The following is a 72089-nucleotide window of genomic DNA, read 5'->3' as shown; positions in this document are numbered from 1 at the left end:
ATATAACATAGTTTACGGTTAGTTTCAACTACATAAAACATTAAGATTGTTATTACTCTTCGTTTAAAGTTGACAATATTTACAACATTATTCACAATAATTAATTTTTAAATATTAACTACATTATCAATTTACATGAATAACGTTATAAATGATGTCACATATATTTTCTAATTTTCGTACATTAATTACTGCATCCATTTTCATTCATATTTAATGGAAAAATCTTTACTGAAACAATTTAAAGTCTATTGAAATATATCTCAAAGGGCAGAAAATTAGTTTCTCTTGTACTTGTTAATTATTTCTTTTTCTAAAATCTTCAAAATCATCTTTGGTTATTTAACCAAACACCATAACTTTATTAAGAGAGAGGGGGAGAGAATAAGAATAACTTTTCTATAAGTTATACCTCCACTAATTTTAGGTGTTGTTAAACATTACAATAAATATATTTGAGAGTAATTTTAGAATGATCAAAATCACTTTTGACATTACTAAAATTACTTTTCTTCTAAAATTGTGATGTTTAACAATTATGAAAAAGTAATTTTTGAAATATCCAAAATCACTTGAAATGATTCCCTATCAATTATTTGGAATGTGATCCTAAGTGGTTTTTGTTAGAGTGTCTTCTTTTCAAAAACACTACAATATCATGTTAAAAAATTCCCCTCATATTTCACTCTTTTTTTTTTTCCTAATTAGAAATTTTGTATTTTTCAATTAAAATTTTTTTTCCATTTTTATTTTATTCCTCTCTAATTTTTATAATATTTACATCTAATTTTCTTCAATTTCTAAAATATATATATAAGTTTTTCTCATACCTTTTATTGAAATATTGCAAATTTGAAAACTAATTAGGGAAATATGGTGGTTTGAAAACTATTTAGGGATTTGTGGTTGTTTTGCAATTTTGAGATACTTATTGAAGGTTGAAGGCTCGACAATGGAGCTTGTTGAGTGTTCAGCACTTGATATATACTGCTTGTCGAGTGTTTAACATTCGACCTCTTTAGGTCGAAAGTTCAACACTCGACAAAGGTCTTCCCCATGGCTGCCAAGATTCCCTTTCCCATGCCTCTGCCAAGAATCCTTTGCTGGGCTTCTGCATGCTGACAAACTTCTGCACAACATGGTGGCCATGACTTTACTATGGCCAGCTTTCTCGTGGGTCGAGTGTTTAACACTCGACCTATGGCTTTTTAAACCCCCTCCTAGATCACACTTTTCCTCACTTCTTCGTCGATTTGAAACCCCTCTCCTCCAATTTTATCTCACTGTTCCCCCTTCTTCGTTCCATCAAAAACCTCTTTCCTCCCATTTTTTACTTTCCATTTCCATTTCACATTCTTCTATTTCGTTTGATACAAATTGTCCCCATAATTCTCCCTTGATCACAAATTATACTAGTTTGTTAATTTACTCTATTAGATTTCTATTTTCTTTTAAGAATAATTATAAATTTTGTTTTTGTTCTTATATTATTATTATTTTTTTATAGTTTTTATTGTTGTTCGGGAAATAAAGATTCAAAAAGAGGTATATGTTTGATCAACTAAATTACTATTTTTTTTTATAAGTTTTAGATTATAATATTATTTTATTTTTTGTAGTTGTTGTTGTCGGATAACAAATAACAAAAAAAAAAAAAAAGGTGAACGTTGTCACTTTGAAGGAAAAAAAGAACTATGGTCGAATTTGTGAGTTGAACTTTAATTTTTATTTATTAGTAGCTTTTTGTTTTTAATATTTGTTTATGCTTAATATATCATTTTTATTTCTTATATTGATGTTAATAATTTTTTAATATTAGTTATATATCTATATTACGCCGAATTTAATAATATTTCAGATATATCATGTTTATGTTAGTCTACCATGTTAATGTTAATTTTTCTAATATTGTTTTTAAATTGAAGATCAAGAAGTAATTTGTCGTTTGTTATATGATATTCTATATTTTAGTATTGTTTTTTTAGTTAACAAGTTTAGTATTTTGTTTGTTTTTAATAAAAAAAAGTTAAAATTTCTTGTTTGTTTTTATTTAACTGTGATGTTTATAGTTTAAAAAATTTAGTTTATTGTTATGTTTAAGAAGTTGTTGTTTATAGTTTAAAAACTTTAGTATTATTAGTTTAATACAAAATTATTGTGATTTTTTAAAATATATTTCTTATGATATTTGATTCTTTTAGTATTAAATTTGAAAAAAATAGTTTTAAAAAGTTTAGTTTATTGTCATGTTTAAAAAGTTGATGTTTATAGTTTAAAAACTTTAGTATTCTTAGTTTAATACAAAATTATTGTGATTTTTTAATATATTTCTTATGAGATTTGATTTTTTTTTGTATTAACTTTGAAAAAAAATAGTTTAAAAAAGTTTAGTTTATTGTTATGTTTAAAAAGTTGATGTTTATAATTTAAAAACTTTAGTATTTTTAGTTTAATACAAAATTATTGTGATTTTTTTAACATATTTCTTATGATATTTGATTTTTTTAGTATTAACTTTGAAAAAATAGTTTTAAAAGTTTAGTTTATTGTTATGTTTTAAAAGTTGATGTTTATACTTTAAAAACTTTAGTTGACAATATGGCAGAATCAATTGCATCGCCATGTGATGATGAAGATATGACGGCTAACAATCAGTACAGAGATTTCAGAACAGAAACGGATGATGAATTTGAAGAGTTGGATTTTGATGGTTATGAACACGAGTTACCTTCAGATACATTCAACGATTTAGATATGAATGTACTAGATTGCACTCGAGAACATGACCTAATTGTAGCCCTTGTAGATGTTGACAATACCCAATTGTATAAAGGGGTGATTTGTCAAGACAAAGAAATGCAACAACATACGGTCAAATATTTTGCTATTAAATGTCATGCACCATATGAGATTGTGGAATCGACACTGGCAATTTGGACAATTCAGTGAGAAGTGGGAAGAAGGTTGCAAATGGAGACTTCGTACAATAAAGAAAAGATCGCATGGCTTGTTCGAGATTACTAAATATGTTGAGCAATATACATATTTTATTCAGAATTGAGTCAAAATCATGTGCAGTTGGATTCATCAATGATTGCACTAGAACTTTGTGATGTTGTAAGAGAAAAACCATCTATCAGCGTGGCACAACTGCAGTTCGACATAAAATCAAAATTTGGATATCATGTTTCTTACCATAGGGTGTGGGAGGGAAAAAGAAAAGCGTTGGCTAAAGTGTTCGGTGACTGAGATGAGTCATACAAATTGTTACCCAGGTGGCTGTATATGGTTAAGCAGACCAATCCCGGAACACGTGTTGAGTAGAGAGTGAAAGAAACACTTACTGAAGGCCATGTTATCCTAACTTATGTATTTTGGGTATTTGGTTCTTGTATAAAAGCTTTTAATAAATGTCGGCCGATAATTAAAATAGATGGTACCCACTTATATGGAAAATATCGAAGAAAGTTACTGATTGCTACATCAGTTGATTCAAACGGGCATCTTCTTCCACTTGCATTCATCATTGCAGATGAGGAGTTTGCAGACTCATGGAGATGGTTCCTGAAACACTTGAGAGAAATTGTAACACACGAAGATGTGTGTTTAATTTCAAATCAATATGTTCACATCATCGCAGCAATGAACAATCCAGCAAATGGTTGGACGAGACCAAAATGTCACCAATGTTTCTGCTTACGACATATCGTCAGCAACTTCAATAAAAATACAAAATTAACACATTAAAAAATTATGTTTATCGTGTCGGGTGTCAATTTCAAATTCAAAAGTTTAACAGAGCCATCAAGGACATCAAAAGAATAAATTAGAGTTGTCTGAGTTTTTTTTACAACATTAGTATAGAGCAATGGACTCAAGCACATGATGGAGGATTCAGATACGGGTGGATGATGATAAATCTATCATAGTGCATAAATGACGTTCTCAAAGGAGCTCGAATTCTCTTGCTCAAATAATATTCTTCAAGTGCGTAAATTATTTCGAAAAAAGAAGGAAAGAAATAAGAGTTGCTTTGGAATGTCAAGATAAATACACCCGATAATATTATTTTATACATATATGTTATTAACAATTTGTTTCAAGCATATTTATAATACTAAATGGAGTAAAAATTCAGGTACGCACACGAAAAAAATTAATAAATGGGTTGCAAGATCTAGTAAACATGAAGTACAGTCATACGATCGATGTGAAGGTGTGTTTCATGTGAAGACCGGACGTCATAATCTCAATGTCAAAGGAGAAAATATTCAAATATTGAGACTAAACGGGTCCGAGCGGTACTGTTTATGTAACAAATGGCAAACATTTGACATTCTATGCTCGCATTTTATGACAGTTTGCTCACATTTTAACATGAACTACAAAGATTTTATTGAGAACTACTATAAATTTTCAATATATGCTGAATGTTACTCTCCTCAATTTCAACCTATATCGCATGAAGATTACTGGATCACACACCCTAATATGCTCGTCTTACATGCTGAGCCATCTTGTTGAGAAAACTGGTAAACCAAAGAGTTCACATTACCATAGTGAGATGAATTGGACCAAACCAATCACTCGACAACGATGTGAGTTTTGTAATCAGTTAGGTCATAATCGAAGAAAGTGTCATTCTTTACTAAGATAGACTTCAGATAGTTAGGGATTTTTATTATTAATACTTTTTATCTTGTAAGACTATTTCAATTGTGTAAATGATACTTTTATTGTATCTTTAATTTTTTTTATTATAACTTATAAAGTTGTACATTATTTTTTTAAATTAAGTTGTACAATATTTAATTGAGAAATAAATAATTTTTTTTCTTCTAGATCATGGTTTTAAATCCAGGACCTATTGATCCCGATGTTTTGTACAACCAATTGATTCATCGATCATCTGTTGTATGGCAAGATCATACCACTAGCAAAATATCTTATAGGCATCGAGAGACAGTTGTTTAGCGTACTATTCCACTCCATCCTCGAATACTACCGCTACTTCGTACATCTGATTTTATGGAGTTGCCAGATTGGAATTCATTCAGTTAGATCGGCATCTCATCACAGCATTGATCGAGAGATGGAGGCCTGAGATGCATACATTTTACATGTCCATTGGAGAGTGCACTATCACTCTACAAGACATAGAAGTGTTGTTCGGGTTACCTGTTGACGGTGAGCCAGTCTCCGGAGCGATGTATGATGTTTAGTTACAAATTTGTCAACTGTACCTCGGTATGACTCTACCTGTCGATAAAATTAAAGAATCAAGGTTAAGTTTGATATGGTTAGGGACAGAATTCCGTGAGCTCGCCGATGATGCAGACGAGGAAATCGTCATGAGATATGTGCAAGCATATATACTGCAAATGATCGGTAGAAGTCTATTTTCTGACAAATCAAGTCATTTTATTCACTTGATGTTTCTGTCACTATTAGTTTGATGGAACTCGAGACATACGCAGTGGAATAAGGACCTAATTACACTCTAATTGCTTTTAATTTAAAGGAAAAGATGCATGTAATTGAAGGAAAAACAATAATTAAAATTACCTTTGTAGCTCCCGAACAACGTTTTTCCTCGCTGAATCTGAACCTGAACTCTTTCGGACCACCACTAGAGTTGATTACTATCCTCTGGACTCAGAACCGAGTTGTGGGACCCGGTGGATGAAGAAACTGAGAGAGAGAAAGAGATGGAAAAAATAAGATGAAATTTTGGTTTTGGGTTTTACCTTTTTTTTTAGCTCAATTTTGAAAAACTAAATTTGACAAAATTGGTTAAATCTTTTCATTCAAAATGAAAGCCCATTTTATAGAAAAAACCATGCAACATGAACCAAATCCATAAACATTCAACACCTATAATCCACTATCTTAGTGGGCTTGATGTCTCCACTATAAGCCAACACCTAGCCCACTATTTTGTTAGTGGAATTATCCAACAAAAGTTTGGATTTTTCCACTAACTATAGTCAAAAGGCAAACTAGTCATTTGTCAAAGTCAAACTTTGACCAAAAGTCAACATTTTGACTTTTTATGATTTTTTCCGTGTTAACTAATTTTGACCTCCCGAGCATGAATCCGCATTCATTTCTCAAAATTCAAATCATATTTGAATATAAGGCCGATCAAAGTTTGATTTTTCAAAGTCAAAAGTCAACTCTTTGACTTTTTACATCTTTGACCATTTCCATCATTTCAGAGCTTTCGAATATGAACGTATTCATATTCTTGATATTTAAATCACATTTAAATATTAAAGTTGTATCTCTAAACTGAAAACCCGACCACTATATCACATTTACTTATCAGTTTCTCTCTCTTCACCTAATTCAAACAATTCGAATCATTCTATCATACTATTATAAGTTTATTCCATATGAGCTAGTAGGGAACCTAATGAACCTATAGATCATGGGCTCCAACGATCCGAGATTAGCTAGCTAAACTCTTTAGACGGAGCTAATCAACATTCGTTAACTAACGGGTCATTCCACTATAGTCCCGTAGTTGCACTCCCCTCACTATAGATATATTTGTGTCCATTTGATATAACCATGATTAGTAAGCTAATCCTTCACAGGTTGTTCGTAATCTCGGTTGGGTCATAAAAACCGTTTTACCCCCGAGACTACATCTTATTCCTTAAGTTCCACCGATCCTCTAATGAATAATTGGTTTAAGGTCCAACTTATAAACCGAATTCCTCTCGGGCCAAGGAGAAGGTGGGCTTCTTGTTCAAGACTTGGATTCATTAATAAAGCGAACAACCTATCTACTATCCCTATAATGGGTAGGAGTGAATTTCGTCTTTACACCCTATGTTTCCAGCTATCCACCCGATCTTACCCCTGAAATGGGAGGCTTATTGGGCCAGTGATGATGAGATGCCCTCACCTATGAAGATCTAAGGATAATTCTGAGTGAACAGGAGTTCATAATTAGCCCAGGATTAAGATTAAGTTACCTAGGTCATCAATTAACGAAATAGGCAATTTTATACATAAAACGACATTTAGAATGTAAAAAGAGACTATTTCATGGTTCAATCTTATATAAACTCTTTACATAGGAAGCCCCCACTCACATATCTCTATATGAACGATTCAAGATCACATCGTTTGTACTAATTACAAAGTGGGCCGCATCCATAGTGTCCCCAGAATAAGGCGCCCAACCTTATTCATATACTATAGACCATTTTGGCTATATATTTGAACTTGATCCACATTTATATCACTACATAAAGTTCAAACTACATTAAATAGCCTCAAGACCTTGGTTTATTGGATTCAAGATTACAATTTCAATAACAACTTTATCGAAAAAAAAAACATAATATGTTTATTAATTTACAAACTATGAGTTTTAGGACATAAAATCCAACGTAGCTAACCTCTATGATACGGGACGGTATTCGTGGGATGGAGCATATTTGGTATGTTTGTATAGACAACTGTGCAAAGTAACAAAACCTGAAGTTCGTGAGATAGCTGGGCCTTTGATACTTTTGTAGCTATGGGCTTGGGAGCGATTTCCAATAATGGCTCCATGGCTACAACATGTAAATGACGCTCAGTTAGCTGGACGAGCCTACGGTTCTCAATATATTATTTTAGTTCAATTTAATTTTGATATGATTGATCTAGTAAATTTGGAATCTAAATTATCAATTTAAAAATTTAGGTGGAGAGACAAATTTTGTGTGACTAGGACAACCACACATGTAGTCAACTAGTATAGATACATGTTTGATCTGTTTCAACTTGATCAGGTACATCAATACTAAACCAAATTGATTATTTTATACAGATTTTTATTGTATTTGTCTTTAATGTTTTTCAATATAATATTTTGTGTTTCAGATAATTTGGGAGCCTTACAAACTTGTTATGCACACTTTGCCCAATTTCTTTACAAATGGTCAAAACATATTGCGGACGATGAGTTCTCTCATATGTTTTTATATTGGTGAATGGCATCTTCCTGACGGGATGATGAGACAATTCAGTTTTCAATAGGATGTCCCATCACCTTGTATTAATACTGAACCCCTACTGTATGACATTAACTTAAGAACTGGAGATTGGTCCAAAAAAGTTGCACATTTGGTAGTGCGGTGGTACTATCATGCATGGTTTATTGCAATAGGGGCTTCTATTGAGCAGTTTGACAGGGATGTCACTCAAAACTACATCAACTTGTATAATAATATCACAAGGCGCTACGTTACTCGTCCAGGAGCAGCTGCGGGTTATCTGGTAAATAAATTAATATTATCTAATTATTTTTAATTTAAATTTATTTTAAATAATATCTAATTGTTTTATAATTCACAGAGATCGAACAACAGTATATTCCGTGATGTTGCAAATGATCCGAACCAGGTTCTTGCTATATGTAGTGACAACTAGCGCTATATGGAGGAGATACATTATATATACAATATACTTATTGTTCCTCCACCAGCTCCTAGACGTAGAGGACCTATTCGAGAAGAAGAAGATGAGTTCGATGAGATTGCCCACAATATGGAAGAAATGCCCCCTATGATGCAGATGCAGAGCAAACTGATTATGTTAGTCCGATGATGATGATGCCAGCATTTGGTTTAGAATATTATTATTCAGAGGTTGGTCCATCGTCTTCATACGTGCATGGACATGATCGCAGTCGTGGAGAGCATAATGAATATTTATATTATGAAGCACCTCTAGAGGTACCGGAGCTGTTGGGTTTTATGTCCTAAAACTCGTGGTTTGTAAACAATAAAAACTTATTCTGAAAATTCAAAACGTTATTATTGAAAATATGAATTGCTTATTTCATTTTAGAAATCCAATAAACTAAAAGACCCATGACTATTACATGAGTACTTAAACTTTATGTGAAGACATAAAAATGGATCAAGTTCGAGTAAATAGTCAAAATGATCTATAGTATATGAATGAGGTTGGGTATCTTATTCTGGTAACACTATTGGATGCGGCCTACTCTATAGTTGTTACAAGGAGTTGTAAAGTGCTACAGAAGATGTGATCTTAGTTCGTACATGTTATGACATGAGGAGTGGTGGCATCTTGTGCAATGAGATTGTACAAGATTGGACCACGAAATTAGTCACTCATACTTTATAACGTTGTTTATTGTTTAAGACTGACTATTTCAAAGCGATGACCTAGGTAACTTGACCTTAATCCTGAGCTAAATATGAACTCCTGTTTATTCGGGATTATCCTTAGATTTGTATACGTGAGGGTTGGCTCAACAGCGCCGGCTCAATAAACCTCCATTTCAAGGGTAAGACCGGGTAGATAGCTGGGGGACATAGGGTGCAAGATAGAGTTTACTCCTACCCACGAATAGGGATAGTAAATAGGTTGTTCCCTTAAGTGCTAACTCCGAATCTGAACAAGGGGCCTCACCCTCTCATTGGCCCGAGAGGGACTCAATTTATTGATTGGATCATAAATCAATTGTTCATTAGAGGATCAGTGGGACTTAAGAAACAAGAGGTAATCTCGGGGGTAAAATAAACATTTGACCCAGCCGTTATTACGAACAACCTGTGAAGGGTTAACTTACTAATCATGGCTATATCGAGTGGACATAATATATCTACAATGAAGGGAGTGGAACTTTGGGCTTTAGTGGAGTGACCCATTAGTTAACGAATGGGGGGTTAATTCAGTGTAAAGAGTTTTAGTCAATTAATCTCGGATCGTTGGAGGTCATGATTTGTAGGTCCGCAAGGTCCCTCTACTAGCTGTAAATAGATTAGTTTTAGAGCAGCGTGGTAAGTTAATTTGAAACGTTCAAATTAGAATTAGGGGAATTAGTAATTATATGAGATATAATTACGTGTTTAATTTTGGAATTAAACAGAATTAGAGAATTAATTAATATTTAAATATAATTTAAATATTAAATTCATAAAGGTGTAATTTGTGTAAAATTAATTTAATATTTGATGTTAAATTAATTAAATTATTTAATTAATTATATATTATTAATTTTATTAGAAAATTAATTTGATGTGAAATTAATTTTTGGAAAAACTAATAAATGTTTTCAATTTTTTAAATCAAATTGATTTTGGAAATTTAATTTGTAAATTAGAGAAATTGGAAAAAACACAAAAATGGAAATGTTGGATTTTCCACTATCAACCAAGTTGCTCACACCAATCCCACTTGCTCTTGCTTCAATTCACCAAGCATGAGCTAGATCTCATGGAACCTTCTTCTTTGCATGAATATCCTGCAATAAATAGAAAAGTTTGAGGTGGAAATGAGGCATGCATCAATTGAGTTTTTGCTGAAAAATTCGAGTTGAAGAAGGTATTCTTCAAGTGGGTGCAATAGTGAATTCTTTTCCAAATTCCCTTCATTCAAGCTTATTTTGAGTCCCACGACTCAATCTAAAGCTCCAAGAGAATAGTAGAGAATATCTTGAGGTGGTTTACAAGAAGAATTGGAGAAGATTTGCAGCTGAATTCGTGATTCAAGAAGTTCTACAAAGGTATTACTTGAAACCCTCTTATTATTGTATGAGCATACTTTAGTTACAACCAAAATTAATGAATTAGAATTCTTATTGATCTTTGTTGTTTCCGCTGCATGCTGATATATTCCTACAGGAGAAAAATCAAGAGGAACCAGAGCAATCTCAAGTTCGAAGTCGACGACGACAGTCAGCTCGAAATCGACGACGTCCGCCTTGTGGGACACATTGATTGTTTTAACTATTTTTATATAAATGAGATAATAGTTGTATTAATATGAATATTTTAATTTACACTTTATTATTTTTAAATTATGGAAGAAAACGTGAATGAGATACTATTTTCTATGATATTTCTTAGAGTTAAGTTAAGAAGATGGTGATAAAAAATAATAACAAAGTGAGTGAGATGGAATATAATAGATAATAAAATAAAAAAAGAATGTGAAATATTAAAATAATAAAATGAAAAAAAGGGGATGGAAGTTGAGTCTTCAAAATTCGACTTAGACTTGTCGAATTTTGAATACTCGGCCTGATACGCTAAATTGAAAAAAAAAAAAGAGTAGAACATTCTTCTAAATTATTTTTAAACAACAATATTTTTTTAAAAAAATCACAATATTATTTTAATTTTTCTAGTTTTCCTCACTTTTTGTTTGTCCAATGGTTTTTAACCCTCCACTTTTTCTCTCTCCAACTTTTACTCTCTAGATTTTTCTACTTCTCGTCACTCCAAATTTTTTATATCATCCTTAAATTTTCTTGGTTTCTATTAAATTTCTCCTGTCTCTAATATTTTCATCTCTCTTTGAAAATTTTCTCAAGCACTACATTTTTTCTCTTAAACTTTTATTTATCCTTATATAATTTTTTAGACAAATATCAATATATACCCTTAAATTTTAAGAGTTGTATCAATTTAAACCTTAAACTAAGAATTGTATCAATTAAAGACTAAACTTTGAAAATTGTATAAATTTGAACCCCGAATTTTGAAGTTGTATCAATTTAAACCCCAAACTAATAACTTTGAGAATTGTATCAATTCAAACCCCAAACTAATAATTATATCAATTTAATTGCTGAACTATTATAAGTGTATCAATTTAAACTTTAAACTTTCATAAATGTATCCAAATAAAACATAATGGAAGTTTAAAGTTGATACAATTATGAAAATTTAAGACTGAAATTGATACACTTATAATAGTTCAAGGTTTAAATTAATTTAATTATTAGTTTAGGTCTATATTAATACAACTCCCAAAGTTCAAAGTTTATTTTAATACAATTATTAGTTTGGAGTTTAATTTGATACAAGGTATAAATCAATATTTACTCTAATTGTTTTCAATCTCAGATGTAATAATTTTTAATAATTTGATCCATTTAAAACTACCTTTAAAATCAAACATTAATCATTTAATAAAACTTTAAATTATTTTTAAATCATGTATACTAATATGGAACCAAATATCTTACATGATTTATCACACTTTTACAAAGCTAACTATAATTAAATAACTTTATCAAAATAGTTATTCTAAAAGTCAAAATCCTTACCACGATCTCAAGTAATTGAGAACTACTTTTAGTATCGATTATAGAAAAACATTTTTAAAAGTGTATAACCCAACTTCAAAATGATGGTATAAAAATCACTTGTTAATAAAACCAATTTCGTTAAAATCACTATTTCTATGAAAAGACTCCCAAACATGCCCTACATTAGGTTGCAACCAAAACCTTAGATTCTAAATCTTAAATATTTTCATTATTATTTCTGTTTCAAAAGTCAAAAAGTCATTCTATACTACATTCTTAGTATTAACAAACATGAGTCATGAGGTACAAGCAGGGAGTTCACAGTGCGGTTTGGTAAGATTTTGACCAAAATTAGTGACCAAATCGAATACCTTGGTTCTAAGGTGTCTTAAACTGAAAAAATCGAAGTTTTCTCCGTTTTGGTTAAAAACTGAACCAATCTCGTTCCAACCGGTTCGGTTAGGTAGCGTACAAGAAAAGAGGGTAGAATTTTGGGTAAGTGATGGTTCTCTTTGTTATTGAGCTCAGCTGAGTTGTCTGTTCTTCAAATCTTGAAGAACCAATTTTGCAGCATTACGACCAGGTGCCCCCATCACACCACCTCCAGGATGGGCACCACTTCCACACAAATACAGCCCTTTCACTGGACTTCTATAATTTGACCTGAATTTCACAAGCAAATTACAAATTTAGTAAAGGATTGATTAGAAAAATATCAACTTTCCTCTTCCTAAAATGTTGTTCAATAATTAGTTCCCATTATCATTAATATAAGACTGACTGACATACCATCCTTTAACTGGCCGCAAAAGGAAGAGCGAATCCAACCCCATGGCGCCATGGAAGATGTTCCCTCCTGCAAAAGGAAATTTTGATGTAATCTCGTGTTATGAACTATGTACGTGCATGCAAACTTTTATAAGTGAATTTTAGTAAATTCCAACGACTAGTTGTAACTGCTTGGAACGACTTTATGAGTGTTTGAAACTACTTTTTAATTTAAAGATACTTGTTTAAACATTTAGAACCCCTTTAATAGGGAGGACCTCCATCCGCTCAAGATACTACTAGCAACAGGGATACTGTAATCCCATAATTAAACCATGTCTATCAGAGAAACTTCAAGCATTTGTAGATTTAACCTGCAAGAAAAATCCTTTTAAGCTATGTTTGAAAGTAATTTTGGCCTTTCCTATGACCACTTAAATTTGAAATGGGTACACTTAGACAATGAATCATTTGAAAGAGAGACAGATTCCTTTTGTAACGGGTCTTTTAGAATATGTTAGAACAAGTCATTTTAAGCAATGGGAAAATTCTTTTAAGAGATTTGTTATCAACTACTATTTACTAAAATACTTATAAAGCAATTCTGCTAAAACCTTTTACAAGAATATTTATAAAGCAATTTTAGTAAACACTTTTTACAAAGAATTGAAGACTGCAGATGACAGTCAGGAAATTATGATGTTATAGCTTATTTCAAAATGAATGCTTTCCCATCCCTTCTGGAAAAAAATGTTATTAAATGAAGAACTTATTGTATAAATACTTTAAGAAGAAAAATTAAACATAGGCTTTATTTTATCTAAAAACATATTATAAGTGCTTTTTATCCCCTTATTTAATTTCTCGACCCACTATTGATTATGGAAAGTTTATTTAAAAAAATAATGCTTAGAATTGCTCAAAAGCATTTTACCTGCTCTGTAAAATTTTAACCAAACACCATTTTTTTTATAAAAAAATAACACTTCTACTCATCCATAAGAAATTTAAAAGACATAACAAACATACTCTCCACTGAATTGTGTACAAGACGACTAGACTTGAGTACATTCATGCAGAAGATTTTTTACCTGTCAGACCAATTTCTCTTTCAAGATCAGGGGGAGTTAACATGTCATAACCGATAATTGATGAGCTAAACCCAGGAGCATATTCATCTATCAACGCAAAACATCTTTGAGCAAACGATTCCTGTAAATAGAGAACTCAACGCGCTCAAAGCTGGATTAATAAAATGTACCAAAATTAATGAAATCAAACAGTTGAATTTCCAGCACCATTTGGCATTCTTAGAGTAAAGATGATTAAACCAGAATCCACAATATCTATTATTTGCAACTGAGCTTACTCTATAAGCAGAATTTCAAGGGATTATGGTGTGTTGAACGAGCAATTGGAAGAGAGATGAAAGGGGGAAAAAAGGTATTAAAACAGGGGAACTCTACAAAATATCGATGCACATATCTCCTATTATAGTGCCCAAAGTAAACAACTTCATATTCATTCTGGAACAGAACTCACCCTATAAACAGGATCTTCCCAAGAACCATCAGAGGGTTTGTATGGAGTATACTGAATAAATAAATTGATCACATGTTTGCCTACAAGACAAAAGACTTCATCAATTCAGTCAGAATAGGTTGCTTAAACTAAAATTGCTGATCTCATAGATGAAAGGCCAGCTTCCTATTAAGCATTGGTACATCGCCCACATAGTAAGGCTCTATCTTGCTTCATGAAAATAGTTATACTGCCCCTTTGTTCAGGTAAATTACAATCAAATATCCTAAACCAAATTTTTAGCATTATGCTTATTTGCTTGTTTATTATGTGTTTTTATAAATTCTACATCCTCCTTCCCCAATCCCAAACTTATTGTGTTGTATGTATTTACTGTTGCATTCCCAAAGTCCACGTTCCAATGCTTATTGTGTTGTGTGTATTTATTGTGTATTCCCTACATTCATGTTCCATTGCTGACCATAGTTCGGACTCAACCGGGGCTCCAAAAAATTTTAAATCATTATTGTGTTTTTATTATATTATTCCACGTCCGTCTTGATCTGAACGTTGTCCTACAATTTGTTATTATACAACTGCTTTAGGTAAATTAACAATTTACATCTTTCAAACATCAATGATCACCTCATAACTATTATTTTAATTGTTGAATCTTTTAAATAATATTCTCACAGTTAAATTTTTACAATTATTAATCTATAATTCTAAGTTTAATTGCAACAATATCTATAATTTAAGGGTTTAGTTGTATCTAGACCTATGATTTAGGGATATTTTGTGAATTTTCTTATTGGCTATTAAGAAAACTATAAGAATACGGTTTAATTGTAAATTTGTAGTAATGTTGTAAGTTTGAGTAGAAAGGAAAATTTTAGAGTAATTAACCTTATAGCTATTAGCTCAAGAGCAGTATGAATTTTTTTTATAAAAATATCAAAACGCTCTATAAATAATATAACATCTTTCAATACCCAAAACGCTCTAAAATTCTAAATTTAATTGTAACAATCCTATATTTGATGTGCCTTGGATGGTTGGTTTGTTTCTACCTTTCGTTTTGAGGGCTTCCTACAACTTCAATCCACCTTATATCTTTCTGTTTTTCTCTCCTTTTGCCGCCCCTTCCCCTGTTGTTACTTTTTCTGTTGTTTCCCCCTTTGGTTCATCTTGTATCTCTTTATCTTTGGTTTATGTTGTACATTTTGGATATGATAGGCCCCAATTCTTAAGAGGTATGAGAGCAAACGAAAAAAGGGAAGAGGGAATCAAATGTAAATGGTGAGGGATATGGGAATAATTTAGGAGTTGTGAGTAATATGGGAAAAGATTCGGTTAATTACAAAAGGGATTATTTGGGGGGGGGGGGGGGGGGGGGGGGATTTTGCCAAAAGAGTGAATATATAGCCCAAGTTCCATCATTTTGGTATCAGAGCCATCGTTCCTTGGGGAATGGTGAAGAAAATGGAAGCTAGAATGTCGGCTCTCGAGGAACAACTAACCCTGTTACAGGTTGGAATGGAAACTAGGATGGATCAAAGATTTGTTGAATTGCAGCAAGTAACAGAGCAATCCATGGCAGCAAGACTAGAAGCTTTAGAGGAAATAATGGAGCAAAAGTTGTTGCACGCATTAGAAGCATGGTCGAAAAAAGGGGGAGGCGCAGACGAGGATGGGAACTCTGGCTCATCTGAACAGACGGTGACGGATAAATGGAAGCAACCTATGGTTGAGGAGAGTGTAAAAAAGGGGAACCAACTGGAAAAGGAAAAGAGGGTGACGATCCTTTGGGGTGGTTTCATCGAGTCAAATGGTACTTTGTTAGGCATAGGAAATTCCGCAATCACCTACGACGAGCTATGGCATCATGTTAGGCACAAGAAATTCCGTTCGAACAACCGGGATTTGTAAAGGTGTGGTTCTGAACCTCCCAAATCTCACTATCATTAACGATTTTTTTCCTTTACCTCTTAACAGCATTGATGTAGTTTTGGGTGTCCAATGGCTTATGATATTGGGACGAGTCGAGTGCGATTGGAATACATCTGAAATCTTCCAAATTGGCGATTGGAAGGTGCACCTTAAGGGAGATAAGAGTTTGATGAAGTCACAAGTCTCCTTAAGTCCATGTTGAAGTTTGTAAAAGAGGAAGGCCAAGGCATACTGCTGGAATTAAATACGATCAAGGTCCAAACAGAGGAGGAAGTCCATAAGACAGAACAAGATGATGTCCACCCCGAAATACAAGCGGTTCTACAAAAATATCAATCGGTGTTCCAGCCCATCAAAGGACTCCCACTGGCACGGCACCACGACCATTCAATTGAACTGAAACCAGGGGCAGGACCAATAAATGTTCGGCCGTATCGATACCCCTAGTTTCAGAAAGATGAAGTTGAACGACTTATTGAGGAGATGTTGACAGCAAGGGTCATACAACCGAGTACCAGCCCGTTTTCCAGCCCAGTTTTATTGGTAAAGAAAAAAGACGGGAGCTCGAGGTTTTGTGTCGATTACAGAGCACTTAATCAGATGACGGTGCTAGATAATTTTCCAATTCTAGTTGTTGATGAGTTACTTGACGAATTAACGGGAGCCATGGTCTTTTCCAAAATAGATCTGGAATCGGGGTATCATCAAATACGAGTAACACCTAAGAACGTCCACGAAACGACATTTCGAACTCATGAGGGTCACTACGAGTTCTTGGTCATGACGTTCGGACTACGAAATGCTCCCTCGACATTCCAATCGGTAATGAATAATATTTTACGGACCTATTTATGCAAGTTTATATTGGTTTTCTTTGATGATATATTGATTTATAGTTCATCGATTCATGACCATATACATCACTTGTCTCTTGTGCTGCAAGCATTGATGGAGAATCAGTTGGTGGCCAACTTTAAAAAATGGTTCGCAGCCTCAAAGATTGAATATTTGGGCCATGTAATTTCAGCGGATGGGGTAGCGGCTGATCCTTCCAAGATAGAGGCCATGGTGCAATGGCCAACACCATCTTCAGTTAAACAGTTGAGAGGTTTCCTCGAGCTCACCAGGTACTATCAAAAGTTCGTAGCTAACTATGGTTCAATTGCATTCCCACTCACACAACTCAAGAAGGACAACTTTATTTGGAATGAGGATGCCCAAAAAGCTTTCGATACGTTGAAGCAAGCTATGACAAAACTTCCTGTTTTGGGGCTGCCCGATTTCAACCGACCATTTGTAGATGAGACAGATGCATCAGGGGTGGGTGTAGGCGCTGTTTTAATGCAGAAAGGCCGCCCATTGGCGTATTTCAGCCACGCTCTACCACTAACGCATCGTTTAAAAGCAGTGTATAAGTGTGAGTTAATCGCCATTGTCCTGACTATTCAAAAGTGGAGACCGTATCTTTTAGGCCGACGATTTACAGTGCACAAGGATCAAAAAAGCCTTAGATTCTTATTAGAATAGCGGGTGATTGCTGGCGAGTATCAGAAGTGGGTAGCAAAACTAATTGGGTATGATTTCAAGATTGAATATAAAAGGGGACTAGAAAACTCTGCAACTGATGCATTCTCCCAAATGCCCTCACCAATGGAGTTGGGCTTGTTGAGCATTATGGATAGTATTAACACAGCAGTCTTTAACAGCCAGGTCAATATGGACGACGAGCTACGGGGAATCCGGGATGCTATCCAAGCTGGAAACCCATATCCTCAAGGATACTCCCTGAAAGGGGAGTTGTTATTATATGAACAGAGGTTAGTATTACTTTCGTCATCACCCACAATTCCATTGTTACTCCAAGCATGCCATAATAATCCAATGGGAGGCCATAATGGGATGGTAAAGATGTATCAGCACCTCAAGAAAGAGTTTTTTTGGAAGGGAATGAAGGCTCAGGTGCATGCATTCGTAGGTGATTGCTCCATTTGTCAACAAGCCAAATACTTGCTTTAGCTCCAGCAAGATTGTTACATCCTTTGTCCATACCGAAGCTAATTTGGGATATTAGCATGGTGGTTTACCAAAATCTGAAGGGCACAACTCCATCATGGTAGTAGTTGATCGTTTATCGAAATACGCCTATTTTATCGCACTCCGTCATCCCTTCACAGCAGCCACGGTAGCAGGGGTGTTCCTTAGGGAAATAGTGAGATTACATGGCGTTCCCCGAAGCATCGTGTCAGACAGAAATCCCAACACATTTGAAGTTTATGATTGAAGATTGTGGTTTAATCTTGGGTTGATCCTCTCCTCCTTGTCAGAAGTTGTTTGAACTTATTTGCCCAAAATTCAGAAATGTTGATTCTTATAAGGAAAAAAAAACAAGAAACCACAATGGAAGTTGTTACTTTGGGGTTGCCAAATAGTTGAAGCATTGCTGATTATTCTATTTTGGGAGCTTTGTTACCTTCATTCCTATGTTTAGTTGGTTCACAATGAAAACGCTTGTCGAAATGCTTTCTTTTGGTGCACATTAAGGATCTCGAAGACTACTCTTTTCAAGACCTATGCTTAAACTGGCGAGCTTTAACTTTCCAAGATTGTTGTGGATTGCTTTTCGGATCAGCTCTCCTCTAGTTAATTTAGCTTTGAGTATTTTCTGTAATTGTTCGTTCTGTTTTGTCTTAGTCTTGGTTTATGTTGGTTTCATTTGTTCTTGTTACTCTTTTGTATGGGCTGAGTTTTAGCCTTGGTTTTGATCCTTTGGGCTTTTTACTCTTTGTATAATTCTCTTGTACTTTGAGCATTAGTCTCATTTCATTGCTTGTTTCCTTTTTTTTAAAAAAATTAAATAAATAAATAATATGTATATATGTATATGTATATATATCAATGCCACTAACAGAGAGAATATAATATGTTGTAAACCTGGAGGAGATATTGTCTGGTCTAGTATAGAGGGGATTGTCATCTCAACAATAGGCCTCCTAGACGGTATGCCATTCACAGCATCTTGACAAGCCGAGTCAATCTCTTCCATACTGAATCAGAAGCACAAGGTTTAACAACTGAAGTTCAAAGGAATTACTTGCTACCTTGCATGACATTGAAAGAAAAGCATTCTATCATGGATGTTGAAGTCGCATGCCAAATTGTTTATTATCAAAGAAAGTGACCAGCAAGAAGACATGACACTGAGATGACCAACATCAGCACATGTATCTTCTAAAAACTGCTCATATTTTATTTAGATAGCAACACCGATTTTCTCATCTTTTTAGTCCAACTTAGTGTCAGAGGCAAGGATAAATGGAAACAAAATGACGTGCTACAGTTTCTTTCAATCTGGTATTTTGCCCAAAATTGCTGTCCAAGAACATAATTATTTCAGTGTTCAAATATTAATTTGATGTATTGTCCTGTATAATTTGCAGTTATTTAAGCATAAACAAGAAGAATAATATCAGTGTCCACCTCTTCCTTCGATTTAAAAAAGATCCAGAAAACAAGATGACGGGATACTCTTAACGTACCTTTCTGCACCGATATGAATGGTGCCTACAAGCTGACGTCTTGCTTCAGATGGACTAAACTTACAACAAGGAAAGTGGGGTATTTTCTCAACTGCTAAGTTAATTTTGGTAGTTGCCTGTTTCATTGAATGAAAAAAAATTTCTCAAGCAAGACTGAATCACTTCGTTTTTTTAAGAAGAAATAAAAAGTTTACTGATAGTAATAAAATTTAGGGGGAAATGGAGGGGGAAAAAAACCATTACAGAGGTTTTGTAATTTAAATAAATAAACCAACTTTAAAGAATTGTTACAATCATCATGATAATCTACTAAAAGTGCAACTTTTTTTTTTTTTTTTGAAACAGAAACGATGCGTTTCATTGATATAATGAAAAGAGTCTAGTGCTCCAAAATTCAAGATACCAAGAACAACAAAATTAACAAGGATATATATCGAGTAATACAAAGACAGAGAGACATAAATTAAGCTGAATTAATGAAAACATTCCAGTTCAAACAAATGTCCCGAATGGAATAATTGGCAAAAGCTTTAGAAGAGAACACCATGATGAAGCAAAACGACGAGCCTAACCCAACCGATCTGTCCAATCAAGCGGCTTGTCATGGAAAACCCTCAAAAGCTGCATGACATTCTCCCAAAAAGAGTTTCGGAAGACCCAATTTGCTGTGAATTTTCCCAACTTGAAAACAGCAAATGATTCATACTACAAAACATAGAAAACTTCCAAACTTTTGAGATGAATGCCAACCAAAGGTGCTAACACCAAGAATGCTCCTTAATACTTTACACCGAAAAGCATATAAATCTCCAACTCCATTTGAATAATAAAGCCAAATTCCTGTTTTTCAAATTACCCAAGCCAAGACCTCCATCCTTCAAAGACATTGAAATAAAACCCAATTCACCAGATGGTTCAATTTACTTCCCATTTTACCTTCCAAAAAAATGATAATAAAATTCTTTCCAATTTTGAAATCATCGTGTTGGGCAGTAGGAACAATGACATATAATATGTAGGTAAGTTTGCCAAAACCACATTACACAAAGTTAAAAACTTAAACAGCCTCCTCAATGTTAAAGGTCCAGCCAATTCCATTTGAGCTCCAAGTTGATTTGATGAATTGTTGATAAAAAATCGGCTTCCTTGTTTCTAGTATCAGGACTAAATCAGGGTGTTGATTCCGCAAAAAGTGCTTCAAGGAAACTCTTTTGGATTTATCACTAAGTCCCCGAATATTCCAATAAATAATCTTCATGATGAACCTGTTACAGTCGTTAATGGGTCCTTGGTTTCCTTCTCGGCCTAGTCTCTTACAAATCAATGCTATAAAAGCTAACTATCTTGGAACTATGGTTGGAACAAATAAAAATCATAAAGTTATTGAAAACAATCATCATTAGAAGTTCGATCATTTTGAGGCAGCTCATTTGAAGGCCTGTCTTTGGTGTTCAAATTCTAAGCTTTTTGAGAAGTTCTCTTCAAGATATTAACTTGAACCAGGCTGCCTTTAATTTCCCTTAATTTCCTTATCTTATATTGCTCTTTTTCTTTTTGTTTAATTTTCCTTTTCTTTTTTTCCGCTTTGTGGAGCTTGTATTTTAAATAAGAAAAATGGGGAAAATAATATATCTATATATACACACATACATACATACATGCACATAAGGTCTCGGTCAATTACAAGGAGAGCTTGCTTCCTTTGGGGACCCCATCGTTGAGAAGATTCAAAGAAGTTTGAATGGATGGAGTAATTCCCATACCTCAAAGACTGGTGGACACACACTTCTCCAAGCCACCCTGTCAAACCTCCCCACTTATTATTTATCTCTTTGAATTGCCCTCCAAGGTTGCTAAGAAAATTGAAAGTCTTTTCCCAAGTTCCTTTGGGGAAATCAGCTAAAGGGATATCACAAGCATTTTGTCAAATGTGATACAATCTTGCATCCTACTGATAAAGGTGGTCTGGGAATATACGTCATTCGTGAGAACCAACTCTCCTTGCAAAATGGGTTTGGAGATACCAGAAAGAAAAAAAGGCGCTCTGGAGATTGATCATTGATGCAAAATTTGGTACCAAACCCCTCAATAAACACCAAGGCAGCTTCTCTCTACACTCCCTTAGAGGTCCATGGAAATCAATCATCAAGTACCAAGCCTTAATACACAACTCTGTCATTTCTAAAGTGGACAACAACCTCTCTACTGATTTTTGGCTTGATAATTGGGTGGGAGGCAGCCCTTTATTTGCTATTTTTCCGTGGCTCTTCTCCTTAACAAGAAGGAATCAAGATTCTGTCAATGATATATGGCCCTCGGATTTAGCCTTCTGAGACCTTCAATTTAGAAGAAATTTAAAGGATGATGAGATCCCAGAATGGATTGCCTTCAACTTCTTTCCAGTATCAACTTGACTTTGGACGATGACTGTTGGATCTGGACACATGATAAAAATGAGGTTTTCTCTACTGAAACCTTACTTAACAGCATGGACTCTTCTTCTGTTGACCGCCCCACACTTTTTATCAAGCCAATTCAGCAGGATCTCTACCCTCAGAAGAATAAATATTTCTTAAAGGGAACTTGCCCACTGTGCTGTCAACACCAACAATGAGCACCTCCAGCGAAGAATTCGCTTCATGGCCTTGTCTCCAAATCAATGCATTCTTTGCAAGTGCAACAGGAGACACAATCTCACCATTTCATCCCCTGCCAGTTTGCTTGTTCTTTTTGGAATCACTTGAGAAGTGCTTTCCTAATGACCCCAACATCCTCCTTAATGCTCTCCTACTGTATCACCCCTTCAAATCCGAGAAGGATCTTTTGTGGAAGAGTCTTGTTAGTGCCTTTCTTTGGTCTGTTTGGAGTGAAAGAAATCTTTAACCTTTGAATCAGAGGAGACTACTAATAGACTATTTTTTGACAAGGTTCTCTTGATTGCTTTTTCTTGGTGTAAATTGAATTCCCTTTTCTCCTTTTATACACTTTCCACTCTTTTGTCCAATTAGTGAAGTTTTTTGTAACTCCAGTCCTTTGGATTGGGGATCCCTCTTAGTAATTTCATTATCATTATCAATGAAATAGTTTCTTATCCAAATACATACATACATACATACATGTGTGTGTGTATATATATGTATATGTATAATATAAAAAAAGTATTAAACGAAAAGAAAGAAGGAAATCTTACAGATCGATAATCAACATGCTTAATAGCATGAAGAAACTCATCAGGAAGTATATCACGAGGCAATAATTCCTGTGTGCACAAAAAGGACAAAGTGCAATTGATGTTATCATATCTGTGATGAAATTCAAGAAATTATTATAATTTATTAAATTAAGTGCTAATCAGGTAATGTGATCGCATCCTTTATAAGTAGTAATTAAAACTCATTATAAAATTCACATTGCTTACCATAAACGTTTTATAAGGCGTTGCATTTGACAGAACAGTTGAAGCTTGCACACATGTCCCATCAGCTAGACTCACCTATATAATTTCAGTGTCATCATTCACTTTAAGATCAATACTTCAAAGTCAGCAGGATGTAAATACTGACCCCTTTTACTCTACCAGAGTCCTCAACCATTAATTCTGACACCTAGCAAAGAAAACAAAAAAGGATGAGCGACAACATGCAAGTTTATGCATTAATATAAATCACATGCACTAACATAAGCAATTTTCCCCAACAATTGTCTGAGATATTTATTGTGAAGAGGCAATCCCTTTGTTTTGTTTTTTCCTTTTTAAAATAAGAAATAAAGAAATATACGCATACGTGTTATGATATGTAATTATTGATATGTATTTATATTGTAAATTTAATTAGGTGTCCTTTATTGTAATTTCATATCTCCTAGATTAGGATTTCTTAATTACCTATATATATGTATCTTCAGCCTGATTAAGTGAATAAGAATTATCATTCTCTCTAAACTTCTATGTACATGGTATCAGAGCCATCTAGGGTTTAGAATATTTGTTCGACAACTACGTTAAGGTTTATGCTTCTCACAAGGTTAGGGTTTGAGTTGAGTCATCAAGTTTTGAGAGCCGTTTGCCTCACCAACCATCCCAGGAGAAGCATCGTCACCGTCCGATCACGTCTACAGCTGTCCGTCGCCGAAAACAGCCGCGCGTGGAGCTCACACGCCACCGGAACAGTAGTCTTCCTTCGCCACACGCCGGCACATAGGAGCGCATGGAGCTTCATCTCCACTTTTGGCTAGTTGGGTTCTTTTCGGCTCGTCGTTTCTGATCATCTTGTGCGTTTGGTTTCATCAAAATCTACTTGGTTGTGAGTTATTTGGATAAAATACCCTTTTGTGCTTTGGGTTTGTTGTTGTCTTGTTTAGCTTGGAGTAGTTTTGCTCTTTTGTTTGCTTTTGATTTCGATTCTGGTTTATTCTTTCTGCTTGTGAGGTTATTAGCTCATAATGGATGAAGTGAAGCATATGGTCATCTCTAATGTAATTTCTTAGGCATCGAAGATAACTGAACACAAATTAAATGGATCGAATTACTATGATTGGCGTCGAACGAGTCAATTTTACTTGATTAGTACAGATATGGATGATCATGTGACGGAGGAACCACCGAAAGATGAAAAGAAAAGGGCTTGACTTCGTGATGATACTCGACTTTATCTTCAGATTAAGAATTCTATCGAGTGTAAGGTTGTTGGTTTGGTAGATCATTGTGATTCTATGACAGAACTATTAGAATTCTTAGAATTTCTGTACTCTGGGAAAGAACATGTTCATAGAATGTTTGATGTCTGTATGCATCTTCTGAACGGAACAAAAAGCAAAATTTGTTACAAGTTATTTTATGAAGCTTAGGAAAACAGCTACTGAACTTGCCTTACCATTGTCGTTTAGTCCTGATGTCAAAGTTCAACAAGCTCAGTGAGAAAAGATGGCTGTTATGATATTTTTTAATGGACTTTCCCCTGAATTTGGAATGGCTAAAACACAGATTCTTTCTGACTCTGAAATTCCATCATTAGAGGAAGTCTATATGGAGCAACCACCTGGGTTTGTTGCTCAGGGGGAGACTAATAAGGTATGTCGGCTTCAAAAATCCTTGTATGGACTAAAACAAAGTCCTCGTGCATGGTTTGGTAAGTTTAGTCACTCGAATTTTTTGATATGAAGAAGAGTAAATCTGATCATTCTATATTCTATCGAAGATCCGACAATAGTATAACTTTGTTTGTTGTATATGTTGATGATATCGTTACCACTGGAAATGATGTATCAAGTATATCCTCCCTCAAGACTTTTCTCCAGGGTCAATTTCATACCAAAGATTTGGGATCATTAAAGTATTTCTTAGGTATTGAAGTGATGAGAAGCAAGAAAGGTATTTACCTATCCCAACAGAAATACGTACTTGATTTATTGTCTGAGACAGGTAAACTAGGAGTCAAACCATGTAGTACTCTGATAATACCAAATTTGCAACTTACAAAGGAAGAAGAAGTGTTTAAAGATCCTGAGAGATATAGGAGATTAGTTGGGAAGTTGAACTATTTAACAGTGACACGACCTGAAATTGCTTATTTTGTGAGTATTATTAGCCAATTTATGTCTTCCCCTACTGTGGATCATTGGGCTGCAGTTGAACAAATCCTATGTTATCTGAAAGCTGCACCTGGACGTGGGATCTTATATAGAGATCAAGGTCATACAAGAGTTGAAATGTTTTTCAGATGCTGATTGGGCTGGATCTCGAGAAGATAGGAGATCAACTTTTGGATATTGTGTTTTTGTCGGAGGGAACTTGGTGTAGTGGAAAAGTAAGAAACAGAATGTAGTTTCCCATTCGAGTGTTAAGTCAGAATATAGAGCGATGGCACAATCTGTGTGTGAAATAGTGTGGATACATCACCTTGTCTGAGATGGGCTTCAGTGTTACTATGCCAGCTAAATTATGGTGTGATAATCAAGCAATTTCCATATTGCATCCAATCCTGTGTTTCATGAATGAACTAAGCATATTGAAGTGGATTGTCATTTTATTCGCGAGAAAATATAAGAAGGTTGATATCTACAGAATATGTGAAGATTGGTGATCAGTTGGGAGACCTACTTACTAAAGTAGTAAACAGAGCAAGAATAAGTTATCTCTGCAACAAGCGGGACATGATTGACATATTTGCTCCAGCTTGAAGGGGAGTGTTATGATATGTATTTATATTGTAAATTTAATTAGGTGTCCTTTATTGTAATTTCATATCTCCTAAATTAGGGTTTCTTAATTACCAATATATATGTATCTTCAGCCTGATTAAGTGAATAAGAATTATCATTCTCTCTAAACTTCTGATTACAATAAGAAAGCTACAAAAGAACAACTAAGGGAATTTTTTTTTTTTTTTTCCTAGTAAATAATCATGACTTCCTACGATTTGAACACCACCAATAGGAAGAATGTTGGAATAAAAAAAATATAGTCTTAAAAATCTATGAGAATAGAATTTACATAATATTGATTGGAGTCTATAGTATTTTGTTGGTTAGGTGAAAAGCCACAGTGATAGAGAAACATATGGAACATGCGATTGTAAAGAGATGGTATCTTTTTGCTGAGTATTTTCTTAGGCTCTCTTGTGAAAAGTCAGATAGATGGGGACCTCTTTAATGTCTGCTTGGCTTGTACTCTATTGAAAAATAAATCGGTGGCTGAGGCCTATCAATTCTAGTATCAATGCAGTGCTCAGGACAATGGTAAGTAACATGGAAGCAAGAATCGACACTTTGAAGGGGAGGATGGCAGATTTCAAGCTGGAATGGATGAGAGGATAGATGTAAAATTAAGTCAGTATTGAGAAGAGATGGGAAAAAATGAGAAATGGAAACTATGAAAAAAATCTATGAGAAAAAATCATTAAAATAATGAAAAGAGACTAATGCTCAAAGAAACAAAGCTCCTCCACCAAGGGAGAGAACAATTCAAATAAAAGATAAAACCTCCTCAAGAAAAACCAAAAATAATAAGCCTAACAGAACACCAAAAATAAAGGCCAAGAACGTTGAACTCTGAGCAATAGGGACTGATAACATGAGCCAAGAGAATTTGAAGAACAATGGACTTGGAAGTTAAAAAATGCCCAAGCGTGTTAAACTTCAAACCACCAAAATAAAAGGCCCCACAGACTAACAAAAAAGGCTTCAACCAATGAACTTCAAAATGAAACTGAACAAAATCTTTGAGACCACGACAATAACAAGGAAAACCATGCCTATGGAGAGAAGAAAAACACCAAACGAGACCATGATTAAACTTAAACGTCAATTTCATGGGTTTGTTGGATTCAATTGAATTTCAAATAGCTTCTTCACTTGCCAATTCAATAGCTTTTTGTAATTTTTCTAGAAATGCTATTGTTGTAAACTGTTATTGGTAAGTTCTCCAGTAATCTTCTTTTGGGAATCTTTGAAATATGTTATGTGTCAATAACTAATGAAAAGTTTAGTTGTGTTTAAAAAAAACAATAAATTTAGGTAATAATCTTGTTCCCTTTTTGTATACTTGTTTTTATTGGTTATAGAGATTTGAGAACTGAACCTACAACCTTTAGGGAGTTTACCAATGCCTTAATTAGTTAATCTATCTCAGGTTCCTTTTGTATACTTTTTAATACTATATATTCAATGCTAATTTTTTTTTCTAATCTCGAAATAGAAACGAAGAAGCAAATCATACCTCAGTGTTTGTCATAATATGAGCGCCTGCTTCCCTTGCTGCATTAGCGATGGCCATTGATACAGAGCCCATGCCACCTTCAACATACCTAGGAGAGAAACTTTTAGTTTAACTACAGCCTCAGTGAGCAATATTTTCATAAAATCATATATATATTCTGAATAATTGAGAAAAATAAAACAAGAAACATCTCTGGTTTAACGAAAAATATTACATCCATATGGGACCCCAATAATGGGGAAATAAAAGCATGTCTCAAGCATAAAAGAGAAGACAGAGCTTCCTGTTCTACACTATCAACTGTAAAGTGCTTCAATCTAGCTAAATTCAGGGCTCAATAGTGTTTGCCTTATTACTGTACTAGCATTTATTTGTTTGAATTGGGATGTATTTATTTTCTCTCCTTAGATATTTTTGTTCTTGTTTTATAAGAAACTAATCCTGTACTAAAAAAATAGAAAGATCATACAAAAAAGGTGACCCCAAGCCCATAGGGGTACAAAAAAGACTCAATTAGCCATAATAGGTACAAGATCATAATTACAAAAAGAAGAGGAAAGAGAACATAATAGGCGGTAAAAGCTTGATGAAATCCCATAAATCAGCCCTGCTAGTCAGCTTCTCTCTGTACACCCTTTGGTTCCTCTCCAGCCACAATTTCCAAAGAAGAGCCTTGATAGCATTGATTCATAGGGTGTAACCTTTATCCCTAAAAGGAGTTCCAAAAATCAATTAAAGTAGGGGTTTGTTCTTCGCTTGGGCCAAAACCAACTAAGGCCAAAAATGTTCTTAGGGCTATTTTTTCTTTTTTCCAGGACATAGATATACCAAGAAATTTAATCAGAGAAGTGGGTTGTTGGTTAAAGAAGCTTGTGTGCTGATCAAGGTTCGACAAAGTGGTTTGAGTGGGCTGCTGGATGCTTTGGGAGTTGATCCTTCTAATATCGAGGAGAAGTCTGCTTTGGTTGTTCTGAAGAGGCAGAGTGGGCCGACATTGGTTTCGTTGTTTAGGGACATAGATTTAGGAAGGGAGGATGAAAGGTTAATTGATGATGATTTTCATAGGAAGGTTCAGGAGGTGTCTCCAAATCTGGAAGAAAGGGTCATTGAACATGTTTTTCTACTTTAATTTTTTTTGGTGGCAAGCTACTTAAAGGACGATTCATTCTTGTCCTCTCCAGCCAAAGTAGTAACAGGTGAAGGTGATTTAGCCTCCTTTTTTGAAGAAGCAAGAGGGTGAAGTAAGGTGGAGTCGTCCAATATTTCTAAACACCACAAATTCATAGATGGGGAAAGGGACTACTCCAGAACGTGTGCAAAAACTGTAGGACATGAACAAGGTCAATTCAGGTGAAATTTTGTTGAGTACATCCTTCTTTGGACCTTTTATGATTTATCTTCCAATTCAAGACAATCTAAGGGAGAAGTTCCTTTTCCTTATCCAGTTCCTTCTCTCTCGTCCTCTTCTGTTGTGATTTTTTTAATCCCAAGTTTATTTTCCCTAGAAATTGTCCTTCTTTACCATTATCTTCTTTGTCTCATTTTGGTAGCATTCCAGTGAATGGAAGACTGTCAGGTACCTCAGCTGGGGACCTTTCAAGGGGCAGTGGGTAGAGAATACTCCTTTCAGGGAGGGGACTCTCCAAGAGCCACTGGAGGCTTGTTGGGTAATGTATACCCTATTTTCAATCCCTTTGAGGGCTTCTTGCAAGAAAGATTGAGGAGAAAATGGTTTTGATGGGTGGCACTTCTGCATAGTGTATGTTTGCACATTGTTCCTATAGAGGAGGCTTGATCCAATCCAACAGTGGGAAAAGGGGCGGTTAAAAGCCAAGGGAAGACAAAAAAAAAAAAAAAAAAAAAAAAAAGAAGAAGAAGAAGAAGAGGAACAAGTGTTGAGAAATCTTTATGATTGGGGTATTTTTAACACTAGAATGAATGAGACACTTATGTGCATCTCACCCCTAAGAAAGATAAGGTAATTAAGGTTAAAGACTTTAGGTTCATCAGCCTCATTAGTCATTATAACCTTGAACCTTGTATAAGATGACTGTGAAAACCCAGGCATGTAGATTAAAGTGAGTTCTTCCTACTACTATTTCTAAAACTCCGGGAGCCTTTATAGCAGGCAGGCAAATTTTAGATAAGTGCTCGTTGCTAATGAAGCTTTTGAAGACTATAAGGAAAAGGAAGAGAAGGGGATTGTCTTCAAGATCGACTTTGAAAAAGCCTATGACCTTGTGGACTAGAACATTTTGGACAAAGTGTTGGGAAGAAACATTTTGGGGTTAAGTCAAGACGTTGGATGAGGAATGTGTTAGGTCAGTGAACTTGTTCATTTTCGTCAATGAGTGGCCTAGAGGTAAGATTTTAGCTACAAAAGGCCTTGAGGGGATCCTCTCTCTCCTTTTCTCTTCCTTTTGGTGGTGGATGTCTTGAGCAGTTTAATAATGGATCAATAAATGATGAAGGGTACAATAGAGTTTTTAGGACTGAAAGACCTTGAGAGGAGGATTGGGAGGTTGCTAGGTTTAATGCATCTTCATGGACATCCATTCTTTAGACTTTTTGTAATTACCAACGTGGTCTCATTCGTTTGGATTGGAGTTCATTCTTGTAGTTAATGTTGGGACCTCTTAAGTGAATTTGTTTTTGTATGTCATTGTACATTTTTTTATTTTTCTCATTGAAAGCTCGATTTTTTATCCCAAAAAAAGATAATGAAAACTATATATGTAAAAATAGAATGGAAATATGATGATCGATGTTGAGGCCTTGACATGGCACTAGCTAGTAAAACAAATCAAGCGGGCACTTCATTTTTTTGAACAAGATACAAATCAGTGGGCCCTTGAAAAATCAATCCTTTTAAATTTCCCAAAAATTGAGAAAGGATCGACAGGTAATTTACAGTTTTTGACCAATGCTTTGCAATTGACATGTCAAACCAACAACTGGAATACGTACGACCAGATGCCACGATCACCATCTGTTTCACCCATCACGTGATGAAGTAGCACATATCCACTACCTGGTGTGTGCACACTTGCCTACGAAGTCAAGTAGGTAAGATAGTTATTACTGTTAGTTTCTGATTATGTATAATTGACAATATTAAGCACACGCTTGTGGTCCATTATAGAATCACAAAGTAATGATAATAACAATGACCTAACAAAAACATCCAAAAGTAATTTGATTCTTCATATTATGCCTCTTGACAAAAAAAATTTGAAACATGTGAAAATGGAATAGATTGCAGAAAAATAAATGTACTAGTGTTAAAAATCTTGAGCTCTATAGGACTATAGCACAACAACTATTATGATTGAATAGTGGTATACTATGTTAAAAAAAGGGACAAAATACACTTTTAATCACTGAGGTTTGAAGTTGGTATCTATTTGGTCCCTAAAGTTTTAAAATGAACACACTTTTAGTCCCCAAGATTTAAAGAAATATTCTAATGGTCCCTAGACTGATTTGGCGGTTAGTTGACTAACATAAATATTACGTGGCAGTTACTAACTTGCTGACTTGGCATATTATATTAAATTTTCTAATGATTGGACATGTGACTTGGCAATTTCCACACTTTTTCTCTCTTCCTCCAATGAACTTCACTGTCAACACCAATGCTAAACATCCATCTCCACTCTCTCTCCTTGTTGTCGTTCACTGGCATTCATCATTCCTCTATCGCTGATAGCCGTAGGTTAAATTGAAACCAAGGAAAAAGCTCCCTTCGTTTCAGATCTAGAGCAAAGGGAGACTTCATCTCTTTCGATCCAGAGGGAAAGGACTCCCTGGCCATCCATTTCTCTTTCCATATGTTTTCTAATTAGCTAAATCTCACCTCAAACTTCCATGAACCCAAATACCCCATCCAAATTTCTCATATTCAAATTCAATTTTAAAAATTTGTCACCTTTAATCTTCATTCTACCATTTTTTTAATGGTTTTTAAGACCGTGATTAAATAACTAATTCATTAAAAATTGCAATTTCAGACCAAGAAGTTGAATTTCCAACTGCAGGAATTATATAGTTTCTTCTTCTTTAAATGGAAACAAAACTTTTCATTGATATAATGAAAAGTAATGCTCGAAGTACAAGAAACAGAAGAATATAAATACAACGAACCAAAGAGATCTAGGATCAACAGGTGCACCAGGCTATCTCAACTAGGTTGACACAATCTTGGCACCCTCATCATATCCTTATACAAAGGAATTCCACTAGAAAAAACTAAAAAAGGATATGATAAAAATAAAAAGGACATGATTACATAGAAGTGACAAAAGCGTTCCAATAAGACAAATAGAGTAATCTGAAAAAAAAAACTTCGAATGGGAACTCCAAGAAGAAGCTAGTAAACGAGTAGATCCAAGACGATCCGTCCAATCCAAAATCTTATCATGAAATACTCTCTGATTACATTCAAACCAAATTTCTAAAATTAGGGCTTTAGCCGCATTAGACCAAAAATTTTGAGCTTTAGAAGAAATAAGAGGGCCAACTAAAATTTGATACATGTTTTCCTTAGTAGACTTCCCGAAAACCCAAGATAAATTGAAAGAGGAAAAAGATTTCCACCAGCATTTGGTTGTATATGAACATTCAAACAAAATATGCTGCAAGTTTTCTTCATTTGCTAGACACAGAGGGCACATGGATGGAGATAAACAATGATCTTGAAGCTTATGTTGTAGAGTGGCCGAGCAGTTTAAATTTCCAAACAATACAGTCCAAATCATCACATTAATTCTTTTGGGACTCTTGGATTTCTAAATGCCTTTATAAGTCTCCGGAATAATAGATTTCTAAATGCCTTTATAAGTCTACAGATAAAAGCTGCTGGAATTCAACAATCTCTTCATCTTTGAGCTGTCTTCGGAATATTAGATTCCATGAATCTGTGATAGAATCCCAATGATCATTAATACTACCTTTTGGAGACTTGGCCACTCGAAATAGACTTGGGAACCTCTCCTGAGATGTGAAGTCCGTGCACCAAGCATCAGACCAGAAATATATATTTCGACTAGCACCAAGTTCAAAGTGTGCTAAGGAACCAAACTTGTCCCAAAGCTCTAATATACTAATCCATGGACTTCTCAAACTCAACCCATGCTTGCCTGACGTGTGCCAATTGTGGAGAATCTGAACCATGTATACTTTTAACCACCCTACACCAAAGCGAATCTTGCTCATTGATGAATCTCCAATTCCATTTAAATAACAGTGCTGCGTTTCTGTTTTTTAGGTTGCCAACCCCTAGTCCACCACCATAAATAGCCTTTGAAGCAATTTTCCACTTCACCAAATGATTTGATCTACTGCCTCTTTGCCCTTCCCACAAAAATCTGCACATGATCCTCTCAATTTCTGCCGCAACCGACTTAGGCATTTGGAAAATTGAAATATAATAGGTAGGAATATTTGCGCCGACAGAATTACAAAGTGTTAATCTACCACCTCGAGACGAATTGTACCTTTTCCATCCATCTAATTTCAACTTTACCTTGTCAATAATTGGTTGCTAGAATGAGTGCTTTTTTGTGTAGCCTCAAGAGGTAAACCCAAATATATAAAGGGTAGTTTGCCAGCTTTGCACTTCAACCTATCCGCTGTAAATTTCACTATGTCTTCATCAATATTCACTCCAAATAGTGCTGACTTTTTCCAATTAATTTTCTGACTCGAACACCATTCATAAAAGCCAATAGTTTGAATTAAGGTGTCTAGCACCGCCACATCATATTTGCAAAAAAGAAGTGTATCATCCGCAAATTGCAGAATGGACAAATGTACCTTGTTCTTTCCTACCAAAAATCTTTCGAACAAATCATTGGCATGAATTCGGTTTATCAATGCTCCAAGCAGCTCACTAATAATGAGGAAAAGAAAAGGAGATAATGGATCCCTTGGCAAATTCCTTAGGTGGCTTTAATACGCCTTCTTGGCCTACCATTAATGTACACCGAATATTTTGGATTTCGAATACATCCATTGATCCATTCAACCCATTTAGGATGAAATCCCATAAGTGTAAGAATTTTCTCTAAATAGCTCCAATCAACTCGATCAAAAGCCTTCTTGATATCTAATTTTAGAATCCACCATTTCTTCTTTTTAGCCCTACAATCCTCCACGGCTTCATTAGCAATTAGGACCGAATTCAAAATTTGTCTTCCCCCAATAAAAGCCATTCCTCTCCTTATCCTTTCGGCTAGGACCTTAGAGAGAATATTATACATGGATGTTGTAAGACTTATTGGTCGAAAGTTTTAACATAAATCGAGTCATCCCTCTTTGGAATTAGACGAATAAAGTTCTCCTTTATACAAACGTTTAGCTTCCCATTTGTATGAAACTTGTCAAACATTTTCTGAAAAATATTCTTGAAGTCCGGCTAGTATTCAATATAGAACTCGACTGTGAAACCATTCGGGCTGGGTGCTTTGTTCTTCCCAAGTGACTCGACTGCATGCAAAATTCCATCACTACTGAATGGGCTATGAAGGACAAATTCTGAGCAATTGAAACCTGCTGCCAAGGGATTCCTATTGGGATGGATCTAGAGTCTGGAATTTTAGTGTACAAAGCAGCAAAGTATCCCAAAATTTCAGATTCAATTTCTCAAAATGAATGAAGCACCACATCTCCATTAGAAAGTAATTCCACAATCATAATTTTTCTTCTTTTGGCTGAAAGAAATTTGTGGAAAAAATTAGTACTATCATCTCCCAACTTCAACCAATTCAACTTACTCTTTTGAATCAAATTCCTTTCCTCTAAATAGTATAAACTTACTCTTTCAAATCAAATTCGTTTTCAAAAATTGGCAGTCGTCGTGTCACTGTGTCGGTGTCGTGTTGTTTTCGAATCATGTGTCCGTGTCCGTGCTTTTTAGGAAGTTTCTAAAACTGGTGTTTACTTTTGGGAGGAAAGGATATTGATGACTCTGTCGCACAGCCCTTCTTCCCCGATTCTGCTCTCCCCCTTCCTCCTCAATTCTTCTCTCCCTTCACTGTCGCTGTCAAAGTTCTTGACGCCAATCTCCCTCCCTTCGCCGCCACTCAGTCGGATCAATGTTGTCGACACCGACCAGCAACCACCCCTCTCCAACGTTGCTGTTGATTTCATAGGTTTTTGGGGTGTATGTGCGTGTTCGTTGACGTGCCCATGCGTGTCCATCACATATCCAAAATTAAAAAAATATATATATATATATATAAAATAATAATAATAAGGGACAAATTTTCACATGTTAGACACATGTCCAGAGCGTGTCTAGACGTCGTGTCCAACACGTGCCTGATACTAACACTTAGCCCATATATGAGGTGTCCGTGCTTCATAGGAAACTTCAAATTCTTATTGTAAAAATACAAACCATATGGAGAAAAAAGATAAAATAAATAAATAAAGAATTATAATTCCTAAAATCGGTAGCTAGATCATCAAAAAGGGATATATTTGACCATTTTTAATATTCAACACATCTGATAATTGGAGGGATATGAAACTTGCATGTTCTAGATTTGTAGTGGAGCGATGTTTTCCTTGGTTTCCGTTCAGTTATGAAGATCAGTGGGTGAGTGGCGGTGAGGAAGGAAGAGAAGAGTGGGAGAGAAGAAGAGAGAATGTGTGAGAAAAAATAAAATTGCCAAGTCACATGTCCAATCATTAAAAAATTAATATAATATGCCAAGTCTACAAGTTAATAACTATCACTTAATATTTTTGTGGCTAACTAAGAGTCAAATCAGCCTAGGGACTATTTAGTACATTTCTTTAAACCTCAAGGACTAAAAGTGTTCATTTTAAAACTTCAAAGACCAAATAAACACCAGACTCAAACCTCAAGAACCAAAAGTGTATTTTACCCTAAAAAATGTACAAACGTTAAAAATCTTTAGCTCTATAGACTGCCAACTTATCGAATGACTAATTCTATGTCGTCAATATTAAATTTGGCAGAGTACCTCAAAGTAATAACTTTATTCTTTTTTCCCCTTCTTCAATAGATGTGAGTGAATAGTCTAACTTGCATACACCTCAACGTTTTTTTTTTTCCTTTTTTTTGAAAAGAAACAATTTAATTGATTGACACCTCAACTATTCCCACAACTGCCTAACCCTACTACATTTGATTGTCAAGAGAACTTGTAGGTTATTATAATCTAAGTAGGTGGCCATCATAACATAAACCTATACCCTCTAAACTCTTTTATTATTTACATTAACCTTTATTGACCCCTAGGCCAACTACCATTGATGTAATAACTTCTTTATTTTGGGATAATCTTCATGGCCAACTAGGGAATCTCAACTAAACTAATAGAACTATCAAACTCCACAATATTTGGTAGCAAGAAAGCAAATAGAGTCGTCAATATCCCAATTAAATGGCTGCTAAGGATATAATTCATGATCCTTAGGTGCATTTGGCACGCGGAGTTGCGTTGAATTGAGTTAGTAATAATTGTTTGGGGGTAATAATAGTTTGGGTTGGTAATGTCTATGTCTAAGGTGTAGAGTTGAGTTGAATTGGTAATAATTGTTCGTGTTTAGGATCCAGTGGAGTTGAATTGGTTTAGGAAATCTGTATTTGGGGTGCAAAGTTGAGTTGGGTTAAGTTATGGATACGTGGTGCAATTTTTTGTAACCTAAAATGGTATGCATTTTTTATGGTTTTTCTTTCTGAACTTTTTGTTCCACCATTCAACTATATACATACTTCCCCAAATTCTTAACAATCATGAGATGTGAACTCAATAAATAAAAATATTTTTTACAATTTTTCTACAGGTAAATATTGCACTTAAGATAGACAAAATACTATTATTTACATAATCATCAACCAAATAACATACTTTAACGGTTGTGAAACGTATGAGTTGAACATGCATAAATAATAGGGTTGTCATCAATAGTCTATATGTGTGTGTGTGTGTGTGTGATACAACTTCCTAAATTGTGGTGTGTTTATGGGCTTCAGGATGTTTGTGACAAGTAGGTCTATAAGGATGATCTAATCATTCTCAGGCAATCCCTTAATGTCAAATTAATATAAAAGACAACTACTGAACACTATAAACTTAAAACTAATAATTTCAAATTTGGTTTAAAAACACTTTTGCCAGCCGAGTATTTTTGCTTTTGTTTTTTCTTTTAGCATAGGATCAATCGAGTTGGTCGTTGGAGATGAACAACGAAGTTGGTAGTTGGAGTTGGTCACCTGAGGTGATTGTTGGAGTTGGGCACCAGAGATGGTCATCGCCAATGTTGATCATTAGAGGAAGTCTTCGTCGGAGTTGATCACCTGAGGTGAATGTCGGTGTTGGTTGTCTAAGGTAGTTGTCACCGGAGTTAATCATTAGAGGTGGTCTTCACCGGAGTTGCTGTCGGAGATGGTTGTTGGAGCCCGGAGTTAATCATCATAGTTGGCTGTGCAAATGTGATCATCGGAGTTGGTCGCCAAAGTGTGGCAGCGGTAGTTGCCGACTAGTGGAGTCATTGAAAACATTGAAGGGAGAGAGAGTTGGAGTGAGATGGGGTGAGTTAGTTAAACTAACCAACTCAGCTCTACCAACATTTAAAGTTGGTGGGTCAAACATTGAGTTGGTAATTTTTACCAACTCACCCCAACTCATGTTGGTGAGCCAAACATCCCTGTGACTTTAGTGTCTAACAACAGCCCTTATTGACCGCCCGTCCAACCCGACAACAACCCTTATTGACCACCAATCCAACCCAAGGTAGTTTAATAAAATAGCTTCTTTCATTTTGGAATGATCTTAGTTAGGCTAATTAAAGAATATCAAGTACTCTAATACAGCTATTACACTCCAAGACATTTGGTAGCAAGAAAGCTAACAGAATGTTTCAAATCCCAAAGGGGTCACCAAAGAGAATCTTTCATATCCCAATGAGTGTGACTGAGAATTTAATTCATGATCCTTGGCATCAAATCGCAACAGCGAGTGGTAGGGGTAAGATTTGCTAAAGAAAAAGAGAGAAGGAGAGGAAGAAGAGAGAAATAACAAACATTGCCACTTAATTTAAAATTGCCACATCAGCATAGTCTATTCAACATGTTATCTACCACGATCGAATAAGTTCATAGACCATTTAGAACCAATCTTCAAACTTCATGGACTAGAAGTGTTCTTTCTCAAACTTCAACAGTATATTTTGCTCAAGTTTCTAACTATGTGAGAATGAGAAACTCGCGAAAGATGGAAGGGCAAGGAGTACTCAACACCAATACCAATCATCATGAAGCACCTTTGTACAATGATAGTCTAGTCCCCAAAAAAAAGTTCACCTATATCCAAACTTTGCAAAAAGCCATGTCTTTTCCTTTCTTTTTGTTTTGATTGGGCCATGGTCTAAGCAACTATCGACAAGTATTGTTTACCAATTGGGAGTCTCTTGAGGTAGGAATTTCTGCGTATGAAGTTGGATGGTCAAGCAATTATCTTTAAGGGTGTTCAAATGACGGCGAGTGATGAGAAATGAGGAAATAGAGACTTTGAGTATCACCTAAGATTCCTTTAGGAGACAGCTATAAGAAGAGTTTGAGATTAACCACCGTGGGCTGCCATAATGATCATTAGAGTCAATGGAAAAATACAGATTTAAAGAGAATGAATCCCAATTATGGTAGCTACCGAACTAAGATTTGAGTTTTTTGGGCAACCAACTGTTTTAAAGGTAGGCTAGGATTGATGTAGTGTACTCTTTAGTGTACTATTTTTCAGTTCATTTTCTCTTTTACTATGGGTTTACCGCAGTTGTAATCTTCTTTTATTGCTGGATTTTAGTCTTTAGCTTTTCACTGCAGTTAATGGCCAAGTTAATCGGCTAGTTGCTGTTTGTTCTTTTAAGTGAGGTTGCAGTCTTTTGAAATTCTTAAGTGAGGTTGTAATCTTTAGTACTCTTAGTTTTACAGTTGCCTTGGTTACTGGGCCAAGGACTTAGGGGTATTTGGACCAAGCAGTTGGGGGAGTAGGGGTTGAGAGAAGTGGAGTTGTGAACTCCCCTCCTTGTTGGGGCCATGGAGTTTGTGGGTCCCACTACTAAAAGACATTAATTTTATACCTTATTAACTCCCTACATTGTGGTCCTAAGAGTTCACAACTCCCTAGATTTCATAACTCCATGAGTTCCCAACTCCACTTCTTGCTCCAAATGCCCCCTTAAAGGTTGTTTTGTAGCCTTTTAAATAGGGTTCCCTAGGTTGTAATAAGAGTATTCAAATAAAATCCGATTCAAGAATAATCTAAAAATTATCCTGCACTAGTTTTGAGTCTTTTGACTTCAGAGAGAGAGAGTGAAGAGTTTGAAGTTAGCAAGTAAAAGCTATTTAGGAGCATAGTTCTAGTCAAAGGAAGCTATGGAAAAACCAAGAAGAAAAAAACGGCATTCAAGGAGTTGGAAGAACAATTGTCGAGACAATATAGTGTGAGATTTCACAAGTTTAACAGATTTTAATCATATTCTAATTTTCATGTGAAATTAAAATTCTAGTATATCTCTTTGTGTTTGTGCAGTTATATATATATAGGTTGTTGACATATAAGAATTCTTACCACAGACCCAATGACAGCATCTGTTGCAAGTGTAGCTTTCAGAACGTCTCCCTAAATAATATGGGATGAACAATGAGTTGAGAAAAAATATAAGCAATTCAATTATCAAGTATACTAAGAAGCATGGATACAGGATACAAGATGACACCAACATGATAAGACGTCATTTTGTAAAATCAAGGACGACAAGGATACATTTATTAAAATATATATAATTTTATATAGGAAGGAAACTAAAATTAGATCACAACCTCAAACCAATTGTTTAAAACCTTCGAAGCCGGAGAAAACAAAAGGTCCATGAAGTCTCTGCAAAAAACAATAACATCATACTTAAAAATGGATCGTATTGAAAACAATGCTAAGCCAGCTTTTGAATTGAAATTTAAACAAAAATATTTCCATCAACTCATACTTTAAAATGGCAACACTTCTCTAAAGTAAAAGTTCAATAAGAAATTGACAAAAGTTTCAACATTTACAATAAACCAGGATTGGATAAAGACATGCAAATAAAGAATAGAGATAGTGCTCTTACACCATATCCTTTTGGCCCAAAGAAAGAGAGCTCCGAAGACATTTTGCCCAAAAAGCTGAATTCTTTAACTTTTCCTCCAGCCGATATTTCAAAGATGAAACACCATGCAGGGTTTCTGGCGTGGGTGAGTCTAGAAAAAGATCCATGAATTTACAGAACCTTTCTAATTGAGCCTCATATCTGTATGCACCACAAATTCAATCTATTAAACAAATGTTCAATCCATTAAACATGGTCCAACGAGTCAGTTTTTAAATCAGGAATTTATATACGATAAACAACTTTGAACATATTGAAGAATTAACTAAGTCAGTCAATAGACACTGTCGCACAGTCCAGTCATCTCGTCAGGCATTTTAGTAGCCATTCAAAGTTAATAAGCCTATGCATTCTTTGCTAAGATGTAACTCTTACTCAAACATAAGTCCAACAATATAACTACCAGATTTGGCATTAGCAGATCAAAAATATAAACACGCAAAATGGAATGATAAGGACCTGGGATAAGCGTCAGCGTCTCGTTGGGAGAACTTGGAAATTTCTGAATAATTAAGGTCCTTATTAGGACCTAACAAAAGATATCGCCCATCCAGACAAGGCGTAAGCGACGATGGGTTCCTCTTTAAAAGCTTTAATCCGTGCCTCGCTAGCTCTAATTCCCTGACTTCCATTATAGGTGACATAAAAAATGATCTATAAGTAAACCCAGTGACTTGAACGAGGAATGAAAAGCGAACAAACGGATTATATTATGAAAGCAGTTAAACCGACTTGATGACAGATGGGCGGAGGAGACTCTGTAGGTAACTGCAGCGGGAGAATTTAAAGCCGGGAATGAGCTCTTCGGTCACGGCGGCTCCACCGATTACATGGCGTCGCTCAAGTACTGCGACGGAGAGATCCCCACGAGCTAGATACGCGGCAGCAGTGAGGCCATTGTGGCCACCGCCAATTACTAATGCATCCCATTTCTGATTCTTCAAGATGGCCGTAGATCCGGCGGCGGCGCTGCTGAAACTCCGCCGCCACATTGTTTTCGAGAGTGTGAGAGTGGACTGATGAGTAACGGAGAGGGAGATGGGAAGAGAAGAAAAAGATAGTGCCGCGAAAAGGATGAAGAGAGAGGGAAGAAGAAATTTATGTGAGCATGCTCTATTACCGGAAGTAAGATCGTTTCCTATAATATCGTTGCTATGATTCTTTAAAAAAGAGAAATTTATATAGATGACCCAATTTTTAGGTCCAAAATATCAAATGATCCATTTTTAAAAAAGAATATCAATTGACCATCTGTTTATGTCATCATAGGATGCGATTACAAAAATACCCCTCTAGTCTATACAAGTACGCTCAAACTCAACGGTCGTCCCACTCCGCTCAAAATTATCGTGCAAGTGTCGTTCAACCTCGCTCTACAAAACCATCGTCCATCTACTGCCATAATCGAAGTTCTCTACTGGGTTAGTGAATTTAATTTTTGTCTTCCATGTTGTGTTGCATCTGTTTAGGTTGGTTTCGTTTGATCGGTCGTCACGTTCATAATTGGTTTCGGGGTTTATCAGTCACGTCTGTTTTTTATTTTGAGTTTCGATGTGTTCTACATTGGTTGAGGATGAAGAAGATATGGTTAGAGTCAGATAAGATAGTGAACAAGTTTTGCGAGAGCAAGATGGGCTAGAGCGAGACAGGCGAAAGCGAGATGGGCTAGAGCGAGATGGGATAGAGCGATTCAAGCAAAAGCGAGATGGGATAGAGCGAAAGTAAGATGGGCTAGAGCGAGATGGGATAGATTGAATCAAGCGAAAGAGAGATGGGCTAGAGCGAGACGAGCGAAAGCGAGATTAGCGAGACTTTAACAGTATGTTTTGTTAGTGATTTTTTAGTACGAACCTGTTAACTGATAAATTAAATGTTCATACAATGTTGGAGTAATTTAAGATGTCAAAATCTTTGAAAATTCGTGAAGTTGATAGGTTTTCCGGGCAAGTAACTTGTCTGGCCTACGTTGCCAATGCCAACAAGATTGTAAAGCATAAGCTTACTGGAAGGCAGTTAGAGATGTTCAAGAAAACAGTTTTTGGTCACTTTGTAGACATTGAACTTGTATTCAACAGCCCACTAATCCACCACATGTTATTGAGGGAAGTGAAGAAGTCAGGAATGGATTCAATTAGTTTCTTTGTCAGAGGAAAGGTCGTCACATTTTCGAAGGACGACTTTTTATTGATCACTAGTTTGTGGTGGTCTTTTAAGCGAGTTGGACGGAGTGAGGAGTCCACACAAGAACTTTTTACCAGGTACTTTGGTAATCGGTCGACCTCAGACACATTCCACTTGAATTTACTTGAAGAAGAATACAAAAAATTGGTATTTGAAAATGACGATGATGCTGTGAAAATTACCCTAGTATATTATGATGGGTAAAAACAAGCAAAAGAATGTTGTCGATCGTACTCTATTTGACGATGTTGAAGACATAGACTACTACAACAATCTTGATTGGGGTACAATTATTTGGCAGAGGCTCGACACCCTGAAGACTGCACTAAACGACAAGGTTGGTTTATACAATAAGGGGTTGAAGGGAAACAAAATATTAAAAATTATGTTGTGAAGTACTCGCTCCGTGGATTTCCCCAAGCATTCCAGGTAGATGTTCCTTAACTTAACTTTATCTTTGGTTTAACATTGACATAGTTATAAATTTGAGTTGTTTGGATTTAGGTGTGGACGTACGAGATCCTATCGTCGATAGTAGGGAACATTGCCACTCGAAAGAGCAAGGTAGCCATTCCTCGTATATTACGGTGGTCATGCTCCCACTCAATGTCATTCAAGGCACTCGAGAGAGACATTTTTTAGTCTCAAAGTGTAAGTGTAATCTACGTAGCCACAGTATGTTTATTCAGTAGTTAATATACACTAACCATCTTACTGTGTTCTTTAATGCAGACAAAAGTCAAAGAGGGTCTTGTCATGTCCGATGCTGATAAGGAGTTTCGGGACACCCCGATTGATAGACGGGTCGTAAGACAAGCACACTCCGATACCGAGAGTTCAGGGAGCTCTAGTAGTTCAAATAGTGGCAGTAGTTCAGATAATAATAGTTCAGAAGGTGGGGAAGGTGAACAACAGGGTAATTTAGAAGGTGGAGTAAGGGACGACGAATCTGATGGGGACCAAAACATTCACCAGCCTACTTACACCCCTAGCAAGGATATGTTTCATGATGTGTTGGTGGGTGACGTAGGTCCTGAGCTTGAGGAGGAGTGTTCTGTCCCGGAGGTTTCGGGCCATAGGGAGGGAGGCAATATTGATCCTAGTGTATATGCGTACCTACGAAACATTGACAGCTCAATATCGAGCTTGAATGCCCGTGTATCGAATCTAGAGATGGACACGAGAGACATGAAAGCACAATTGTCAACTATTTTGTCTCTATTACAGTCTATGAAGGGTTCCATGGTGTTTGAGGCAACGAGGTCTCCCACTCCACAGACAGGCCACGATGCCACTATGTCCCCCATCCCGATTCTACGTAGGTCACCTACCCACTTGTACGTAGGTCACCTACCTCACCTCCACCTAAATCACCTAACCACATCCACATAAGTCATCTACCCCACCTCCACCTAAGTCACTGATCCCACCTCTATCTCTCAATTCATATGTACAGCTTGATATCACGACCTCCTCTAATACCCTACATCTTGATTCACAGGTATGATCATTATGTGATTCAAAAATTTCTTTCTTCATATTTGTTATTCAACATGTTCACCATTTTGTTATATTTCTGTAGGTTATGGTCGAGAGTAGAAAAACAACACATAAGAGGAAGGTCGTTGATAAATACACACCTCCCGTTGAACCAAAAAAGAAAATAACAAAAGAGAAGGAAATTAAGGTTCAACTTCCTTTGGATCGTCCAAATATTAAGTATCCTCTCCCTGGGGTACCTACGATACAGTTTAAAGCGACGATCCAATACTCCTTGAAGCATGAGGTTCCAGCTGCTATATTCAAGGAAATGGTGAATTGGATTTCCGATAAGAATACGGACAACGAGGTTCGAGAAAATGCAGTTCGGCCATTATCCAAAACCTTTTTCCAGGAGTTGACTGAACCAAGTTCATAGGTTGAGTGTGACGTAAGTTTACGATCCTTGTCCTTTTTACCAAGTACATACAATTATAAACCCTCTCCTAACGTATATCTTGTTCTGGATGCAAACCCTAAATATCCTATTTGAGTTCATGAAAGATAAATTCTATAGGTGACCAGACATGTGTATGGCCCGCTTCACCATCCTGCCAATTGGAATAACGGTAACCATTTACTACACTTTTGAATAGGAATACGTTGGTTGACTATTATGTGTTTTAATGTTCTTTTCACCATGTAGAGTCACCTAAATTCTCGAGATGGGGTCTACAAACATATTAAGAACAAGTTGACCTTGGATACTGTTGTAGCATATGGGGATGAGACGTTACCGGATTATGTCATGGGTAAATTCGATGTCAAGTGGTCATATGTGGACTTCGTATACACGACAACAAACATCGATCAACATTGGATGTTGATAGCATTCGATCTAAATAGAGGCCGATTGTTCGTATTTGATTCACTATCGTCTATGACATCGAAGAAGAAGCTGGAGTCTTTCCTTTAACCGTTGACTTACACCCTACCATCGCTTCTTCACTACTATGACTTGAAACGTTGGAAGCCGGACATTGAAACATCTTGGAAAATATCCCGACCTACCTCTACGAATACACAGCATGGGTCGTTAGATTGTGGAATATTTGTTGTAAAATTCTTAAAACATTTAGTGACTGGTAGTGCCCCAGCTGTAATAACTCAGGATAAAATGACTGACTATACGATGCAGTTGGCATGTCAATTATGGACGAACACTCTATATTATTGACGTACATGTATATTATGTATATTATTGATGTAATTTTACTAACATGTTATTTAAATTGTTAGTGTAGAACTACCATGAACATAGAAGATTCATTCATGAATAGCTAACAAGTTAAATTAAACTTATAAAAGGGAGAGCGAAATAAGTGAGACATCTGAAAGGATTCATGAATAGACAAACTTTAGTAATCAAACTTATAAGCGAGGCATTTTAAAAGGGATTACAAGTGATAGCGAGATTAGCGAGAGCGAGATGCACAAGAGTGAGACGTTTTCAGAATGGTTCACGAATAGCCAACAATTTAATTACAATTATAAAAGGGAGAGCGAGATAAGCGAGACATTTGAAGGGATTCATGAATAGACAAACTTTAGTAATCAAACTTATAAGCGAGACATTTTAAAAGGAATTACAAGTGATAGCGAGATTCATGAGAGCGAGATATTTCCAGAATGGTTCACGAATAGCCAACAATTTAATTACATTTATAAAAGGGAGAGCGAGATAAGCGAGACATCTAAAGGGATTCATGATAGACAAACTTTAGTAATCAAACTTATAAGTAAGACATTTTAAAAGGGATTACAAATGATAGGAGATTAGCGAGAGCGAGACGTTTCCAGAATGGTTCACGAATAGCCAACAATTTAATTGCACTTACAAAAGGGAGAGCGAGATAAGCGAGACATCTGAAGGGATTCATGATAGACAAACTTTAGTAATCAAACTTATAAGTAAGACATTTTAAAAGGGATTACAAATGATAGGAGATTAGCGAGAGCGAGACGTTTCCAGAATGGTTCACGAATAGCCAACAATTTAATTGCACTTACAAAAGGGAGAGCGAGATAAGCGAGACATCTGAAGGGATTCATGATAGACAAACTTTAGTAATCAAACTTATAAGTAAGACATTTTAAAAGGGATTACAAATGATAGGAGATTAGCGAGAGCGAGACGTTTCCAGAATGGTTCACGAATAGCCAACAATTTAATTGCACTTATAAAAGGGAAAGCGAGATAAGCGAGACATCTGAAGGGATTCATGAATAGACAAACTTAGTAATCAAACTTATAAGCGAGAAATTTTAAAAGGGATTAGAATTCTATACGATCGTTTACAATCTCTATACGTTCGCTTAGTAACACTAGACGATCGCCCACAAATACCCCGCGATCGCTTGCAACATAATTGGAGATCCATCAATAGCAAACAATTTAATTGTTAGGAAACTGATTCTTAATAAGACTTTGATTAACGTAACCAGTCGGCACAACAACTAAATGAAGACTGAGTTCTTTATTAAACGATGAGCATCAAATAGGACTAAATGATCACTTACAGTTGTTACCCGATCGTTTATCAAATGTCAAACGATCATTTACAAGTTCTACACGATCGCTAAGGAATACTAGACGATCGCTTACAAGATACTCTGCGATTGCTTACAAACTCCTACACGATCGCTTATAATTTATTACATGATCAGTTACAGATTACAACACGATCGCTTACCAACTACTGCACGATTGCAGGGCTCCGTTACACGATCTCTCAGAAGATGTAAACGATAATCACACGACGACAGAGACTACATGATGAAATTTAAAGTTATTTCAGTTGCGGTTCTTAACCTCCATAATAGACTCGAGCGCTGACGCTCCTTCCAATCTTTTACTCTTCCTTCTTTGAGTAAGATGCCTATCATTAATTACACTTATAAAAGGGAGAGCGAGACGTTTCCATAATGGTTCACAAATAGCCAACAATTTAATTACACTTATAAAAGGAAGAGTGAGATAAGAGAGACATCTGAAGAGATTCATGAATACACAAACTTTAGTAATCAAATTTATAAGCGAGACATTTTAAAAGGGATTACAAATGATAGCAAGATTAGCGAGAGTGAGATTCACGAGAGCGAGACGTTTCCAAAATGGTTCACGAATAGCCAACAATTTAATTAACCTTATAAAAGGGAGAGAGAGATAAGCGATACATTTGAAGAGATTTGTGAATAGACAAGTGGCACACAGAAATTACAGTTTTGAGGATTAAAGTGGCACATAGAATGTTACAGTTTTGAGGATTCGTGAATAGACAAGTGGCACATAGACAATTACATAGACAAGTGGCACATATACAATTACAAAGACAAGTGGCACATAAACAATTACAATCGACCGACATTTGAATCATTTGGATTAGAATCAATAGGTCGTCCGGACGTCAGCAGTTTACTGCAGTTTTGCCGATTATGCCCGTAGTTCCCACACTTACCACATTTTATTTGTTTGCATTGTTCTTCTCTTGATGGTATCCTTTGTACTCTTCGTCGCCCGACCTGTACCACTCTTTTAAAAGGTGCAATATGCTTTTCCATGTTTCCCGAAGGTCTCTTTCATTCAGATATATGACCGAGTGGATTTACAGGCTCTGCATAAGCAGTCATGAGGGAGTCAACGCTATAGAATGAACTGCACAAATCATGGATGGGGATGTTTCATTCTCGTGCAGCCATAATTGCATGCAAACATGGGATACCGAGTGAGTCAAATTTCTTGCACGTGCATTCCTTCGTATAGAGGTTCACAATACCGTCCAATCGATTGTCTCGCACATGGATCCTATAACAATCAATCGGCTCAACTTGATATCGTTTGCCTTCACACTCAGTTTCTAATCGGTTTTCACAGTAGTCCAAGTGTGACATCGTTCGAGATGCCCAATAATTTATCCGTTCATAAAACCATGACTGGATAAAGCCTCAAACATGTTCCAACAAGCACATTATGGGCAACTGTTGATATTCTTTGGTCAGTGAATTGAAACATTCTGTACTATTGGACGTCATGTTATCATATCTTCGTTCGGTTTGGTAAACACGCGCCCACCTTTCAAGACCAATATCCTTCAAATATTTTGATACTGCACCATTTCGAAAAGTACGTAGTTGGTCCTAGTGTGCTTGGAACTCTGACATGCAAAATGCCTTGGCTACATCCTTGAACATCCCAACAATCGTGTTGTCCTTAAAGTTGGAAAGAATATTATTTTCTAGGTGGTAGGTACACAATCCATGAAATGTTGTGGGAAAACTACACGAATGGCATTGCCAATAGATACCGCTCGATCGGACACGAACACCAATTTAGGGGGTTCTCCAATGACACACTTCAAGTTCGACATAAACCATTTCCAAGCTCGATCAGTTTCATTGTCCACTATGGCATATGCTAGTGGGTAAACTTGGTTGTTGCCATCCATGGAGACGCCGACCAATATGGCCCCTTTGTATTTTTCTTTCAGATGCGATCCATCAACAATTATCACAGGGCGACAACTTGAAAAACCTCTAATACAAGGTCCTAATGCCATAAACATGTACTTGAAATGGACATCATTTTCAAGTTTGATTTCAAACCTTGTACCTAGATTCTCCATATTTAACGCTTCACCATACGTATGTAAAACAATGCACGACTCTTCTGGAGTACCCCTGGCAAGAGCATAAGCGGTTTCCCTTGCACGCCATGCCTTATCGTAACTTATGTTTACGCCGTACTCTTTCTTCATATCCTCAATGATGTGACGAGGTTTATAAACACGTCCTATGCCTGTAAACTTGTCTTTGATTAGTTCACCAACTACCGTAGTCGTTGCTTGTTTATGGTCATGATTTAAAATTCCAATAGAACATGTGTGCGACCGCATATACTTCGTGATCTTAAATATGTCACACCCTGAAATTTTAACCGCACGAAGGTTGCACTTAAAATTATCTTCTATACATTTAACAGTAAACAAAGACTTAGTTGACTTCCTTATTCAAAATTATTGTTTATGTACAGAATAGACAATCTCATTTTTAAATCACTTTTACTAAAAAAAATTTGACCAACTTCAACATCTGTCTCGGATGAAGAGGTGCTAGGCATAATCAATTCTCCTCTACGACATGAAGACATGGAATTTAATTCTGCTAATCTCTCAGTAATAGCCACTGCAGGTCTAAGCACCTCTGAAGGACCATAGTCCATAGAATTTAATCCTACTAATCTTTCATTATCGACCACGAAAGGATCACACTCTTTTGAAGGACCACAATCCATAAAATTCAAGCTTGCTGATCTCTCATTACCAAGCACAGGTCTGTTACATTAAGTTTCTCTTTCCAAGTCCACTGCACGAATGCTGTCATTGTCTATTGATAATGTTGATGGTTGAGTGTTCATAGCTAATGGAATATCACCATTTTGCTGTGTGTTAACGATTTTAAGTTGTAGAAAGATTTCATGAAAATTGTTAAATCAATCGTACAGTGACAAACAATCACATCACGATGGAATATGAACAGACAACGAAAGCGAGATTAACGAAGCGAGAGCGAGGTGGTTATCAGGGGCAATTCATTTAATCTCATACTGTGATGACGTAAGCAGAGGGTGAATTGACATTATTTTTTAAAAATGGGTTATTTGACATTTTGGACCAAAAAATTGGGTCATCCGTACAAATTTCCCTTTAAAAAATGCCTCCATCGATAGTTTTTTTTTTCTTTAATATATAAATTAAGGAAAATTTGTTCGGATGACCCATTTTTTAAAAAATAATGTCAATTGACTCTCTGCTAACTTCATCGTCATACCAGATTACGTAAATTGCCCTCAAAGTGCCTCACGTTATAAGTCTCGCTCTCGTCTAGCCATCTCACTCTAGCTTTAAATTCCCAGATTTGAGTGATTGCTTGTCAGTTTTCAAGACTGAAGCCTCAAATTAATAATACCTAAACACAATACAATGGTGATTTTTTTAAACTCTAAACTCCATTTCAACGGTGATTACTTCCTTGGTTTTCAACGATGTTTTGTTGAATGAAGTTTTTTCGAAAGGATATTTCCAAGACGAGGCTTTTTCATAATGGAACAAGTTTTCCAGAACGGTGTTTCATTATTTTTGCTGTGTTATTTCTGGAAAGGTAGGAATTGAGCATTACGAAATTTTGTATTGGGAGAGAGAGAGCGAGAGATAGAATGAAAGTGAGAGAGCAAGAGTAAGAGAGAGAGCGAGATTAAGAGAGAGAGCGAGAGTACACTTCAATTACTTGTACAACTTAATGATAAATGTTATCTTACTTTGTAGGATGACAGAAAAATGTCGCTTATTTGATATGAAGGTGATTGGGATGATAATAAAAGTTTGTATATTGGGGGGGGGGGGGAGTTGATGATGCGTTATTTTGTTAAGTGGAAATATGGTTGATATGCGTTGATGGATTTGCGTTGTGCACTCAAGTTTCCTCAGTGGAATTCAAGTGTAAATTCCTCTGAGTTTCCTGATAAGTCCAAGGTCGAACACAAGGACTTGTGAATATAGTTGCATTGGTGATTTTTATGAAAACTTTGTGGTAACCAAGTAAATAAATAAAGTGTTGGGTGTGTTGTTGTGTTGATGAAAAAGAAGTAAATAAAGGTGGAGGATTTGAGAAAGATAGTTGCGTTGATAGATGCAATGAGTATGCGATGAACAAGTTGAGAAGATCTTTAGCTAGCGTTACTCGGGAATGCGTCAAACTATGCGATTATGCTACGACCATGCACAGAAAATCATTTCCCAATGTAAATGCGATGCTCCTAAGTCTAGGACGCATGTGTTGAATGCAAAATGTTCATAGAGTTTATCCCTAAGTCTCTACTCTTGTCCTATGTGTTGATGCAAAATGCATGAAAGCAAGGTGACCACATATAATCATATCTTATCGCTAAGATGCATGCAATGCATTAATAACAAATAGTGCTCATTCCTAAGTGCCTATCTCCCGGTTATGTGTTCTAATCTGGTTCTTCCAAACCTAGATTCTGACCTGACCTTCTCAAGTCTAGATCCTGTCTTTAGACTACCCTCCCGAGTATCTCTAATAGATGAATGAAGCATACATAAACAAGATAATCGCAAAGAATGAAGATTCCCTTGTTATGCTAGCTAACTGCTTCTCAACCCATTCAACTAATTTAGCTACTCATGCATAAATGAAAGAGAGTGAACAAATATAGAGAAAGAAATTCCATTCTTATAAACGAGTTAAGTACAAAATGACACTAGAAAGTAAAGGTAGAGAGCCTGGTAGCAATTCCTTGCTGACCGAGGCTTTTTACATTGAATCTCTATTTTGATCTACAAATGTTCCTGCTTTCGCAGGCGTTGGACCTCTCTCTGTCTTGGAGCTTCCTGCGCTTTCCCAAGCTTACTGGAACGATCTACCGGCACACTTTCTTCCTCGCGTCCTCCTTAAAGTAAAAGAAAACTATGGACAGAGGCATAAACTTGTAAAGTGATGAATTAATCGATCGCTTAACCCCTTCTTTGAAGAATGCACTAGGTATTTATAGAGTTTCCATGGTGAAAGGCGGCTTCGCTCTCCCGGTTGTACAGATGGGACAACTTTAATTCCTAATTGATGTGCCAGATAATTGTCACCGATAAAGCTGAATATACTTCGTGACCGTTATCGGCTGTCAACTTAATTTGGATCTGACTGTCGTCAGCTTTCTGTCCCATCACTCTTAATTATCCTTTCACCTGGATGCGCCCACCATGTTGCACTAACCAAGTTGCGGTGATTCTTTCTTGGGCGAATGTTTGCGAGCACAATCAATGCAAAGTCTTGCGGTGAAGCTGCGCTCAACCAATGTATTCCTATGATCGTAATCTCTGCATTGCGTTAACTCATATTCTGCACAAAAATATAAAGATCAACTGCTCTAATGCGTTGGACACATGCGACCGTAATATTATAGAATTTATGCTTAATGGACGCAATTTAACATATTTCATCAACGCAATCCAACATTGTTTAAGATTTTAGTACTATGATAATGTGCATTTCTGCCCATTATCACATCCCCAAATTAAAAAAATGTTTGTCCTCAAGCATAAGCTAAAGATTCCTTTAGAAAGTCAACCACAAAATTCTTTTCCTAGATTTCTCAAGAATACTTCGTTCAAATCATATATGCCAGAATTTCCTTAAGTCTTATTCAAGTCTCTTCCTAAAATATTTCTAATACCTAGGGATTGCAAGCTTAATTTTCAGAAGGACTTTACTCAATTCCGGAACATCGCATGATTTATTTCAAAAAGAAAATTTTCCACAGGGGTGTCAAATGATTTATCCTTTCACAAAAATTTTCTTCATTGCTATTTTTTTTCTGAGCTTGCGCTGATCCGAGTGCCTTGCCTTTGTTTTGGCTTGCCCTCACGTATGTCATGCGGACATCCAACTATGAGCAATGCACTCTTTCTCAGACTAGACTCATACCGATTTGGCAGTGGAGTTGCGGTCATTGATTTATGCATTGATCCTGGTGACTTACTTTCATTTTGGCTTGCCCCCACGTGTGTCATGCGGACATCCAACTACGGATAAGTACCTTTCACAACTTAACTCTTATCAATATGGGTTTCCCATTGCGTTGATAGTGGAGTTGTTATTCTCCATTTTTTTTATAGCAAGGTCGAAAATAAATACCTCACCCCCAAATTTAAAATGCGGCAATGTCCTCATTGCCAAAAGAAATTAAAATAAGTCATGCGATGAACATAGAATGTGTTGTAAAGAAAGTTTGAAAGAAAGCTAGCAAACCCTTAACTTCGAGAAATATTTCATGAGGTGACTATCTTAAGATTAAGTTAACTCTGATAAATATGAAAGACATAGAAGCATATTTTTCATCATGGAAATCATACTTGGTAAAGAAACAACATGCGGTAAAATATTAAATTTATCTACTTGTCAAATGATTGCGGTAATCAAGGAGGATGCGGTGATAAAACTTTGAAAAGTAAAATGCAATGTGATAGTGCAAAATTTGAAATAAAGTTAAGGAAGAGTACACCCCCAAATTATGCGCTGTCATCCGCATTGCGATCTTTGCTTTTGTGGATTGCGGTGATGGAGTAAGATCATTTGCTTCTTCTGGTAATATCTCCGCAATCCGGTGCCTTAATTATTGTAAACAGACAAAGAGAGGGTCAAATGATTTTAAAACAAAACAACAAGTCGTTTTTTTTAGAGAGAAATTATAAGAATGAGTAAGATGCAGATAGCTTGAATAAAAGTAAAGTGACGAAGGGAAGAGAGTTCAAAAGTCATGTAAGAAGGTAGTCTGGCTTTTCAACTTTGCGGAGACTGTTTCTGGCTGGAAATCTTCGCTGCAATAAGCCTTGATCCATTGTCCATTAACTTTAAATGTTCGACTGTCATCCTCGGTGATCAACTCCACCGCACCATGTGGAAATATTTCTTTGATGATGAAGGGACCGGACTAACGCAATTTTAATTTTCCTGGGAATAACTGCAATCTTGAATTGAAGAGTAAGATCTTTTGCCCAACTTGGAGGTTTCTAGCGCATATGCGTTTATCATGCCAGCGTTTGGTGCGCTCTTTATAAATCTTCGCATTCCCATATGTTTTGACCCTCTATTCTTTTAGCTCGACCAACTATAGTTTTCGCGCTTCTCCTGCTTTCTTCAAATCAAAATTCAGTTTCTTGACCGCCCACAATACTTTATACTCCAGCTCCAAAGGCAAATGACATGCCTTGCCAAATACCAACACATAGGGGGACATACCATTGGTGTTTTAAATGCGGTCCGATATGCCCATAACACATCATCAAGCTTCATCGCCCAATCTTTCCGCGAAGGTTTTACCACTGATAACTTGTAGAAATACAAGTTATTTTTGCAGTTAAGTTGGAACAACTAAGGTTTTTAATGATAAATTTTCCTCATTTTTAGTAGAAACATATGGAATTATTCAAACATTAGCAAACTCATGCAAAAGAAGTTTTATTACTAAATATTGCGGCGCTAACGCATTGTACTACAGGACTTCAACACGAGGATTAATGCTAACGCATTAGAGAAGTGCCGCAGGGAAAGCTTTAACGCATGGACCATGCGTCGGAGGGAATTCAACGCAAAGAAGATTCATTGATCCAGGCTGATTGTGTCACGTCACCACTTGCAAGTATGGGCACCTGCAGCAGGCGGCGTCTGAAAAGCTTCCGAGAGTCAGGTGGCTGACCAAGGCATGGACTTTAATGTTGACTAGAATATGGACTTTAATGTTGCCCATTTACCAAGTGGACATGACCAACACTTATAAATAGATGAAGTCCCTCCAGTTGCAGTTAGAAAAATTATTCAGTTAAGAAATTATCAGGATCCTTACTCTCTGTAATTAGTGTAGTCATAGTTTAAGTTGTGCTGTGGTGCCAAGACGATCAGAAGGGTTGAGAACCACCACCACTTCCAGTCAGGGAGCGGAGGAAGCCAAGCTTGAGAAAGACACTTCGTCCTCTTCCTATACAAGTGATTGTACACAACAGAATTGAGCCAAAGAGATACAAGAGATTGTACTCTGCGGCTTGACTCAGTTTCCTTCATCTCATTTATCGCTTTCATTTCACTTGATTGAATATTGCTCTTGTAAAGACAATTTGCTTCTTTATAAAATTCATATATTTGATCCATCACATTTTTGCCTTTGTTTATTTCTTGTTCATGTTGAATGCATTTATACTTTATGCAAAATTTCATTTCAACGCTTAAGCCAACTTGATCACTTGGTAAAAGCATCTTTAACTTAGATTATTCAAGAGAATAACTAAGCTGCATCAAGTAGGACGCCTAGTATAGCTAGAGATAACTTACTAGTGTTTATTGCATTCTGTATTAGACACATGCATCTTAGAGATAGGCTTTGTATGTTATTCGCATTAAGAAATATTGAGTAAAGTCTAACGCATGAAAAAAGATAAGCAAATCATTCCATCTCATCCACATCACATTCTGTTTGTGTACACTCATCTTAGACTGATGCATACCATTTACATTAAACTCTATTTTCGCATGATCCATCACTCACCACTCAACTCTTTTGTATCTCCTTGCACAGGCACAACACTTTAGTGTAAATAACACATTTCTCTTCATATATTTAGGAAAACCCCTACATTAGATACAACGCAAGGTCTGTGTTTGTTTAACTGAATCCCTGAGTTCGACCCTAGACTTGCCAGGAACCTAAATTAGATTTATACTTGGGTCTGGTTTAGGAAATCTTAAATGTTATTAATAGGAGTGTCGTGCGTTCCGATTGCATATCCCTAACGCAGCAACGTGTTACAACTATTTAAACGCATTACAGCATCAACACACCATTTATATTTGGCATTTATTTTTCCAACTTATTTTATACAATATACTCTCTGCTCAAATCACGATAGCAACGAACAAGTTTTTGGCGTCGTTGCCGGGGATTCAGAAACAAGACTAACCAGAAATTTCGTTTGTATCTGTTGTAGGAACACTTCGTTTGAAGGAGTATTACAAGCTAAGTCTAAGCTTGTGAACGTTTATGAGCAGGGACAACACTCATGAACTCATATACGACCTTGAGATTGAAAGGACCTTCCGGCGTAGGAACCGATCTAACCGTCATCGAAGGTTGAGGCAACAATTTCTCAGACAATAGAACAGGCAACGAGCAATGGCGGAAGAACAGGCAAATCAGCAACTAGCTCAGCAATTAGCTCATGCTACACAGAATCCAATCCTCATGGCGAATAGTAGCACGCGTTCTATGAGAGAGTACGCATCCCCTGTACTGTATGATTTTTCTCCAAGAATCATCTACCCAACGCTAGACATGACCAGGTTCGAGATGAAATCTGTAATGCTCCAAATGCTTCAGACAGCTAGACAATTTGGGGGTGTTCGTGGTGAAGATCCTCACGCCCACGTGAAGCGTTTCCTGGAAACGTGTAATTCATTTGTGATTCCTGGAATCACCCCAGAGGCGATTAGGCTATCTTTGTTCCCCTATTCTTTGTGTGATGAAGCAAAACAATGGGTGAGCTCATTGGAGCCTGGTGAAATCACCACCTGGGAGAAGTTGGTGGAAACATTTATGCAAAAATACTTCCCATCTACCACCAACGTGAGGAGGCATCGAGAGATTATGAACTTTGAACAAGAAGAAGCTAAATCCTTAAGCGCCGCATAGGAGCGTTTTAAGGGTTTGGTCAAGAATTGCTCGAACCATGGACTACCACTAACTATCCAAATGGAGACGTTTTATGGAGGATTGAATAGAGCATCACAGATGGCAAAAGACGCAGCAGCGGCTGGTGGACTTATGGACAAATCTTACATTGAGGCTAAAGAAATATTAGACCGCATTGCTAAGCACAACATGGAATGGGTGGACGATACATATGATGGAAGAGCTGACAGGAAGAAGAGATCTTAGAACGTTAATTCTATCGATTCCAACGCAATAGCCACACTTTCAGCTCAAGTGGCTATGATGACCAACCTTTTGCAGAACATAACTCTTGAAAACGCATCAAATGAGCAGAAGGTGAATCAGGTAGAGGCGTTTGGGCAACACATGGTTAGCTGTGTGGGTTGTAGATATCCTCACTTCTATGCGGATTGCCCACAGAATCCTCAGTTAGTATGTTTCATTAAAAACAAACTATTTTCTAATACATATAATCCTGGATGGAGAAACCATCCAAATCTTTCTTGAACAGGAGGAAATCATCAGAAGCACCACCCATGGGCGAACCAACAGCAAAGGAATAGATCGCCGCCTGCATTTCAACAAACGCATCAGCCACATCAACAACCCTTTAATAGAGAAGGATAATCGTAGAGCTCAGGATCTCCGCTTGAGATCCTATTGAAGGAATACATAGCCCAGAATGACGCACTACTGAAGAGCCAGGCGTCTTAGAAACCTGGAAATCCAGGTAGGGCAGATAGCGAGCGAGTTGAAAAGCAGGCAGCCTGGAGTTCTACCTAGCAATACTGAAACACCTGGGAATAACAATGGGAAGAAGCAATGTCACGCGGTGACATTGCGATGTGGAAAAGCTCTTGAAGAAAGAAAAATGAATCCAAGAAATAGCAGTCCTTCGAAAGAACGCATCACACGTTCAATGGATCAAGAAGAAAGAACGCCTGAGACTACAAGCCATTCAGAACTCAGTACGTCCAACGCGGGAAAGCTTGAGGTGCCGCTGAATGCACCATTCCCTAGGCGTCTGATGAAGAAGAATGATGAACAACAATTCAAGCGGTTTCTTGAACTCCTAAGGCAGTTGCATATCAACATTCCACTTATAGAGTCCTTGAAGCAGATGCCAAAATATGTCAAAATTTTGAAGGACTTATTGACAAAGAAAAGAAGAGTCAGTGAGAAGGACGTAATCGTGCTAATGCAGGAGTGCAATGCGTTAGTAAGCAACAGTCTACCAAAGAAGCAGAAGGACCCTAAGAGCTTCACAGTTACTTGCTCGATAAGAGGATTGGATGTGGGTCATGCGTTGTACGATTTGGGAGCCAACATTAATCTCATGCCACTCTCAATTTTTAAGAAACTGGGAATTGGCGAAGCACAACCCACTTTTATTACTCTTCAGCTTGCTGACAGAATAATTAAGTACCCAGAAGAAAAGATTGAAGACATTCTAGTAAAGGTTGACAACTTCATATACCCAGCAGACCTTATTATCTTGGACTATGAAGCAGATAGGGAGGTACCAATTATTCTTGGACGCCCCTTCCTAGCTATTGGGAAAGTTTTAATTGACGTGCATAAAGGCGAATTGACTATGCCGTAGATAATCAAGAGGTAAAGTTTAATGTGCTCAACGCATTGAAGTTCCTAGATAGTGAAGATTGTCAACTAAACAGTATTGAGTTGCTTGAAAAAAAGACCCATGTATGTGAGGTCCTCGCGTTGGAGAACCTGAAAGAATCAGAGCTACCAAGTCTGAGTGAGTGGCAGACAAAACCAACGCGTCCATCATTTGAGAAACCACCAGAACTCAAGTTGAAAAAGTTGCTTAGACACCTGAAATACGCATTCCTTAGAACCAACAACACTTTACTTGATTTCCGCAAATCTTACAGAGCCCAACGAGTAATCTCTCTTGTAGATGCTGAAAAAGCACAAGCGTGCAATAGGCTGAACGCTTGCAGATATTCGTGGTATTAGTCCATCTTATTGCATGCATAAGATTAGGCTGGAAGAAGGGAAGTCGGGGTCAATCGAGCCTCAAAGAAAACTGAACCCCATAATGAAATAAGTGGTCAAGAAAGAAATTTTAAAATGGTTGGACACGGGAGTCATCTATCCTATATTCGACAGTAGTTGGGTAAATCTAGTCCAATGCGTTCCCAAGAAAGAGGGAACGAATGTGATAGTCAACAATAATAATGAACTCATACCCTCGAGGACTGTCACAGGTTGATGCATCTGTATGGATTGCATGAATCTCAATGTGACAACTAAAAAAGACCATTTCCCCCTTCCTTTCATCAATCAAATGCTTGACAGATTTGTGGGCAAAGAATTTTATTGCTTTCTTGATGGATACTCTGGTTATAACCAGATTTTGATAGATTTAGAAGATCAGGAGAAGACAACATTTATCTGTCCCTTTGGAACATTTGCATTCAGACGCATGCCCTTTGGGCTGTGTAACGCACCTGGGACATTTCAAAGATGTATGATGGCTATCTTCTCTAACTTCCTAAAAAAGACCGTTGAAGTCTTCATGGATGATCTTTTAGTCTTTGGAGACACATTCCAATCATGCCTAGATAATTTGGAGGCCGTTCTTGCTCGATGCGAGGAAACAAACTTGGTGCTGAATTGGGAGAAATGTCACTTCATGGTGACTGAAGGAATTGTCTTAGAGCACAAAGTATCTAAGGCTGGCCTGGAAGTAGATAAAGCAAAAATATATGTCATAGCAAAACTTCTACCACCATCAAATGTTAAAACTTTACGAAGTTTTCTAGGGCATGCTGGCTTCTATAGACGGTTCGTTAGAGGATTCTCTCAGATTGTGCGACCTCTGAGCGCATTACTAGAGGTGAACCGACCCTATGATCTTAATGAAGACTGCACTGACGCATTTGAAACCTTGAAGTATGCGTTGACGACAGCTCCAGTACTAATAGCACCGGACTGGACGCAACGCTTTATTCTCATGTTCGACGTGAGTGATGTGGTAGTAGGAACAATATTAGGGCAAAAGAAGGGAAATTTAATACATCTCATCTCTTACACGTCCAAAACACTAAATGACTCTTAGGAACACTACGCCACTACTGAAAAAGAAATGTTGGCTATAGTATTTGGTATTGAAAAGTTTATGTCTTACCTAGTTGGTGCGTTAGCCACCATATATATCGATCACTCAGCCATAAAATTCTTGATGAGTAAAAAAGACGCGAAGCCAAGATCGATAAGATGGGTGCTACTGTTACAGAAGTTTGATATAGATATTCAGGACAGAAAGGGAACCGAGAACCAGGTGGCTGACCATCTGTCCAGGCTAGAACATTAAGAAATGCAAGATCAAGAAAGTGAAATCAAGGACGCATTCCCTGATGAAAACTTGTTCAGAGTTGAAGGCAAGGAACCTTGGTATGCGGACATTGTCAATTACTTAACTACCAACCAATTCCCTGGGAACTTCAACTCTCAGTAAAAGAAACGGTTAATACATGACAACAAGTTTTATTTTTGGGATGAACCGTTTCTATATAAGCAAGACCCTGACTCCATAATGCGTCGATGTGTTTCAGAGGAGGAGACATAACACATCTTAGCTGAGTGTCATGACTCTCCTTACGGAGGGCATTTTGGTGGGCAGAAAACCGCTGCGAAGATCCTTCAGAGCGGATACTTCTGGCCCACCCTCTTCAAAGACGCGAGGGAGTTTGTTCGTAATTGTGACCCCTGCCAACGCACCGGGAATATTTCTTCAAAGGACGCAATACCCTTGAACAATATTCTCGAAGTTGAGTTGTTTGATGTTTGGGGTATTGATTTTATGGGACCTTTTCCCTTGTCCTACGGCCAACAGTATATCTTGCTTGCAGTAGACTATGTGTCAAAATGGGTAGAAGAAGTAGCATGTGCTAGGAATGATGAGTCCACTGTTTCCAAGTTTCTTACCAGGAACATTTTCAGGCATATTTAGAACGCCAAGAGCCTTGATAAGCAACGAAGCTACACACTTCATTAATCGCATCATTTCTAAATTACTTGCAAAATATAATGTTAGGCACAAGATCGCTACTGTCTACCACCCACAAACAAATGGTCAAGCGGAAGTTTCCAATCGAGAAATCAAATCTATCCTGGAGAAAGTCATTAATGCAACGTGGAAGGACTGGGCACAGAGGCTGGATGAAGCTTTCTGGGCTTACAGGACTGCTTATAAAACCCCTATAGGTATGTCTCCATACTCTCTTGTATTTAGAAAAGCTTGTCACTTACCTTTAGAGTTGGAGCACAAGGTGTTTTGGGCAGTTAAGTAGCTAAACATGAACTTGGACGCCGCGGGCACTCAATGCAAACTTCAGCTCAATGAGCTCGAGGAGTGGCGATTGAAAGCGTACGAGAAAAACAAGCTATACAAAGAGAAGACAAAGCATTGGCATGACCAATGCATCAGTAAGAAAGAACTTGTTATTGGCCAAAAAGTTCTATTGTTTAATTCACGTCTACGTTTGTTTCCAGGGAAGTTAAAATCCAGGTGGTTAGAACCCTTTATCATTATGACAATCTTTCCATATGGAGCAGTAGAATTAATACAAGAGGATGACACCAACGCATTCAAAGTAAATGGCCAAAGAGTAAAGCCATACTTTGAAGATGGACTAGAACGTCAAAAGTCATCTTTCGCACTACGTAAAGCCAGCTGAGGTCCGCGTCGACGTATCCCTGCGTTTGCATCGCCATATATTCCAGGGACGCTTGCATTCTGCATTTTATAATGCGTTTGAGTTTGTTGGTTTGTTTGTCTGCCTATGATTTCAAGATTGATTGTTCTTTGTTTCTGCCTTCATAAATTAGAAATTTTACTTGTTTTCTTTTTTAAAAGTTGTGTATAATTGAGTTGGGAATAACGGACACGTTAGACTCAAGTCCAATGCATGGCCCAGATAAAGGGATGCGTCTTGAGAATACAAAAGCACTCGAGTGCTTAGAAACCCAAGACGTCCCTTCAGCTTTACATTTATTACAGATGTCAGGCGTCGCCAGACGTTAGCCCACTAACCCTTTCTCAGCCTATAAAACGATCGAACGGTTCATTTCCTTCTTCTTCCTCATTTCTCTATCGAACTCTCTGAAACGAAAAAGAAAAAAAAACCTAGCCTCTCCGTTCTTCTCACACTGGGACCGTTTATCCGGATCTGCCCAGTGGTGTACTCTAGAATTCCCCATCTTGGGGTTCGGATTGGAAATCCAATCAATCAGATCATTCAAGGAAGGCAAGACTCACTTCTTCGATGTCAAATTCCTTCTTTGGAAATGCACCTTCACCTGCCTCTTTTCGACGTGGGCAAAGAGCAAGACATGAACAAGATCTTTTGGATAACGAAGTTATCTCAAGGGTTTAGCAACCAGCTCTGAACCATCATAAGTTGTTGACTACATAGATGGAGGATTGCACGCCTCTTCTCATTAAGGAATAACGACTTGGATGTGAACATTTCACAATGAGAGACTATCTGAGCTATTTATGTTTAGGTGGGACGGTCAAAATCAGACCGATTTAACTAAAAAGCCTTCATCTCCGATTTGCTCAATCTTATCTCTAGCCACAATGTCGTCTGCTTCAAACAGTTAGAACTAGACCATGAGCTTTGGGAATGACTCGCCGGTAAGTTTCAACTCTTCCTCGTCTGTTTCGCTTCCGCCTCCCCCGAGCCCTAAAAAAACCTCCAAACCCTCTGTCCAATCCAAACCTATGCACGGCGAAGCAACCTCCTTTTCCTCCTAAAGGCCGTCGAAGCCCACCACAACACCCACAAATTTCCCTTCCGAAACCTATAAAGCCATTGCTACTCTTCCGGTCAAGACCCCTTAACCAAAACCCAAAACTACCTCTAAGTAGAAGTCCAAAACACCTGCAAAACCGAGGCTGCGTCTGTCATCTACGGCTGCCTCTAAGCCCTACACTAAGCCTGGCCCACCACCATTCATTCCTAACATAACCCCGGTGGGTGCAACGCATGACCCACTTCCAGCCTACCCTCATAATGCCCCATCTCTAACCGTGCGTCCACCGCCTCCACTTTCAATCCAACCTTTAGCAACCATCTACCCTGTCGACTCAGACACGTCTAGCCAACCACCACATTCGCCCATCGTCATATTCTCCTCTGGGACGCCTCATACCCCAGTGGGCACCCTTCCATTCACTCCACCCATACCCTCCTCTGATAGTCCTGCGTCAGAGCATAACCTTGAAGAGTTGGCCGAATTGCCTCGACTGGACGAGCAGGAAGTATTTGGAGCTATTTTGGTGTACCTCAATCAAGGATAAGAGGAAAATCAAGTGATGTGTTCCGACCCACCTAATGCATCACTCGAGTTGGACGAAGCGAAGCGATATGCTATGATGCTAGAGGCAGAATTATAAGAAGAAGATAGAGAAGAAGAAGATGGGAGAATTGGCCCAGACGCATCTCAATCACACCAAACCGACGCGAATGAAAGGCCTTTAAAATCAAAGAGAGTAACAAGGAAGAGAAAGTTAATATTGGAGGAAGAAGATGAACAATCTGTATCCGGCCCTGAAGATGAAACGCATGGGAGTTACTCAAGGCACGACGCACTAGAGAAAGACTTGGAAGACTACCAGCCTGCAAGGTAAGGGCGAAGGAAGACGACTCTTCAAAGGGAATTGGAGAATGAATTGAAAGAATTGGCAAGGGAAGCCAAAGAGCACGCGGCAGGAAAACGCAAGGTAACCGACGCGTTACTTAAGAAGACCTCAAAAAGAAAGCGTCAATTTAGTGATATACTTGTAGAAAAGGGTTTCTTTCTCGAGCGCCACCCACTGCCTATATACATAACGAAAACAATAAACGCATTGGGGTGGAGTCAATTCTGCGTTGGGCACACACGTATTTTGCCTAACCTTGTTCGCATGTTCTACAACAACGAGTTTGACATGGAGAAGAACATAGCCTTTGTTGATGGGGTATTAGTACGCTTCTCAGCCTAAAAGATCAACGAACATTGATAGTAATTTGGATGCAGAAGGTAATCGCATCAACGCCAAGTCAATTGGAAGATTTGTTAAGAATGGTAGCCAAACCTAGAAGCAAGTGGCAAACTTCTAGAAACGGAGCAAAGATGCTAACTTCCAGGAACTTAACTCCAGACGCGAATTTATGGTACTACTTGATCAGAAGAAGCATCATGCCTACAACGCATGATGAAACATTGTCAAATGAACGCGTCCTGGCTACCTATTGCGTCATGCAATACATCCCTTTAGACGTTGGAAGAATAATAAAGGATCATATCAAGGCCATCAAGACCAAACCAAGAGGGCAACTATACTTCCCATGGCTAATCTGTGCATTGTGTGAATGCGGGGGCATCCCTCTAGGGGATGCTCATGAAGATATTGATGGCTTGATAGATATAAAGTTAGTAAGGCATCTACTTCGCGGTTCGCCGCATCAACCTGCCTTGCCTACCAAGGAAGTGGCAACCAAGCCTCGATCATCAAAACGCACCCCCAAAAGAAGATGCGTCCAGATTGTTGAACACAGTAATGAAGCTTCAGAGCATGAAGAATATGAAGCTGAGCTTGAACTTTCGGGTGAAGAAGCGCAACCAATCCTCAACCTTACTCTCCATGACTCACCATTGGCCCTGCCAGAAGGGAGTCCTAAACAAACGCACCAAGAACCAACTCATATGGATGAAGACATCCCTTACTCTCTTCCTTCGCCCTTACTAAGTCCAATTCCCAATTTTGTGCCTCATCCAATAATCTTTGAACCAACTGGGTTAGGATTGACCATCACAGCAAATTTTGAAGACCCAGTTGGAAGAAATGAAGAACCAACCCCACCTCGACGCAACGCTGATTTAGAAGAGTTGAAAACTTTTATTAGTGATCAGCTTAGGCCACTTGTCGCGTCCATCGAGGTCTCCAACAACAAAATTGAGTTCTAAGGGATTATATAAGGCAACAAACAAGACGAATGCAAGACCAATTCGTTTATATAATGCGGTACATCAATCAGGTCTTGGTTGGAATGTTTGCTCTGCCTCCACTGCCTGCCCATCTTAGAAACCCTCTGCGATTTATGGATGAAGACCCTGGAGAAGAACGCAGAGATGACACACCAGCACAATAGAGTTTTGGAGTGTTGGGTTATTTTTGTATTTTGATTTAATTGATATTCTTTTGTATTTGCTTGACTTGTTTGTTTACTTCGTGTGAATCTATGAAAACTAATGAGAAATTCCTATCATTTTGTTCCTTGTGTTTGACCTTAGCATACTTTATTTTTGTTCTTTAGATATTTTCTAAGTCTTGTGCATTGCCTGACCGTAATGATATCACCTATATGAAATTTATAAGTATAGAGTAGGCGTTAGGAAAATCAACAAGGACTGAACTTCTCTAAAAAGACTAAGTTTACTTTCTAACGCATGCAAGCTTCAAGTCTTAAACTCCTTTCAGAATCTCAAAGCCTTTTTGAAATTTTGTTTCTCTTTTAGCAATGGGGATTTAGCTCGTTTCCAAATTTGGGATGAGTATAGCTCATCTCCAAATTTGGGGATGAGGGAAATTCGAGTTAAGACGCATCAAAGAGTACATAAAGAAAAGGGAACAAAATAAGAAAAATGTTAAACGCATCTCCTTTGTCTTTACTTCAATAGAAAAAAACCTTAAAATGGCATGAGTTAAGTTGGAAAAGGAACTTAGCCGTAGTTGGATGCTCGCATGACACCCGTGGGGGCAAGCCAAAACGAAGTTAAGGCTCCTAGACCAACGCGTCCCATAGAACTCCTCTATCTAGTTTGAAGAAATTAAATCTTGAAACGCATGAATATTAGATGTGAGTTTAGTTGTGAAGGGTTCTCACCCGTAGTTGGATGTTCGCATGACACCCGTGGGGGCAAGCCAAAATGAAAGTGGCACACCTGGAACAACGCATGGGTAAGTAAAAATTCATAATTGTTTTTCTTTTTATCCGGCAATTATCTTAAAAAGAACATCTAATGCATTGTTGGTTTAGAAAAAAACGAGAATGTTTTGAGAAATGAAAGGAGTTGTTGATAAAAGGCCTGCTACATCTGAAACTCAACATTTGTCCTTTTAGAAAAGAGTCAATCTGAGTTACATTTTCCAAACTCTTATCTTAAGCTTATGAATGATTATGATGAGAGACGAACTCTGCACAATTAAGACAAAGGAGATAACAAAGAATTATTTTGGAATGCTTGAGGACAAACATTGTTCAAATTTGGGGGTGGTGATAACTTGTAGAAATACAAGTTATTTTTGCTGTTAAGTTGAACAACTAAGGTTTTTAATGATAAATTCTCCTCATTTTTAGTAGAAACGCATGGAATTATTTAAACATTAGCAAACTCATGCAAAATAAGTTTTATTACTAAATATCGCGGCGCTAACGCATTGTACTGCAGGACTTCGACACGAGGATTAATGCTAACACATTAGAGAAGTGCCGTAGGGAAAGCTCTAACGCATGGGCCATGCGTCGGAGGGAATTCAACGCAGAGAAGATTCATTGATCCAGGCTGATTGTATCACGTCACCACTTGCAAGTATGGGCACCTGCTGCAGGTGACGTCTGAAAAACTTCCAAGCAACAGGCGGCATCTGAAAAGCTTCTGAGAGTCAGACGGCTGACCAGGGCATGGACTTTAATGCTGACCAGGATATGGACTTTAATGCTGCCCATTCACCAAGTGGACATGACACACGCCTATAAATAGATGAAATCCCTCTAAAGTTCGTAGTTAGAAAAATTATTCAGTTAAGAAATTATCAGGATCCTTACTCTCTGTAATTAGTGTAGTCATAGTTTAAGTTGTGCTGTGGTGCCAAGACGATCAGAAGGGTTGAGAACCACCACCACTTCCAGTCAGGGAGCGGAGGAAGCCAAGCTTGAGAAAGACACTTCGTCCTCTTCCTATACAAGTGATTGTACACAACAGAATTGAGCCAAAGAGATACAAGAGATTGTACTCTGCGGCTTGACTCAGTTTCCTTCATCTCATTTATCGCTTTCATTTCACTTGATTGAATATTGCTCTTGTAAAGACAATTTGCTTCTTTATAAAATTCATATATTTGATCCATCACATTTTTGCCTTTGTTTATTTCTTGTTCATGTTGAATGCATTTATACTTTATGCAAAATTTCATTTCAACGCTTAAGCCAACTTGATCACTTGGTAAAAGCATCTTTAACTTAGATTATTCAAGAGAATAACTAAGCTGCATCAAGTAGGACGCCTAGTATAGCTAGAGATAACTTACTAGTGTTTATTGCATTCTGTATTAGACACATGCATCTTAGAGATAGGCTTTGTATGTTATTCGCATTAAGAAATATTGAGTAAAGTCTAACGCATGAAAAAAGATAAGCAAATCATTCCATCTCATCCACATCACATTCTGTTTGTGTACACTCATCTTAGACTGATGCATACCATTTACATTAAACTCTATTTTCGCATGATCCATCACTCACCACTTAACTCTTTTGTATCTCCTTGCACAGGCACAACACTTTAGTGTAAATAACACATTTCTCTTCATATATTTAGGAAAACCCCTACATTAGATACAACGCAAGGTCTGTGTTTGTTTAACTGAATCCCTGAGTTCGACCCTATACTTGCCAGGAACCTATATTAGATTTATACTTGGGTCTGATTTAGGAAATCTTAAACATTATTAATAGGAGTGTCGTGCGTTCCGATTGCATATCCCTAACACAGCAACGTGTTACAACTATTTAAACGGATTATGGCATCAACACACCATTTATACTTGGCACTTATTTTTCCAACTTATTTTATACAATACACTCCCTGCTCGAATCACGATGCAACGAACAACCACCTTCTCAAGTATCAACTTAATTTCTCCATTAGACACTTCAGCCTGACCATTCGTTTGCGGATGATATGCGTTGGCCACCTTGTGGAGGATATTGTATTTGCGCAGTAGCTCATTTATATTGATTGACAAAGTGTGATCCTTCATCATGACAAAGTGTGATCCTTCATCACTTATGATGGCACGAGGAGTGCCAAAACGAGTGAAAATATTTTTCTTGAGGAACTAGAAGACTACCGCTACATCACTTGCGGCGCATGCAATTGCCTCTACCCACTTGGAAACGTAATCGACGGCCAATAAGATATAATGCTTGCCATGCGAAGAAGAAAATGGTCCCATGAAATCAATCCCTCAGACATCAAATAATTTCAGATCCAAGATAGTGTTCATTAGCATTGCGTTCTTTCATGAAATGTTGCTGGTGTGTTGACACCGATCACATTTCATTGCGTAGTCAGCAGCATCCTTAAATAATGAAGGCCAAAAGAATCTACTTTGCAAAACTTTGGCTGCAGTGCATTGGCCTCCAAAGTGCCTTCCATATGGCGAATCGTGGTATTGTGACAATATGCATTGTTGAGCGGCATTTGGTACGCATAGTCGAATGATTTGGTCTGTACCTTTTCTATACAGATTCGACTCATCCCAATAATAATGTTTGCATTCATGCTTGAGCTTCTTCTATTGATGGTAGGCGTAATCTTTAGGAAATTGTTCACAAACCAAATAATTGACGATGTCCATATACTAGGATAATTTTTCTATGTGGAACAGCTGCTCGTTCGAAAATATAGCACTCACTTCAGATTCATTGCGTTCAACCTCGGGATCTTCCAATCTGGACAAGTGATCCGCAACCTGATTCTCTATCCCATTTCGATCAATTATCTCGATATCAAATTCTTGAAGGAGGAGAACCATCTGATCAACCTCGGCTTTGCGTCCTTCTTTGTCATTAAATATTTGATTGTCGAGTGATCAGTGTGAATAAGTACCTTGGTTTCCAACAGATATGCCCTGAATTTCTCCAATGCAAAAATCACAGCCAGGAGTTATTTCTCAATGGTGGTATAATTTATTTGAGCAGAGTTTAGAGTTTTACTAGCATATGCGATGAGGTGCAAAATAGTTTTTTTCTTTTGCGCTAATGCAGCCCCCATCGCATACCCACTTGCATCGCACATGATTTCAAATGGCATTGTCCAATCCGACGCAATCAAGATGGGCGCAGTAATCAGAGCATCTTTTAAAACTCTGAATGTGTTGAGGCAATTTTTGTCAAACTCAAATTTTATGTCCGCCTCTAGCAACGCACTCAATGGTCGAGCAATCTTAGAAAAGTCCTTGACAAATCGTCTATAGAATCCAGCATGCCCCAAGAAGCTTCGCACAGACTTCATGCTGGTTGAAGGTGGGAGTTTTTCAATTGGTTCAATCTTTGCTTTGTCCACTTCCAACCCTTCTCGGGAGACCTTGTGTCCCAACAAGATATCCTTTTTCACCATGAAGTGACATTTTTCCGAGTTGAGCAGTAGGTTTGTCTCTTCACATCTCTTCAAAATTTTCTCCAAATTGGCCAGACAGACTTCATAAGTGTTCCCACAAATGGAGAAGTCATCCATAAATATTTTCACTGAATCCTCAAGAAAATCTGAAAAGATTGCCATCATATATCTCTGGAATGTGCTCGGCGCATTACAGAGGCCAAATGGCATGCAACGAAAAGCGAATGTCCCATATAGGCAGGTGAATGTGGTCTTGTCTTGATCTTCAGGAGCTATCATGATTTGATTATATCCAGCATACCTATCCAAGAAGTAGTAAAAATCATTTCCTGCTAGTCTGTCCAGCATTTGATCAATGAATGACAGAGAGAAGTGATCTTTCTTTGTGGCCGCATTTAACTTGCGGTAGTCCATGCATATGCGGTTTCTAGTGATGGTTCTTTGCAGTATTAATTCATTGTTCTCATTTGCAACTACCGTCATTTCACCCTTCTTCGGCATACATTGCACGGGGCTGACCCACTTGCTATCTGCAATGGGATAGATAATGCTCGCATCCAGCCACTTGATAATTTCCTTCTTGACGACCTCCTTCATCGCAGGGTTAAGTCTACATTGATTTTCAGTTGTTGCTTTGTGGTTGTCCTCAAGACGAATGTGGTGCATGTGGTACATGGGGCTAATTCCTCTGATGTCGGCGAGCGTCCAGCCAATTGCTCGTACATGTTTCTTGAGAATGTTCATCAACACATTCTCTTGTTCTTCGTTGAGCGCAGAGGAAATTATCACTGGCAACTTCTCACTCTGCCCCAGAAATGCGTACTTCAAATGGGTTGGTAGGGTTTTCAGTTCAAGTGTTGGTGGTTCTACGAGGGAAGGTTGCGTTATTTTTCTTTCTTCTTTTGGCTCTTCTTCTTACGTGGCAATCATTCCTTCTTCTTTGTTTGTTTTTGCTACGGTCGCATTGCAAGTAGCTACGGATGCATTGGCATCCCCTTCTTCACACTCTTCATCAGAATTTTCTTCTTCAATCAAATTCAGGTCATCATCAGAATCTTGTAGGTCTTCCTCATCTGGGAATTTCATGGCACGAATTATATTAAATTTGAGCTTCTGTCTGTTTATGCTTAAAGTGATTTCTCCCTTGTGTACATCAATTTGAGCATGACCCATTGATAGGAAAAGTCGCCCCAAAATGATGGGTACATCCTTGTCGGCCTCATAATCTATGATGATGAAGTCAGCTGGCAAAATAAATTTATTAATCGTGATCAACACATCCTTCACCTTACCTTCTAGATGAACCAGAGATCTGTCAGCCAATTGGAGAGTCATAGAGGTGGGCACAAGTTGTCCCACATTTAATTGTCGAAAGATTACAGCGACATCAAATTTATGCTTGCGCCCAAGTCACACAGGGCTTGCCCAATATAGAGTTCTCCTATGGAGCAAGGAATAGTGAAGCTCCCAGGATCGCTTATCTTCGGTGGGATTATGGATTTGGAACTTTGTGTTAATGCCACCGTGGCAAATTTTCCAGTGTCCCTCTTCTTAGTTACCATGTCCTTTAGAAACTTGGCATAGGCAGGCATTTCCTCAATCGCTTCACTGAAAGGAATATTATCATGTAATTGCTTTAACACAGATAAGAAGCGTTGGTACTGTACCTCTTTATTTTTCTTCTTCCTTAGTCTCTGTGGGAAGGGTGGTAACTGAACTTTCACGATTCCCATTTCATTTGACTTTGAGGTCGACGCAACCTCAGGTTCTACTGCTTCATTTTCTCTTTCTTCTTCTTGCATTACCGCAATCTCAGGCTCAGTTGCGATGGAAGTTGTTCTACTCTGATCCTTCTTTTCCCCCTCCACAGTCTTTCCACTACGCAATGTCACAACCTGACATTGCTCCTTACCTGATCCCCCTGGGTTGCATGGTTGAACTTAGCAACGCCCTTTGCCGTCGACTCTTCAGCTCACTCGCAATTTGGCCCATTTGCAATTCGAGGTTGCGAATGGACGTAGCCTGACTCGGAAGCACTGTCTCGTTCTTCTCTATATATTGCTTCAATAGGCTCTCTAGAGAGGAAGATTGCATTGGTTGTTGTGAGCTACTTGCTTGGTTGCTCTTTTGACCGTTGTTGCGTTGAAAGAATCCTGGTGGCCCTTCTTTTTGCACCACAGATTGAAAATTTTGTTGTGGATTCTTTCAGGAAAAATTGGGATGGTTTCTCAACCCGGGGTTGTAAGTGTTTGAAAATGGATTATTCTTTATAAAATATATAAACTGTGGATTTTGCGTGCAACCTTCCATCGCATGCCCATCACCGCAAGTCGCGCACCTTGCTATGTTTTGACTTATGGTGTTGATTTGCCCACCTTGCGGTGTTGGGCTGCTGATTTCCATTCCTTGAATGAAATTCATCATTGCGGTCATTTGGTTTTGTAATGAAACAATGGCACTGTTATTTATGTCGGAATCTTTGAGTCTCAATCTCTGGTCGTTCTTCCTCCAGTCTTCCTGGTTTTTGGAGATGCGGTCTAGAATATTTTTCGCCTCAACATAAGTTTTTTCAAGCAGAACACCAGTGGCTACCGCATTGGCAGTGGTCTGCGAAGCGAGATTCAAACCGTGATAGAAAATTTTCATTTGTAGGCAGTCTGGTAACCTATTATGCGGACAATCCCAGACCAATCTTTTAAACCTCGCCTAAGCATCGCTGAGCAATTCGTCCATGTCTTGTTCAAAATTTGTAATAAGCTTTCTTCGTCTTGCGTTTTCGGTAGGTGGAAAATACTTCTTCATAAACTTCTCCACCACTTGCTCCCTAGAAGTGATCTCTCCTGGTTCGAGCGAATAAGCCCATTTCCTAGCTTGATCACAGAGAGAAAATGGGAACAATGTTAGTTGAACTTCTTTAGCAGAGATGTTCGGGAACACAAAAGTATTGCAGATTTCAATAAAACTTCGGAGGTGGGCGTGCGGATCCTCGCCACGCCTTCCTCCGAATTGACCTGCAGCCTGGATCATCTGTAGCATCACCGGTTTCATTTTAAATCTACTTCCGTCGAGGGCAAGCCTCATGATTCCCGGAGAGAAATCATAGAGGTTTGGTGATGCATAGTCCCTAATGAGCCTATTGCGATCGTTTGCCAACAGAATCAAATTTGCCATGACATTGTTGTTGTTTGGTGCTCCATTTCCAGGCTGCTCCGCCATCTCTTCTTTGTCGAATTGTGGTTGTTGTTGGCGGTCTCTTAGTCTCCTTTAAAACATTCTCTCAATCTCCGGGTCGTAGTTCGCCAGAGATCGAGAGTTCTGCAAAGAAATCACAAAAATTACCGTTAACAAACTATTTTCCCGAAGTCCTCGGCAATGACGCCAAAAACTTGATGCGTTATTTTGTTAAGTGAAAATATGGCTGATATGCGTTGATGGATTTGTGTTGTGCACTCAAGTTTCCCCAACGGAATTCAACTGTAAATTCCTCTGAGTTTCCTGGTAAGTCCAGGGTCGAACACAGGGACTTGTGAAAATAGTTGCGTTGGTGATTTTTATGAAAAATTTATGGTAACCAAGTAAATAAATAAAGTGTTGGGTGTGTTGATGAAAAAGAAGTAAATAAAGGCGGCGGATTTGAGAAAGATAGTATAGATGCAATGAACAGGTTGAGAAGATCTTTAGCTAGCGTTACTCGGGAATACGTAAAACTATGCGATCATGCTACAACCATGCACAACAAATCATCTCCCAATGTAAATGCGATGCTCCTAAGTCTAGGACGCATGTGTTGAATGCAAAATGTCCATAGAGCTTATCCCTAAGTCTCTACTTTTGTCCTATGCGTTGATGCAAAATGCATGAAAGCAAGGTGACCGCATACAATCATATCTTATCGCTAAGATGCATGCGATGCGTTAATAACAAATAGTGCTCATTCCT

The 72089-nt window shown here is 37.3% G+C and overlaps 2 protein-coding genes and 1 pseudogene across 2 annotated transcripts; 1 reads left to right on the top strand and 2 right to left on the bottom strand.

Annotated features, from left to right (window-relative positions):
• Nucleotides 1-12269: 12269 nt before the first annotated feature.
• On the bottom strand, nt 12270-40887 carry LOC120083512 (uncharacterized). Its single transcript, XM_039039290.2, has 16 exons — nt 40472-40887; nt 40199-40360; nt 39701-39880; nt 39414-39471; nt 39163-39213; nt 30527-30609; nt 27560-27647; nt 23406-23447; nt 23261-23335; nt 23033-23101; nt 19843-19958; nt 19238-19350; nt 14378-14457; nt 13927-14047; nt 12857-12923; nt 12270-12730 (listed from the first exon to the last, which is right to left on the bottom strand). The coding sequence occupies exons 1-16, from the start codon at nt 40729-40731 to the stop codon at nt 12592-12594; spliced, it is 1704 nt and encodes a 567-aa protein (XP_038895218.1). The 5' UTR covers nt 40732-40887; the 3' UTR covers nt 12270-12591.
• Nucleotides 40888-47694: 6807 nt separating this feature from the next.
• On the bottom strand, nt 47695-48677 carry LOC120078210 (uncharacterized). Its single transcript, XM_090313798.1, has 2 exons — nt 48536-48677; nt 47695-48422 (listed from the first exon to the last, which is right to left on the bottom strand). The coding sequence occupies exons 1-2, from the start codon at nt 48675-48677 to the stop codon at nt 47695-47697; spliced, it is 870 nt and encodes a 289-aa protein (XP_090169924.1).
• A 7092-nt stretch (nt 48678-55769) lies between these two features.
• Nucleotides 55770-60436, top strand: LOC120078183 (uncharacterized; annotated as a pseudogene).
• Nucleotides 60437-72089: the final 11653 nt, after the last annotated feature.

The sequence above is a fragment of the Benincasa hispida genome, chromosome 1, assembly GCF_027475165.1.
Source record: "Benincasa hispida cultivar pf3 chromosome 1, pf3_genome.v1.1, whole genome shotgun sequence".
Lineage (NCBI taxonomy): Eukaryota > Viridiplantae > Streptophyta > Magnoliopsida > Cucurbitales > Cucurbitaceae > Benincasa > Benincasa hispida.
This window is presented reverse-complemented; position numbering and strand designations above follow the sequence as displayed.

Coding starts and splice junctions, on each gene's coding strand:
- LOC120083512 (XM_039039290.2), bottom strand. CDS start 40,731: ATGTGGCGGCGGAGTTTCAGCAGCGCCGCCGCCGGATCTACGGCCATC. Junction 39,214..39,413: donor TTTTAAACAATTGGTTTGAG/GTTGTGATCTAA, acceptor CATATTATTTAG/GGAGACGTTCTGAAAGCTAC. Junction 14,048..14,377: donor GGGAAGATCCTGTTTATAGG/GTGAGTTCTGTT, acceptor CTCTATTTACAG/GAATCGTTTGCTCAAAGATG.
- LOC120078210 (XM_090313798.1), bottom strand. CDS start 48,677: ATGGACTATGGTCCTTCAGAGGTGCTTAGACCTGCAGTGGCTATTACT. Junction 48,423..48,535: donor CGAGACAGATGTTGAAGTTG/GTCAAATTTTTT, acceptor TTAAATGTATAG/AAGATAATTTTAAGTGCAAC.